Source organism: Oryza brachyantha, chromosome 5 (genome assembly GCF_000231095.2).
Source record: "Oryza brachyantha chromosome 5, ObraRS2, whole genome shotgun sequence".
In the NCBI taxonomy this organism is placed as follows: domain Eukaryota; kingdom Viridiplantae; phylum Streptophyta; class Magnoliopsida; order Poales; family Poaceae; genus Oryza; species Oryza brachyantha.
The window spans coordinates 5,309,011-5,381,099 of record NC_023167.2 but is presented as its reverse complement, the minus strand read 5'-3'; the positions used below and the strand labels follow the sequence as shown (position 1 = coordinate 5,381,099).

The 72,089-nt window shown below is 41.6% G+C and overlaps 5 protein-coding genes across 5 annotated transcripts; 2 read left to right on the top strand and 3 right to left on the bottom strand.

Moving 5' to 3' along the window:
• The first annotated feature begins 3,782 nt into the window (after positions 1-3,782).
• LOC102706105 (vegetative cell wall protein gp1-like) lies at positions 3,783-5,676 on the top strand. Its single transcript, XM_040524409.1, has one exon. The coding sequence runs from the start codon at positions 3,885-3,887 to the stop codon at positions 5,361-5,363; it is 1,479 nt and encodes a 492-aa protein (XP_040380343.1). The 5' UTR covers positions 3,783-3,884; the 3' UTR covers positions 5,364-5,676.
• A 15,417-nt stretch (positions 5,677-21,093) lies between these two features.
• Positions 21,094-21,948, bottom strand: LOC102705819 (putative nuclease HARBI1). Its single transcript, XM_006655047.1, has one exon. The coding sequence runs from the start codon at positions 21,946-21,948 to the stop codon at positions 21,094-21,096; it is 855 nt and encodes a 284-aa protein (XP_006655110.1).
• A 10,727-nt stretch (positions 21,949-32,675) lies between these two features.
• On the top strand, positions 32,676-46,213 carry LOC102705535 (DNA (cytosine-5)-methyltransferase CMT2-like). Its single transcript, XM_006655046.3, has 21 exons — positions 32,676-34,341; positions 36,673-36,719; positions 36,802-36,895; positions 37,386-37,493; positions 37,680-37,799; positions 37,895-37,988; positions 38,165-38,361; positions 38,441-38,506; positions 38,587-38,820; positions 39,698-39,756; positions 39,841-39,907; positions 41,698-42,027; positions 42,099-42,167; positions 42,505-42,591; positions 42,662-42,749; positions 43,075-43,196; positions 43,270-43,374; positions 43,476-43,519; positions 43,644-43,713; positions 43,786-43,889; positions 45,561-46,213. Exons 1-21 carry the CDS (start codon positions 32,689-32,691, stop codon positions 45,712-45,714), a joined length of 3,912 nt encoding a protein of 1,303 aa, XP_006655109.2. The 5' UTR covers positions 32,676-32,688; the 3' UTR covers positions 45,715-46,213.
• A 2,544-nt stretch (positions 46,214-48,757) lies between these two features.
• Positions 48,758-51,103, bottom strand: LOC102705256 (glycine-rich RNA-binding protein-like). Its single transcript, XM_006655045.1, has 2 exons — positions 50,963-51,103; positions 48,758-48,973 (listed from the first exon to the last, which is right to left on the bottom strand). The coding sequence occupies exons 1-2, from the start codon at positions 51,101-51,103 to the stop codon at positions 48,758-48,760; spliced, it is 357 nt and encodes a 118-aa protein (XP_006655108.1).
• Positions 51,104-65,821: 14,718 nt separating this feature from the next.
• On the bottom strand, positions 65,822-66,557 carry LOC121054563 (putative cyclin-dependent kinase F-2). Its single transcript, XM_040524676.1, has one exon. It carries the CDS (start codon positions 66,554-66,556, stop codon positions 66,029-66,031), a length of 528 nt encoding a protein of 175 aa, XP_040380610.1. The 5' UTR covers position 66,557; the 3' UTR covers positions 65,822-66,028.
• Positions 66,558-72,089: the final 5,532 nt, after the last annotated feature.

Genomic DNA, 72,089 nt, shown 5'->3' with positions numbered 1-72,089 from the left:
CAGTAATATATTGATCAACTTTATGATAATAATGATAATTGATGTAAACAAACTGGCCAGATATAACTACTTAGTAATTAATTTCAATTTATTAAATATCCAATAAAATTTATTAGGCATAATGCTGATATATCATATCAAACCGAGACAGTATAAGATTATGACTAATAAAGATAAATTAGAACATTCATAGATAAAGACTAATTAATAAAGTCACACTAGAAATTATCGGCTATGGTTTATTATGAATAAATATAGATTTACCTTAATAATGAATCAACTTAATTTAATGTAGTCTTCATAGATCAGACTAAACGAAGATAATATAAGGTTATATAAGGTTGATACAAAGCCCTAGCAAAACTATACTCAGCCATCACTCTAATGAGTCGATCATGAAGATATGCATCATAATGAGTTCATTCATCGGCTGAAACTTCAATGAAACAGAGAGTAAGATAAAATAGTTTGATAAACATTGTTTGGTCCAAATAATCTTATAGATCGGACCGAACCGAGACAATATAAGATTAAAAATAATAAACACCATGTCAGTACAATTCAGGAAACAAATATAACTTAGATCACACTAGCAAGATGGATAGACAATAACATAGGTTTCGGTCAAAATATTGGACTGAACCAAGAAAATCTTAATCTAATCTATAAGATTATACATCAATAAACTAGAGAGATCAAAGATATAAAAATAACTTGAACTGAAGCTGATCCAATAACCAATAGTTGTACAAGATTGATCAAAATATTGGATTGAACCAAGAAAGTCATGATCTCGCCGATACAACTACTATACGTTGAGAACTTATCTGTGTGCTGGAGGTCAAACTTAATCGATGCAGCCCAACCGAGATCTTGATCCAACAAAAACTATGAACTAAGGTGGTGATGCACTGAAATTGTATTGAGATTGATTCTGATTTTAAAAGACCTAGAGACATATTTATACCCTTAGCAAAACGAGTCCAATCCGATCATGGGCAACCAGTGGGAAATCTTTGTCAATAAGGAAAAGGAAACTAATAAATCTAAGAAAATTATAATCGAGTTCGATTTGCAAACCATCAATCTTCTCTATCAAAACCTTCACACATATGTATCGGTTTCCAAACTCTGGAGAAAGAGAGCGTCGAAACCTATAGGATATACATCTTCAAGGTGTTCAAGCAAGTATACCCTGACATTGATATCTCCTTCGAGGCATTGTCCATTATGAACACAATGGTTAAATCTCCAAGGAGGCTTGGTAACTAGTAAGCACTAGCTCCTTGGGGTTGCCGTAGGGAGAGGGATCTCGAGGCCTGGTCAGGTCGTGTTATTCGGGTCCCAGCTTCCTCCCATTCCTTAGGCCTCTCCGGTGAAGGAGATTGTCGAGACATATAAGATCTACATCTTTAATGTGTTGAAGCGGGTACATCCTAACACCTACATCCCCTCTGCCTAAAAGTGATTGATGAGATAACTACTACCAAAAATTAATATAGGTGCTTGCATTTAGGGCTATTTATCGGTGCAGTGTTAAGCGACATACCCATTGATTGCGACACTGGTGACGAGTTCATCGATCTACAAATATGAACAGTCCAGACCCTAGAGGTCCTCGTAGGGATAGAGCATGTGCCGTGTGTGCGCCTATTCATAGGGATTAGCGTGCACGTGTTATGGGGATCTATGTTTGCACCGCGTTTCGCAAAAAAAATACCGATATAAATGTCTATACTGTGGAACTAGATTCGAATTCTAGATATATTTACATTTTGGAAAGAAAGTCCTCCATTCATTCCATATTATAACACTTTCTGTGTTTGATTAGCTTCATCTCTATATCAATGTATATATTTTGTAGATATGTCTAAATCTATGAATACACATATGAATTTAGGTAAGACTAGAAAGTCCTGTAATGTGGAACGGAGGGAATAGTAGTTATATTTGAATAATTTATGTCATATATATATAATTAAAAAAGGTAATAATCAGAATTGTAATATTAATATATTACGTAGACACCGCGTCGTTGCTGGTATGCATATTCTCCACGGTTTCGTATTTCACGAGTTGGCAGCAAAATTATCAACACTGCAGTTTACGTCTTTGATTTCTCAACAGAGCACGACCAGTAACTTAAGTTAATTCTAGAAACCAGCTGAAACATATATACCTGCTTGATGCAGCCTTAATGAAATCAATTTAATTTTCGCCGCAGATACCCAAGGACGTCAAAGAAATTGAGAGATCGTCAGCAGAAAAAAAAAACGCTTTACTCGACCTCGATCGCAGGTCGATCGAACGATAGCGATAATATCGTCTATCTATCCACATGTATTATTACCAGATATCTGCCACAAACTTAGCTTTCAGTTAAGCTCCAAACCCTGCCTGCTTCGTCAGCAGCTTCGTTGAAGCATCACGGCAGCATTACACACACGACACCACCCTCCTGAAACATACAGCAGCTGGTAACTACTATCTATCTATCTACCCCCGTACACCAGTATATATGGAGAGATCGGCCAGAGAGCGACAGATCTTTACAGGCCAAGGGCAATCTTAATTTCTAAGCCACCCGATTTCAGTTCCGTGCGATCCATTGATTTGGGTTTTTCTGTTTTGGGTCGTCCTTTTTAAACTTCCAAACACGATAATTAAGTTTTTGTGCAAAAAAAATCTATATAAATTTGAGTAAATTTTATAAAAATTACGTATAGTTTGATCACTACCACAAAACTCTGTATTTAAGAGTATGTATCACAAAACAACATATTTAATATTAATTTTTTTTCACAAAATTACTACGGATTAAGGTATTGTATAAAAAACTACAGATCTAACATCAATCAATTTTGTAGATAATAGTCAAACTGCAAAATATATAGTTCTACAAATAAATATGTAGCTTTGTAATACAATACCTTAAGTTACTACTAAATCTGTAGTTTTATATATCATCTTAATTATATTGTTTTACGATAATTTTATCAAAGTAACGATAGTTCTATGATAAGTTACGATTAAATCTATAGTTTTGTAATATATCACCTTAATTGTTTCATGATAATTTGATTAGTTTTGAAAAATTTACTCTAAACCTTTTTATTTTACATTTCCAAAACAAAATTTGTTAATTTAGTTGTCTATACAGTCAGCCAGCCAGCTAGCCATGAAAAATTGAATAATCTAAAACGTCAAGCACCACTTAATTTCGAAGGGGAACGTACAGCGGCGAGACCATGACCGGCCGGCCGACCTAGGTTAATTGTTTCTGGATGCCGTCCCCTTCCGGCTGACCAGTCACCATTACCCCCTTGTCTCTACGGCCATTTCATCCCTCCATATCTCCTACTAGCTGCATGATGCCGGCCTAACTGTTACGCAATTACTGATCACTTGGCTCCTCTAAATTTCACATGATCGAATTACATTTTATTTGTTTTGTCAGTAAAATGTTCGAAAGAAGGCTTTAATTACCTACTACTACTTGCTCCGAAGTAGTCGTGTTGGAGTTGGAGTAACAAGTAATCAATTGATTAATGAGAACGGGTGGTGATTAATTACCAAAAAGTAGGTTCTGCAGTTAGTAAAAGCAAGAAAGATCAGTAAAGGAAGATTTGGAAAAGAAGCTAAGCAGGCAGCAAGAAACCACAAAGCTGGGGCCCATGGAGAGAGCTACGTGGCCACACACACCTTGCTTGGCTTTCGCCTTTCGCCGGCTCGGCTATAAAGCCCAGCCGTCCATTGCCACAAAGCTCACAGAAGCACGCACAGTTCAGTTCAGTTCTGTGCTTGTGTTACGCACAGCAAGAAAAGAGACAAGGAAAAAGATAAGCGAGTGAGCAGCTAGCTAGCTGGTGATCAGCAAGCCAGCCATGGCGAGGCGGCCGTCTCCTTGCCTCGCCGTCGCCGTGCTCCTGCTTGGGGCGGTGGCGTTGGCGAGTGCCTCCGTCGATGAGACGGCGGCGGCGGCGGCTGGCCGGGGGCTTGGCCATGGCGCCCGCTTCGTGAGGAAGCTGGGCCGTGCGGCATACGAGAAGCCGCCGGTGCCGGAGCCCAAGCATGTCCCGCAGCCGAAACCGACGCCGAAGCCTTACCCCAAGCTTGAACCTAAGCCGGAGCCAAAGCCGGAACCCATTCCTAAACCAGAACCGCAGCCAGAACCGAAACCGGAGCCAGAGCCTAAACCAGAACCAAAACCAGAGCTGGTGCCACAACCAGAACCTAAACCAGAGCTAAAACCAGAGCCAAAGCCTGAGCCTGTTCCAGAACCTAGACCAGAGCCAAAACCAAAGCCCGTGCCACACCCAGAACCAAAGCCAGAGCCTGAACCAAAACCATACCCAGAGCCAAAGCCTGAACCAAAACCGGAACCTTTTCCAGAACCTAAACCGGAGCCAAAACCAGAGCCCGTGCCACACCCGGAACCAAAGCCTGAGCCTGAGCCAAAACCATACCCAGAACCAAAGCCTGAACCAAAACCGGAACCTGTTCCAGAACCTAAACCGGAGCCAAAACCAGAGCCCGTGCCACACCCAGAACCAAAGCCAGAGCTTGAGCCAAAACCATACCCAGAGCCAAAGCTTGAACCAAAACCGGAACCTATTCCAGAACCTAAACCGGAGCCAAAACCAGAGCCCGTGCCACACCCAGAACTAAAGCCAGAGCCTGAGCCAAAACCATACCCAGAGCCAAAACCATACCCAGAGCCAAAGCCTGAACCAAAACCGAAACTTGTTCCAGAACCTAAACCGGAGCCAAAACCAGAGCTCGTGCCACACCCAGAACCAAAGCTAGAGCCTGAGCCAAAGCCTGAACCAAAACCAGAGCCTGAGCCTGAGCCTGTGCCACACCCAGAACCAAAACCAGAGCCGAAGTCAGAGCCTAAGCCATACCCAGAACCAAAACCTGAGCCTAAGTCGGAGCCCATTCCACACCCAGAACCAAAACCTGAGCCTAAGCCAGAGCCGGTACCACACCCAGAACCAAAGCCTGAGCCTAAGCCCGAGCCCCTGCCTCACCCAGAACCAAAACCGAAGCCAGGGCCTGAGCCTAAACCAAAACCCATACCTCACCACAAACCAAAACCAAAACCAAAGCCAAAGCCTAAGCCTGAGCCCAAACCCAAGCCCGAACCTAAGCCAGAGCCAAAGCCTGAACCAAAACCTGAACCAAAGCCATATCCAGAGCCTAAGCCTAAGACTAAGCCCGAACCCATACCTCACCCCGAACCTAAACCAAAGCCTAATCCTAAGCCTCAGCCCAAACCCGAACCTAAGCCTGATCCTGTGCCTGAACCAAAACCCGAGCCAAAGCCATATCCAGAGTCAAAATCAGAACCACAAGGAGCATAAGCCGCCGCACATACCGCCGGCGACCAATCAGTGACAGCAATCCACCGAGACCGAGCATCTTCCTGGCTGCCGGAGCAGCCACTGACGACATTACTTCGCCGGAGGCCGGAGAGAGCTAGCGAATTTCCATACTGTACCGTTTCATGAATAAAGTGACGATCAGCTAGATTTCTGAATTTTTTTTCTCTCTCTTTTTTTATGTGCCACTTAGCTAGTGTAATTAAATTATTTCTTATGTACCTACGAGGCTACGACATTTTAGTACCGTGTATTTCTGTGTGACATTCTGTTGTCCATCGGCACTCTTTTTCTACTACCTGTATACATGTGTTTATCTTCTTTAATTTGTTGTCGTTGAGTACTCTTACCGCTCGTAGTGAGACCGAGTTCTCCCCCCTCTTACCTACCCAGATCCTCGTACTTTTTACGCGCACGTTTTCTAAACTTACTTTTCGCACGCATGTTTTTTGCAAAAATTTTCTATTTGAAAGTTGCTTTAAAATATAATAATATTCTTTTTTAATTTTATAAATAATAATTAATTAATTATGTATTAAGCTATTACTACGGTTTTCACGCCGGATAATATACCCCAAACTGAGCACCGCCTGTGTGTGTATATATATATGCTAACATTTTTATCGAGAAAAAAATGTATTTCACTAACCTAAACTTCCATCCTCAATATGTAAAATTAACTTAAAGGTACAAAACTGTACACTTATCACATATTGAATTAGCCTTCAAAGTAAGGTTGTAATGGCGCCGGTTTACTTAGATGTCAAAGATGCACCAGTGATCTTATTTTTCCTGAGGATACAACAAAGGTACAGAATTTTCAGTGCAATTACAATAATATAAACTATGGAAAAATTTATTATCCTTGAGAAAGTATCTTAGGTATCAAATTTTTAATGTAAAATTTTAATACCTCTCGATAATGAACCGAAGTTTTTCATACTTTATTGCTGGATTAAGGTACAATTATATATAGTTCGTACGTCACTGCAAAGTTTTGTCAGATGGTGAGAATAAATATGTTTCAGTTAGAGTGAGTTTAATTGTACAGGGAACGACGAAACAAGTTTGTACCAAAGCTAACATATATGATACATTAGCTATAAGATTGATTTGTAAGTTGTCTTGTAATTATTTCTCTCTTATATGTATTCAATGCATTTAACTAGAGGATATATATATAATTAACTCTTGCGTAAGAGTTAACCGTCCTCATTTTTATTCTCTTTTCTTCACGTATATATGTAGTTGGCTTATAGCTAACTATTATACTCGCTCTTATTATAACTAAATTTGGTTTTCCTGATCTAATAGCGGTTATACATGTTACCTAAATAAATATTGAACAATGAACATATAGTGTGTGTGCTCTCAGCTCGTGTCGAATATGAACGCAGATTTTTTTACTAAATTTCTACATAATTTAATTAGTTGAGCAAAATTCCTTAATAAAATCGTAAGTTCGAAGAGAAAGCCTAATTAACACTCTCTTGTTCCTTGTGAATCAACGTTGCCAGCCATGAGCGCAGAATGCAGAGGAGATAATCAACACGGCACGAGGGTAGAAGAGAGGACGGCTCAGAATTGTGCATTATTTACCGCGCTAGAGGACCGAGCGGTGCTCGGTTGCTCAGCCGCACGGCGCGTGTTCGATTCCTGGGGATCGCAACTCGCGTCTTTTATCCGAGGATTTTTTTCTTACGCGCGTGCGTACCCTAAAATCCTAAACGTGTGGTAGAGACGCGTACGCGTGTGTGCATGTGTTCCTGCGTCCCGTGTTATACCCTTAAAAATAAAAGTTTACCACGCTAAACCATGTGTGAACTGACGATGAACAGTCTCAGCGCTCGAGCGGCCTTATTACCTGATGAACAAGCTATTGTTGATGCTATCCCTTCTACCTCTTTCTCAAAATATAAGTAAAAACAGAGTTTCTTTTATGAATAATAAGAAGATATGAAATTAAATGAAAATATGATTGTACGTGATTGTTGAGTTGAGAAATTAGGTATATAAATAAAGGGTTCTTATCCGTTTATAGATGAGGCAGCAGTTTAGGAAGTTATAATATTCCGGAACAGATTTTCAAGGATAAAAGTTACTTATATTTTATGACATAATTAAATTAGCAGTACCTTTCTGCAGTAATCGACTCTGTTACCTGTCAACTTTAACCCTGTTCCGTACACTGGTACAGCATCTTGTGCACTACAAGCCCGGCAGGAAAATCAGAGAGCATGTTTTGCAACTGTACGTGGATGGCCACATGTACTCCCAAATCCAAAGCAAGATATCTTCAGCAGGCAGCGTTGAGAGCGATGGATGCATCCGATCTGGTACTTTGCAGTTAAGCATCCGTGATTAATTAGGCAACCAATCCCAATGGCGCAACAGCCAACAGAGTCATTAATGGCGGTGTTTACTGTCTAGTCCTACTCCTACATATCATCTATGTACTGTACCTGCTAAGAGCAAGTTCAATAGCATAGCTAACTACTGGCTCAAATTTATCTATAGTCAATCTAATAGTCAATTTATATAATAGTTACCTACAAAAATTAGTATAGTCCCACATATCATACACACAGTGTGTCTTGGAGTCCGTGTGTAGCTGGCTACAAATTAATAGCTCACCTCTCTTCTCTCTCCCTTCTTATCTCTTTAAAATATATTTATAGCAGGCTCACAGCCTACTATTATTGTACCTGCTCTAAACAGTCTTTAATTTAGCTCTAGACATACTTCACTTGTCGATGAGAGAACTAGCTCGTCTGTGGACACCTACTGTAAATCTACGCTGCATAGTAGTCCTACCTCTGTCTTTTTATTCCGAGCTCTAAGCGTGGATCCTCTGTAGTATTGTCCCTACCTGTCAGTGCACATATAGTACTGTAGAGGATCTGTGTTGAAAGTGTTTTCGATGGACAAATCTACTACGATACTGAAAATTTGTGTTCTTAGCTATAGTGTATCGCAAGATCGTGTTTTGGTCTGTGGACATCGTAAAAACGTGCATAGTAATTATTCACCGTTGACATTATTTTATAGTTTTCACTTGTTTGAAAATAGAAAATATGGTGCAACGTAAAAAGAGAAGTTTGGATAAAAAATATCATAAAATTGCAAAGGTACCGTGTAGGTACCCTGTCAATGATTTGCGTTATTTTCGTTAGATTATTTTTTTTTCCATGTATGATATGATTTGCGTGTTGTTGTATTGATCTACACAGTGTCGTCAACCAATGGTTTAGATGTTAGGCTGATGTTGAATATTCCAAAATTTTATAAAAATTGTAATTTGCATTTTCTGTAGCACAGTGTAAAGATCATGCGCCATGAAATTAGGTAAACACTAGAAATGTCGCGCGCATTTGTCGCGCGGAATTATAGATTAACCACTTTAATTTTTCAGTGACCATAATAATAAATGTATAATTTTAATTGTTGTGTAGAATAATAAATAATATGAAATTATATTTTTTTTAATTTCAGTGGGGGTGAGAAAGTAAACCATGAAAATGCATTTTATTTATTTAACTATTTATTAAAACGTGGAAAATGAGACACTAAAATTGAAATAATACTCTCCAAGGATTATTTCATGATTGGGTAGAAATATACAAGCTGTTTTGCAAAATAATCGCAATCTGGGGTCGAGCTTCTTCGTCATTTTGGCCCATTCAAAGCGACGAGGCTTTGCGGACCGACTTATTTATTTATCACATATACAATCTAATCTGACATATATTGTTATATATTATAAGACTTCTAAATTTATCTCGATTCATCATTATATCAATATATATGTGTTTTGTATATATATATAGATTTATTAGCACACCTATAAATATAGACAAGATCATAAACTCTTATAATATATAACTTAAGGAATACTATCTAAGAGCAAAGCTAATAATATAGCAAGTAAATTGGTTGTAAGACTTTTTACAATCTTCTTTCAGCACATCTATATAGTAGTTAGTTTTTTATCATTAACACATGGCTCACTTGTCTTTCACACATAGTTTATTGGTTTATGTGTCCGAGCCAGATGTAAGCTTACATCCCACTTGATATCTCTCATCCCATCTCTCCTCACCTCAACATTTAGCGGACTTACAGCCTGCTATTATACTTGCTTTAATTAGAGGTTATGATCGATCGTGAATAAGACCGTGCCTAATTCTAGATATACCGCTTTAGTTATTTAGTGATTGGAACAATGAACGTGTACTTAATATTCATATTAATATATGTAATTTCATGTTGGATTTTTTTACGTGTGCATGTTTTTACATGGTTTGTTTATGTTAAAATTGTTTTAAAATGTATATATGTAAAGAAGACATATTTAGATGGACAAAATTAGAACTTTTATTTTAAGTAATTCAATAAAAATATTTTCAATATAGGAGTATTACTATAAAATAAATGAATATGGGCTCTCACTCTCGCTCTCACTGAAGCTAGCTTTTCTTTCTTTCTGAAGCTTGTTTTTTTTTCTCGCTTTCCCGTTGCTGCTGCTTTGGTTGGCTTACCGGTCGGCCAGTGAAGTGAAGCGAAGTTTAGCTCTTGGCGTCTTTAATGTAATTGTAGGCATCTTTAATGTACATGCTAAGAGGGTGCCAAGAAGAGAGAGAAAGAAACATAAGAGGTGTTATATATTGGACTAAAAGTACTAGGTTAAAATTTGAAAGCACCTGTTACTGCTGTACTATAAGTCTATCTATTAAATATTTTTATAATCTATGGGACCTATCTTAGTATGGACTATAAGATTCTATACATTAGAGCAATATTGAGTTATGGTGATAGTAGCTGAGAGGTCCTCCCTAATAAATTCTAGAAAACTAAACACTAAAGTTGCCCTTACTCCCTCACTCACACACACCCAGCTGCTGCAGAGCTCAATAAAGCAGGGAAGATGCAGAGTTCAATAAGGGCTAATTTTTCCGGTCTTTTTTTTACCATACCTAGATACATATAAATTATTCTTATTTTTTCCTTAACATGTTGGATCAGTAATGCTAATGAAACTGGAGCAAAGCTAAAGTATTTTATCGGGGTTAGATGACCGTGATGGCCTCCAACGAAATACATATTTAAATGATTTAAGCAATAAAGATTACACTACAATTAAACAAGATTAGTGTATTTCGACACCGATGATACCCGTGAGATATTTTCTAGCTTGGCCCCTAAATGAAGCTCTCTCCTTTTCTGTAGATGTGGATATTACTTAGATGGTTTGATGAGTTTTTAGTTTTATATTGTATAAAGAGATGACATTGTTTAAATATTAATTTGCTATGAGTTTCAATGTATGGATCAGGGCACTATGGGGGGTGTTTAGATGGGGCTAAATATTTTAGTCTATGTCACATCGGATGTTTGGACACTTATTATAAATATTAAACATATATTAGTTATAAAACTAATTACATAAATGAAAGCTAATTTACATGACAAATTTTTTAAGCCTAATTATTAATTCATAATTAGCACATGTGTAATGTAGCATTACATACACTAATCATGGATTAATTAGGCTGAATAGATTCATCTCGTGAATTAGTTTAAGATTATAGATGAGTTTTATTAATAATCGACGTTTAATATTTGTAATAAGTGTCTAAACATCCGATGTGACAGGTTGCATCCAAACACCACCTATGCCAGCACCGACACATTTGCTATACATATATATCCAGCACACCAGGAGGCATTGACGGCCAGTAGTGCAGCACATTTACGAGGGGCAAAAACCGCTTGGTCATCAGCCCCGGCAGTGAGGCGTGGACGGCATCGGCAGAGGGCTAGCCAGGTCCCGTTCCCGAGCGACGGGCTGTGCCACTTGGCACATCCTTGGCCTATGAATCTGGCCAACTATAGAAATTTCTAAGATGCCATGAATTTAAACATACAGTGATTGACATTTGAGATGTTTTTATTTATTTACTTGTTAGTATTCAAATTTATATATTTTTTCCAAGTATAAATTGCAAGAATGAAATATTTTTCATAGAAGATCAATAGGTTGAAACCATAACCATGGAACATCCCGAATGTTTGAATCTATATGAGCATGACACCCCTGATGGTTAAACCTAGCTAAACATGCAAAGACAATTCAGAACTACATATACAAGTCAGGCAGTCAACTCCAGGATGTAGGCGAGCAGCTATGACATTGTCCGCGTTCGTTTGCCCCCGGTAAGTTAACTTATCTTCTTGTTTTTCGCACGCACGCTTTTCGAACTGCTAAACGGTGTATTTTTTGCAAAAATTTTCTATAAAAATATTGTTTTAAAAATTATATTAATCTATTTTATATTTTTTAATAATTAATCATGTACTAATATATTACAATATTTTTCATGTCAGAGATAAGTTAACTTATCCCTGTCAAGCCGAACGCGGCCATTGTATCAGTGACCATGGAGATGCACATAGATCACATCCATTTCCCTTTGGGTCCTATAACCATAACGAGTTACGGTCCTTACCTTCTTTATCCTATTGTCTTTGATCATGTTTTTATTCTCGAAACCCCTGCCTACTTTAAACAATAACCCTTCGTGTGACCTTTTGCAGCATTTCTGTTTTCAGCATATTTCTTATGCTAAACCATTTATCCCATACGTATTTATTGTACAAGTGAAACCTTTCTTCCTCGGTGTTGAATGTCTTGCAGACAATTTGTTCTACTCCGAAGGGCTCTGAAAGATATCCCAGTATTAGCCATCTATACTTATACTGCAATTATATTATACACATTTTAGAACCGACTGACTTTTCCTCATTTACTTTAAAATAAATATGTTGGTCCACAACATAGTAATTTCCTTTGTGCCTGTTACCCTATCTCAACCACACAAACCAAAAGAAATTTGTGCAAATAAAAACATTTTTTGTTGGGTCAACGATCAGACTAGTTTTAGGCCAATCAAATTGATACAATTTGGTGTGAAATGAGCACTGCAAAAAGAAAGATTGACTTAACCAACCATGTTAATAAGCTATGGAAATATCTTTGCTGTCAGATAAGGTGGGACGACAAAATTTGTTGTGAAATGAGTTGGGCAAAATTTGCTGTAAAACAAGTTCATGGATCTAAACGTACATTTTCTTAGTTTATGGATCTAAGTGGTATCGCGCCACAAGTTTAAAGACCGGCCACGTACTTTACTCTAGAAAAAAATTCAAGTATCATCACGTGGGTCAGAGTGAGACGGACGACGAAAGAGTTGTGTATTTTTATAACAGTAGAGAAAAGATGAAGACTAGGGTAAAAACTGCTCATCTAAACATTGGTTTTATTATAACATACTGTCTAAAAACGAACCATCACATTTTTCTCCCAATATATATCAGCACCATTCAAAAGACAAGCTAGGGGGAAACCTTTAATTTGTTTTCGTATGTCAGCCACATATTGCCTTGTCCGCTAATGAATGCAATAAACCATATATTATAGGTAAATGAATTTCATCAACTTCTTCATTCGAAAAAAAAAATGCTGAAGTAAGTGTATGATAACTAAGTGGTGATGGCAATTTTCCAAGATTCATCTCTTCGCTGAGATGGCACGATCAGCCATACACCTTTTCAAAACTAAAATGTCTGGTGAAATCCACTCGGAACAAGCTACCTATGTAATACTAGGGGCAATGTTACGGTGCCTCGTGCTATATAATTTAAATTTAACTATGTATTTTTAATAAGTATATTAAAAAAATTATTTGAGACCTTGGTAATATATATTTACCAAATTATCTATTATAAGACATACAAATTTATCGTAGTGTTATATATTTTAGTTTTTATTTAGCCTTATAAAGTTTCTATTACACTATAATCAGAGTAATTGGATTTAAAACAACGAATTGCTCACAATTATTATTTAAGGGTATGTTAAAAAATAATCACAACACTAGAGGAAAGAAGAAAAGTTGTATCATGAAACGCGTGTTTGGAATTAATTGAGACGGTACACGGTACTAGCGTCTAACCCCGTCCGCTTAACTCTAGTTCAATCGCTATCAGACACAGACGAGACACGAGAGAAAAATATATGCAGCTGCTGCTGCTGCTGATCAGTCCAAGTCGATCATGTACTCGGGCATCCTCGATCTGCACGGCATCTACATTTTTTTCTTAATTAATTCCTTCCCATTTTTTTGCACCTAACACATACACGAACGCCCTTTTCTCTTCTGGAGTCGGATGTGATATATGACATATCCCGAAGTACGTCCGTTTGGAAATAAGATTACTTTTTTCTATATTTTTTTTTGTAAAATAAATTTATTTTTAAGCTATCATTGTGTCGAAGTTTTTGAAAGTAAGTAATAAATGTATTAGAAGTTGATAAAGCGAAAGATAATCGAATTAGGATTTGATAAAGTGAAAGGTATTTTAGTTTTTCTCTTCATATATATGGAAATGATAAAAAAAATAAAGTTATTTTGAGAACAGGTGAGTAACTTTCTTGCAAATAACATGGAGTACACTATTTTGCCTGTGTATCAGCATCTGCATTTGTACTCTATTCTGCCAAACAAAATTAGGTTGCGCCATCTTTCTCAGCTTTCTTGTCGAACTTTTTCGTGTATATTTCTTGAAGAGCTAAACCGTTCAATTTTCAAAAAAAATATATTATATAAAGAAGTTCATCGTATCAACTTTCTAAATTAGATTTTTAATTTTTAAGTAGTTAATTCTATCGTTTATATGCACTCTATCTTTCTGCTTTTAAAATCAGCCAAAATTTGAATTTTTAACCATAAATTAGAGTTAATTTGGGGGGTTAACTTAAGTTTATTTTTCAGATTTGGCTTTTAGATCGCTAAGAATACGTATATAAAATTTTTATTTATAAATTATTTTTTGTTTACAAATATATCATTTGGCTTTTTTATAAAAAACCAAACAATCCCCATGATTAAATAGCTATAAAAATAAAAAAATCCTCTGTCTTCCATCTGACGGCTATCTTTAACACAGCGCTGGAATTTTAAACACAGCATAAGGTTTCAAATGGTGAAGAACAGAGTAGAGGCCCGTCAATAGTCTATGAGCCCAGCACGCAGACGCAGGTGGGCCGAGAGTGATATGGGTAGCCTAATATCTTCGAATTTTTTGAATTTTGAATTTTATTTATTAAATTATTCACCATTTTAATTTTTCAATTCAAAAAATCACAAGACTAGCCTCCTCCCGTCCTCCTAGAGGACGGAATGCTGACGTGACACACGGCGCTGCGCCCAGACAGGATGGCCATTAGTGAGGCGGTCGGGAAATTTGCACTAAGCCCCCTTCCGTCCTTACGGAGGGCGGGAAGGGGTAACTACAAAATTACCGGGGGAAGGGGCCTGGCCATTTTGCAGGCGGCCCCTTCCGCCCTCCGTAAGGCGGTTTATTCGGTAGCCTATATAAGGCAGCCAGCCCCCTTCCCCCTCCTCATTTTCTCCCTCCTCACTTCACTCACTCAGAGTTGAGGGGAGGGCTCTGTAGCGGCGAAACCCTACTGAAATTTTTCGGTGGACTACAGTAAGTTTTTAAAATATTTGTTATGTTCAATAAATGTTGTTTATTTAGCGATTGTATTACTTTGTTAGAACAAAATTCATTTATAGTTTATAATTAAGATATTTATGTAGTAGATAATTACTGTTGTGAATGTATAATTTAGTAGGTAAAAAATTTGTAGACCGTACAATTTAGAAACTTATTTAGTGGACCATTGATTTAGCGATAGTATAATTTAGTCCATACGTAATGTATTGATACGATATAATAAAGAATTTATTTACTAGGTAATTAATTTAGTCATTGTGTAATTTAGTTAGTAAAAGCGTATTTGTAGTGTACAATTTAGAAAATTATTTAGTGGATAATTGAATTAGCGATGGTAAAAGTTACTAATGGTATAACTTAGTGACTACAAAAATTATTTATAGTGTAAAAAGACATAGTAAAACATAATTACGTTAAATAGAAAATGAAAGTAGTTTATGTTGTAGTTAAGGACACTGTTAAGCATATCTAAGTTAATTTAAAGCTATAGTTTTTTTTATCGTTGTTAGCATCTTCTTATTATTGTCGCTTACATAATTAAAATATATTGATTGCTTGTTGGTACCGTACTATTAACATTGAAAATTTAATATGATTTATCGCTTATAGGTAAAATATAATCAAACCTACAATGAAATATTGCGTGGAGTTATTATTGTTAAAAATTAATGATATAGTTCAGAATAGTGTTTACTGCCAAGTTAATGTAAGTTAAATTTGAATTTACAAAATTAAAAACGATGTAGTTAAAAATGTAGTTACAGGTAGGATGTAATATAGTACAAAATAATTCGTATGGACAATATGTATTCATAAGCACACTAAAATGAGTGTCGTAAAATATGTGTTGAAAAAGCAGTGCATTCCAATTGTAGGTATGGCAAATAAAGTGCAGTTTCGACTGTACTATGGGAAAGAAAATGTCATGTATGGTCCCTATGGAGTAGATCTTACTCAATTCAAATGCACCATTAAGGCCATTGATAGACCTCTTGAAAGGACATTTGGTGCTATTTATAGTTGGTTAATGATGGAATTTCGATACGACCTAGAAACACAAGATATAACCTTGTCAGTGGTAATAAGCCGGGCAGAAGAAGGTAATATTTGGGAATTGATGTCGGTGCCCTCGACATGGAGATCGTATGTGCAAAATGCAATGCAACGAGGATGGCCACTCGTCATCCACATTGTAGTGTTTAACAAGGTGGGAACTCAGACAATGAGTACCCAAGAGCAGGAGGGGCTAAGTCGTAGAGGAGATGAAGCTGAATCAGGTAGTGAAGGTGAAGGGAGGAAGGAGAAGATAGGGTTTCGACTGGAGCAGCGGATGAAGGGAAGGTACATCCTGAAATAGTTATGGGAGGAGATATTTCCTTTGTCCAAACATAACCGATAACCACGCCGTAAGTAAACATCATCCCAATATGACATTATGTCTTCCACATCCGTATCTTTGTTGACCTCCTTTGGGAGCATCTCTAGTATTTTTAGAGAAACCAAAGAGCGTGTTGTTTCACTGCGTGGATCGATGAAGTCATGCCTGAGTACTACGGCCATGAAATAACTGAAGCCGAAACATGTCATGAGTACAAGCGAGAGAAGGAGTACCACGAATGATCAACGGTACAACGACGATCAAGGGGACAACTCCCAAGATGAACGCTATGTCTTTTCAACGATTGTATCCCGATTTAACCTTTGTTGTAAGACATTGTTTCCCGAATTGAGCGGTGGAATCTTACTAGATTTGCGCTTCTTGCTCCATTATGTTCTTCTTTGTTTTTGTCCTTCTCATGTGCTACAATTTTTACTTTGCTATTAACTTGTATTAACATTCGGAATATATTTTCTTTAGTTCAACATATATTTTAATGATATTATTATATACAAAGCCAATTTTATAAAAAAGTTAGCTTAATTTAGACTAAATTAAACATTACACAATACTTCCTAAATCGAACCTACGTAATTTTTAACTTTGCTTTTAACTTGTATTAACATTCGAAATATATTTTCTATATTTCCTTTTAATTTGAATATATACAAAGCCAATTTAATAAAATATTACCTTAATTCAGTACTAAATATAACATTAAACAATATTACATAAATCTAACCCTTTACCTAACGGTAATTAGCCAAACTAACCTAAACCGCCCTTACGGAGGAAGGTAGGGGGCCGCCTACAAAATGGCCAGGCCCCCTCCCCCCGCGGGCGCGTCGGCCGGCCGTGCGAATTTTACACTTACCCCCTTCCCGCCCTCCGTAAGGGCGGAAGGGGGCTTAGTGCAAAATTGTCGGCCGCCCCGCTAACGGTCGTCCCACCCGGGCGCCGCGTCGTGTGCCACGTCAGCATTCCGCCCTATGGGAGGGCGGGAGGAGTCTAATCCTGTGATTTTTTGAATCACAAAATTAAAATGGTGAATAATTTAATAAATAAAATTCAAAATTCAAAAAAATCTTTTATTTTCACGCTGGGCTTGAACACGCTGCCCCTAAACATTGTTACTACATTAACAACCAATACTTGTCTTAGAGCAACTCCAAAAGCCTATGTAAACTGAGTTGCTTGTGTAAAAATAGAAAAACTTCAGAGAAATCTCAATCCAATAGCCTCTTCATTTGGGTCCGGTCGCTATCTGGCTATCAATACGGTCGTAGTTAGTAGGTATGTATGCCTAGCCGGCCGCGCTCACCATACCCTTCATCCCGCGCATCCGAGAGATCGTCCGCGCGTCTACTTCCCTCTCGCGCGTGGCTCCCGCCCTGCTGCTGTCGCACCTGCACCCTCCCACCATCGTGCCCTCACCGGCAGCCGTGCGCTCACTCGCCTGCCCTCGTCCTGCCATGGCCCCGCCCTCCCGCCGTCGTGCCCTCTCCCGCAGCCGCGCCCTTGCTTGCAGCTGCGCCCTCATCCGACCTCGCCCTGCCGCCCCTCCCCCGCCGTCTTCCGATGCCATCGTCCTTCTCGTCGCGCCCTCCCGTCCGGCGCCCTCGCCCTTTTGCTGTCATACCGCTCACGCCCTCCTGACGTCGTCTCGCTATGTGGAGGCCGTTGCGTCCCCGTTCAATGGCACATGGGGAAAGCAGCTCCTGTAATGAATCCGTCGGGACTGGTATTTTTTTTCTTAGGTTGGAGCAGCAAGGGTGGATCTGGAGGATCATAGCTCGGAGAGAGGGTTTGATTTAACCGGTGTTGGCTCGATGCACCCTCATGTGATTCCTGAAGTCCCAGAGAGCCTAGAGGGGGGGTGAATAGGTGTCCTGAAAAATATTTCAAATCGCAGCGGTCAGTACAGGGGCCGGACCGTCCGATCGGCACTCTCGGGTTGGGCCGAGAGCTCTGGCCGGACCGTCCTGGTTAGAACACCAGACCGTCCGGTCAGTGAAAAATGCAGACTTGACAGTCTACCTTTTCGGTGATGTTCTTGGGAACATGATGTGATTATGTGTGTAATAAAACAGCAGAAAGATCGCAGGAACAAACAGAACACGAAATTATAAGAACAAAGACATGAGAGATTTATCTCGAAGTTCGGATCTTTCGATCCTACTCTCCGTTGAGGCGCTCCTGCGAGCGGGATCTCTCTCGATCCTTTCCCTCTCTTGGCTTCCTCCCAAAAGACCAACACGGGTCTCCGAATTCACAACTAGGGACTAGCAACCCCTTCGATCGACCACCAAGATCAAGATCAAGACGGCTTGCCCAGCCCTAGATTGCAATTGCTCTACCCTGCAGCCTTCTATGAGAAAGCATAAGAATCCACTATCAATCTTACCTATTCCCTTGTGGAGGTTAGGCACCAACCTTCATAACTTGCTCCCGGGCGATCCACACGAATCGGAGGCTCGCGGGCGACGCCTATCCGTCTAGGAGATCAATCTCCAAGAGTAATAGGCCACCTTGACTCCACATGCATCTATCAACGCCCGAGAATGAACACTTTATCACTCACTAACCTTAACACTCTCTCTAAGACATGATCCAACGATTAATCTCTCTAGGAGGTGTATTGGGTTAGTAGGGAGGCTTGAGAGGTGCTAAACTTGCCCTAGCTACCAGAAAACTCGAACAGAAAGCCTCTCCAACGGCTAGATCTCAAGAGCCCCTTTTATAGGCTGGCAGACGTCACTTAGCCGTTGGAAAAGAAACCTAACCGGACTGTCCAGCTAGGGGGCCGGACCGTCCGGCCGACACTCAGAGCAGGGGCCGGACCAAGGTCCGGACCGTCCTACCACCGGACTGTCCGGCTTGAGGCCGGACCGTCCACACACTCGACTTGAGCAAGGGCCGGACCAAGGACCGGACCGTCCTGTCACCGGACCAAGGACCGGACCGTCCTGTCCCTGCTTCAGGAAAAACAGCATAGGCTACAACTGGACCTAAACTTACTCCACTCGGCTTAGGCTTACTCCAGGATGCATGCAGAGATTCCAGTGACCCCTCTTAGTAGTACGGAGTTCCTACGACTCAAAAAGAAAAAATAAAATACGCCTTCGAGCGCCTTCATCTTCGTAGAGCCATCGCTTCGGGTCACACATGCTCTAAGTTTGATCAAGTGATCCTTCAATCAAAATGATCTCTCATCTTCTGGCTAGCATTGTCATTAATCATCCAAAACTTTGTTTAGGGGCTAGATGCACTTTCAATTCCTCCCATAGGTTTCAATGGCCAGATGTCGGAGGATGTGCAGAATGATACGCAAGGCGACGACCATGAGGTCTGTAATGGTGAGATGATGTTTCAATTGTTGTGGGTGAGATGATGTTTCAATTGTTGTATTTTCAATTGATGTAGTCTAATGGATAAATTTATTGTTGCTAAAATTGGAGGTCTACAGGCTTCGATCGCTGTTGTCAATATGTATATAGCACAATTTCAGTTTGAGTCCAGGTTCTATTTTGTTCTTGTCATGAAACTATTGGAGTCAAGTGTCATGAAACTATTATGTTCTCATTTATTCAGTTGTCAACTTTTCATGTTGTTTAAAACTTAACTAGAATGAAAAAGAACAGTGAGAAAGCACTTGAGGCAGTTTCCCGTTGGTACTAGTTTGCAACTTGATCTCTTTTGCTACACTTGTTTTTTATCAGGTTTCTGTAATCTAATCATGATGCAAGAAACCAGAGAAGTTTTTTTCAGAAATGATTGAACATGGTATTGCTCCTGATATTTTTTGGCTGCCACTTAATCTTCAGAATATTCCACTGTGCTGAATTTTTTTGTGTGCAGATTATGCAAGCTATCAACCTTACAGGGATAAGTTAACTTACCCCCGCAAACCAAACACGGCCTATGTCAATGATCAATTAGAAAGCTTTGTTTGCTTTACAGGCACTTTGTGAGCACGTAGTGCTTTTGCCATCAGTGATTCCAGAAATAGATTCCACCTGAGAAAATAGATACCTACAGGAAGTGAAATTCGTGGGCATACAAGTTGAAAGACAATCAGTGTCACTGTGCTGAATTTTTCCTGCTGCAACATATTCCACTGGTTCAGTATAATTATCCCGATATTTTTAGGGCTAGCTCAAGTTGCTGAACGAATTGAATTAGGTGCCAAATTTAAGAAGACACATGAAAATATCTTGTTAACCTTGGAATGGACCCCAGCAAACACAAGAGTGTCATGCTTCTCTACTAATTAAGGATACAAAGGGCAACTAAAGTTAAGAAATGCTTCTGTACTATCTGCCTGTGAAACTATGGGATCAGCCATAACAATTTGCAGTGATAAAACTGGCAGTGGTAAACCTCATCGTTTGCTTTTATATACGTGTTCTTAGCGATCTAAAAGCAAAGGGTAAAAAATAAACTACGACCTAAAAGCGAAACAATTAATTTTCATTCTTTCAGCTAACCATCTCAAAATAATTAAATATTCATAAAATAACAATATCATCCTCTGGAATAATTATTAAATGGAGTACACAAAACAACTGAACATTAATCCAGGTGGTATAAGTCTCCATGGTTATGCCACAAGTACTCGATCAGGTCTGCCTGAAGCTAAGTGTGGGTTTCCTTGTTCTTAATGTTTTTGTAATTCTGAATGAAAGCATCCAGTTCAAGTGCAGCATTATGGGAAACCGTCACCCTTTCTCCCATGTCGTCGTAGTTGCACACATATTATCCCATATCGTTGAAGTTGTAATCATCCTCATCTCGCTCGTCTTCAACAATCATGTTATGCATTATGATACAAGCCGTCGTAATATTATGGATTGTGTCTTCATCCCACAAACGAGCCAGCCCTCGAACAATAGCAAAGCGAGATTGTAAAACCCCAAATGACCTTTCAACATCCTTTCGACACGCTTCTTGTGCCTTTGCAAAATATTTTTTCTTATTACCTTGTGGCTCTAGAATGGTCTTAACAAAAGTTGCCCACGACGGATATCTACCGTCTGCTAGATAATAACCCATTGAATAATCATGGCCATTGATCTTGTAATTAACTTGTGGACCTTTCCCCTCGGCAAGCCGTGCAAATATAGAAGATCTATGAAACACATTTATGTCATTGTGTGAACCAGGCATGCCAAAGAATGCATGCCATATCCATAGATCTTTAGATGCAACTGCGTCCAGTATAATTGTTGGCTCCTTTTTATATCCCTTGTACATCCCATGCCATGCAGTAGGATAATTTTTCAAGGTCCAATGCATACAATCTATGGACCCAAGCATACCAGGAAATCCTCTGCTCGCTCCAGTTGCAAGTAACCTAGTGGTATCTTGTTCATTAGGCATCCTCGTGTACTCCGAGCCAAAAATCTCAACAACACCAGCTACAAACTTTCTCAAAGCTTCTAGGGCGGTACTCTCACCAATACGAATGTACTCGTCCAAAGCATCAGTCGGTACTCCATAAGCAAAAATACAAAAAGCCGCAACAACCTTCTTCAGACAAGATTGTCCTAGCACATTGGCTGCATTCCTCTTTTGCTTAAAATAGTCGTCATGTTCCTCAATACCTTTCATTATGCGAAGAAATACATGTTGCCTCATTCAAAATCTATGTCACGATACAGTAAAATATTAGCAATATTATAATAGATATCACATAGATATTATATAAAAATTATACAAAATATGCGAACCTGCGTCTAAAAGTCTTTGCTACAAACGATGGATTCTCTGAGAAATAGTCTTTGTATAGAAGACCATGCCACAAAAGTCTATCACATCTACTACCACATGTCCCTCAACAGAACCAATTCGACCCAGATTATTCACCGAATCCTCAATGATCATGTTTGCGGCACCAAAAAATAGATCATTCTCATCATCCGAAGATGAAGATCAATCACTTCATTCATTACAAATTGATTGAATTCATCATCAGAATCCATACCCAACCGTGGTAGCGTCCAATGGCGAGGGGTTGCGACAGGCGTCGTAACAACGACTACTCATGTTGGCAGGCGTTGACAGGCAGGGATTGTGGCAGTCACGGCAACATATGGTAGCACTAAGAGGCCTCCGCGGCAGGACACCGTCGAGGCACAAGGTCGGCACGGCAAGAGATATGTGTGAGCTTCACACATAAAAAAGACACCAGGCAGTATTGATCTAATCTGATCTGGCAGTTTTTAGATATGGCTAGTCAAGGGATTTTTAGATAGCCTGTTGGTTCCCTCTCTGTTTTTGAAGCCTTCTATTTTTCTAAAGGGCTTATAAAACTCTAAATTTAGCTAGGATTATACCTAGGCTGTTGGAGTTGCTCTTAATGCGGCACAAATGCCAATACTAGGGATGACAATTGGACCCACGGGTCCGGGGCCCCAACGGGTTTTGTACCCAATGGGTGCGGGTATGGGTCAAGATTTGTATCCATGGGTTTGTGGGTATGGGTACCCGTGAAGCCTACTGGGGTCCCAAAAATCTAGCAACACCTTTAAATATTCAGCATGAAGCTACTTATTGTCCAGTATTATAAGCCTAGAGCATCATAATATTGTTGAGACATGATTGTCCGTTTATGTCGATATGATTGGATGACTGAATGTTAGAATTCGTCAAGCTTAATTTTACTTGCTTACTATTGTACCTTTTTTATTTTCTTGTTGCTATATTAATCAATTGGCTATGTTTAGTTTCTTATCCCTACAATTAAATATTGAGAAACCTTAATATACTCGTGGAGATGTCTCGATTAAGATGTTTCTTGTTTGACATGGTTTCACCGGTGGGTACCCATTGGGTTTCGGATATCCAACGGGTATGGGTACAGGTTTAGTTTTGCACCCATGAAGGTTTACGGGAATGGGTTACCTTACAGTCACGGGTTTTGTGACGGGTGGGTTTTTACAGAACCCGCCCCAAACCCGACCCATTTCCATTCCTAGCCAATACGATGAAGGGACATCTACACTATCCGTAGGGTGAATGGTAGGTTACGACAGCCATAAATAAATTTTGTTGTATTAATTGGAATCTGGTAAGTTAAGTACAAAGATCATACGCCGTTACTCGTTAGTACTTGACGTGCAAAGCAGCGTAATTACAGTCAGGATAACCGAACCTGACAAAGCGTCTGTCGATACAGAGAAAGTAGTCGAACTAATTTTCTCCTCTACATGTGGGTCTCCTCCTTGCATGACTTACTTTCTCTCATGTTCTCACGTCGATCAACGCCGCAATGCAGTAGCGCCTCTGCCAGTATCCACGCGTGTAGTGGTCGTACACCGTTTGCGGTCCTGGTAGCTTCCGCTAGTGGCTAGGGTTTTGCTCATGGCGAGAAGTGCGGCTACAACTTGGTGTTTCGGATGTTGTATCTCCCTTAACCCCTTGCCCCCATATATATATTGAGTTCCTGGTTTTGCTCAAAGGCCTATTAGGGATCTTACTCGAATTACTATCCGAACTGAGCACATGTTGGCTCTCCATCCAACTCTTCATTCCTGTAATATCCCGCGGTTGAAATAACGGTATTTTTGGTAAAAATTAAAAGAAGGTATGAAACATAACTTTTAAACTATTCTTCAAATAGACGATCGTAGACGGTTGACGTGCAGGGATCATCGAATAGTGCAAAATAGAGTATAAATTTGTGCTAATCCGGATAAATTCACTATTGTCGAATTAATTTGGACCTTCTGATTTTCATTACAACTCTATTTAACCAACCGAAATACAAAAAAAGGGAAAAATATGAGATGATCAGATTGATCCAGCCTAGCTTGCTGCCGTAGCCTAGCCCTAGCTATTGTGCCATCGCCGTGCTGCTACGCCATCGCTATGCTACCGCTAGCTGCGCGTGCCGTGCTGCGCCACCGTCACCTTTGTTGCCATTTCGTCTTGCTGTGGCTGTTCTTGCCATAGGAGAGGAGGAAGAATAGAAGGAATTAAAGATTTTGAGGGAATTCCTAAAATTCTTGCAAGGGTAATTTTCTTTTAATTTATATCCATTTTAACTTTTTAGATAGAAAACAATCGGTTTATCACTTGGGTGAGATTGAAATTTTGATATTGGGTTGAAGCAATTTTTAAAATGTATGATATGTTGATTGAGACTCAAGTTAGCTGACCTAAACAAAGTTCGTAGCCATCGTTGTCATCTTTCTAATGCTGTTGATTTCGTTCCATTCTGATATACAGTTTTGGAGAAACACTTGAAACAGTGCTGCTGCTTGGGTCAGAAACTAGTGCAACATTTTGTTTCTTTAAGATGAGACTCGTAGAGGCCTCATATGGTTTTATTACTAATTTAAAAGTTGTAAAAAATTTTCCATAGATGTCCAAAGTGCTATAATTTGTCAATTTTTATAAGAAGGTTTTTGAGTCATGTACTCTCTCCATATTTTTTATAAGACACTGTTGACTTTTGAATATACGTTTGACCATTCGTCTTATTCAAAATTTATATTTAATTATACCAAATTATAAGGTATACTTAAAGTCCGTATAATAACAAATCATATTGTAACAAAATAATTAATAATTATATATTTTTTTAAATAAGACGAATGGTCAAATGTGGGCCTAAAAGTCAATTGTGTCATATAAAACAATATGGAGGGAGTATAAAACAATGAAGGTATCAGTATGTGTTCTTAAATATAGGTCGATGTAATAATAATAACCTTTGTATTTTTTCATTAAATATGTTAAATATTCTAAGTAATCTCAGTTAGTCACGTATAGAGGTTTTATATGATGTTTTTCCACACATGTGTGGATGGTTCAAGAGTGTGAGGTGGTGAGCAAAGTTTTCACCGTAGTTGAGACAAATACATGATAAACTTGCGTGATTGATACTTGGTGAGACTGGAATACTATGCTATCATTGTTCTCTAATATATCCTTATTTACATGGTCCTACATGTTACTAAACATGATTTCATGTTACTATTTTTATTAAGTTTATTCAAATTTTGAGTTAACTATTGAATTCCCCATGTTGTTTTCAAGTTTCATGACTTGTTTACTATTCTAAGTATGTGGATACATGGTATGCTATAGTTGGTATTAGAGTGAACGGTAGGTCCATGGAAAGTGAATAGATATTTATGAGTAAGGAATGTGAGTGCTATTTATAAGAATTTCTTGGCAAAATAGTTGTTCACTTAGGTTATTAAATATTTAAAACTTAACTTAGTTCTAGATAACTTAAATTTTGACACACTGGTGCACAATAGGATAGTTTTTTGGGTCATTCATTGCATTACTCCTCCAACTATTTTATTAATCATTCATTAATATTCCCTTGTCTTGTTAGGTAGATCGATTTGTAGTGTACTTCCTAATTTTGGAATAAATTTCATTAATAAAGTTCCTAATATTCATTAATAAAGTTAAGTCGAGCATGGTTCGATACGTTTGGTGGTTGGCTTGAGTACAGCAAGGCCAAAGACAAAGCATATTGTTGTTGTTATGTCTTGTTTAGGCACCAAAATAAAAAGGAGGAAGGCTAGAAAGCATATGTAAGTGATGTTGGAATGCTTATCATACAAAGGGGAAGCTAAGAGAGAATGTGGGTGGAGTTGATAGCTTATAAAACCAAGCAATGAAGAATTGTGATGCTTTCTTGAATAGAAGTCAATACATCGATGTGAATATACAAAAGAAAATGATGCTGCTAAGAGGGCTTGCTTGATCCATCTTAATATGGATCAATTGATGTTGCTAGAACATTACTGAATCTAGGTTTGCCTTTCCATGTAGAACCAAAGGAACTTCTTGGAGCTCCATGATTTCTTAGCAGAGCATGATCCTGTTTTTGGAAAAGTGGCACGAAAAGGTGCATCCACTAATAGTCTCATGGTGTCTCATGATATCCAAAGGGATATCATTCAATGTTTTGCAAATTATGTCCTACATCAAATTCTATAAGAAATGAGGCATGATATTTTTTGCTTACTATGTGATGAGTCTCGAGACATATCTTGCAACGAACAAATGGATCTAGTCCTTAAATATGTTGACAACACCTAAATTGTAAAAGAGAGGTTTGTTGGTTTGGTACATCTTAAGGAAACAAGTTCCTCCAACCCAAGACTTCAATTGGTTCTTTATTTACTAAATTCAAGTTAAACTTGAGCCAAATAAGAGGACAAGGATACGGTAGTGCTAGCAACATGTGAGGTGAGTTTAATGGGTTGCAAGCATTGATCCAAATGGAAGGTAGTTCAATGTATTTGTTGTATTGATTAAGAGACTATGGATGACTACCTTTTGTAGGTGTTTTTATAAGATGAGTTCTTATTGTTGATATGAATCATAGAAGAGTTGATCTTAAGCTCTGGATACAATGATAAACAGATATAGCACCTTCTAAGTAGCATATAGAGATATAGAGCACATACGAAGGTGTTTATTACCTTACTCTACTATCGATACGTAAGCAAATTTGATGACATATAGGAAATGTATGGAAGAAAAGAGAAAATTATCATTATGCATGTCAACGGTTTAATGTTAATTCTTAGCATTTATTAAAGGAAATTTATTGCATGGGTGGATACAAATGAAAGAAAGGTCATAAAAAATTATTTTGTTGTATTGGTTAAGGTGAGTTTATTTTATCGAAAGGTTAAGATGAGTTTTTGTTGTTGATATAGATTAGATAAGAGTCGGTCTTAGGCTCTATTCTTAAACATTCCCTAAGGTCTCGTTTGGCAAGAAGGGATCCTCGTGGGATCCCGGCCCATTTCCTGGGAAGCCAGCCCACAGGGAAAAATGTCATGTGGTAACTTGTTTTACCGTTTGGAAGCCCATAGGACGAGGAATTCTCAGCCCGATCCGCGTGAAACTCCCGTGGAAAGATCCCTTAACTCAGGAGATCAGGATTTTTCTCCCGTCTCGTCCGTCCCCGCAAGCGAGCGATGTCGTCGGTGCTAGGTCTTCACATGGGCATGACTTCATCAAGTTTTTGTTATAATGCAGAGGATGCCAAGTTTTTGTATGGGGACTTCATCAAGTTTTTGTTTGTGGAAAATGCTTTGGCAGATCCACTGGTGGTTGCTGATGCTTTGATTGTTTATTATTCTTGATCAAGACTTTGTAATCGTGCAATATTGATGATAAATCTTAATGTGTGGATGTAATGGTTGTTATGTATTCTTGAAAATTTGATGTTAGTTTAATCGGATCAAAACATGTGAATTTCTCTCATGTTCTAGTGCAAACATATGTGATTCATCATTTCTTATGTGATCCATTTTAAATTTATCTTTGGTACTTTGATATTCGTGGTTGCAGTGTTACCCATTTTAAATTTACAGCTGTGTATGATATCTATAGTTGCAGTTTATTGTCATGTACGGTAAAATGTAGTATATAGTTGCAGTTATTTACAAATTCCCCCGTTTTCTGAATTTTTTTGTTGCCAAGGATTTTCATCCATGTTTCCAAACGGTAGTAGGGAATAATTTCTAACCAGGAATTTTCCCTAAGGGAAACGGTTGGGTGGTCCACGTCACCCCAAAAATCCCCTCAAGGACAATATTCCTTGGGTTTTCCCCCTAGCTCCCAAACGAGGCCTTTAGGATTTGGATGATTGAGACTTTCATACCATGGTTGCGTTCGTTTCAGCTTGTTGAGATGAACTAATTATCGTTTTCCGTTAACACGTTTTTATATAGAAATTATTTTAGAAGATTAAATAAATCCATTTTTTAAATTTTTAATAAGTAATACTTAATTAATTATATACTACGTTCTTCCTTAAATATTTGACGTCGTTGACTTTTTTATAAACGTTTCACTATTCGTCTTACTTAAAAACATTTATCAAATATATAAAGCTATATATATGCATAAAAATATATTTAACAACACACGAAGTGATATAAAAATAATTAATAATTAGGGATGGAGGGAGTACTAGTTATGTTTATCGTTTACCGTGTTGCTAACGGCCGGCAATAATTAATAATTAGGGATGGAGGGAGTACTAATTATGTTTCTATATATATGCATAAAAATATATAAAGCTATATATATGCATAAAATAATTTTTTGAATAAAACGAACAGTCAAACATGTATAAAAAACATGTATAAAAAAGTCAACGGCGTCAAATATTTAGGGATGGAGGGAGTACTAATTATGTTTATCGTTTACCGTGTTGCTAACGGCCGGCAATTTTCCTCCAAAGCTTTTCTGGTCGACCTGCTGTTGTTGCTCTCATGGCGGTTAGTATGTAATTAGGCCATCCTCAATGTAAGTTTCATGGACATGATTATCTAGAGTGACATGCCATCTAAAAATTTTGAAACTAGGATAAAACACCTCTCTCTCAATGCATAGTTTCATCTATTATTGTTTTCTAGATTACATGCAAGACACAAGCTGTCTAGGTAACAGTGCATAGAAGGTTTCATCTCCATGAAACTCATTTTATCTCTCTCTTCATTAATACTTTGTCACATCACCAAAAATGTCTACATGACACCCTATTTATTACCTATGAAACTTTCATTGAGATTGATCTTATGTACATATGTTGTAACCCTATGCAAGATCCATCTATGCTTTGGCAATACTATCGACTAATTCACTTGGGTACTAACAAGTATTTATCCTCCTTTATCTAAACTACACATGTTTAATTTGGTGAAAATGAATTAAATTAGGCCATGTGACTATCCATTTAATATTATTCCTTTGTCGGGTCCACGAAGTTGCATGTCTATGAATAACACATGATACTTCCACTCTAAAATACAAGCATTTTGGAGTTTTTCTACGATAATTAACAAGAGAGGGGGAATTAAATTGGAGATGATAGTCATAATCCCAGTGGTGGAACTTAGTTAACAACTGAGTCCCTACAAATATACTATTTTAATTTACATGGACCAAGTTAAGGATATGTTGGAGTATATCACAAAATACAATGTTTAGTGTATCACAAAATATGCTAGTTAACGCTCCGAGGAAAATTTTGGGGGTGTGGGGGGATTGAATCGAAGAGCATGTAGATTGCCTACTTAGTAAACTTAGATTCTTCCTTTGGAAATTGTGTTTTGGAACCAAAAAAGAATTCTTTAAAAAACATCAGTCATATATGGTCTATCAAAGTGAAACTAGTTACAAACATAGTCATGCATGTATTTGTTTCTGAACTATACTGACTACATCCATGGTAATAAATACATAGTCCTAGACTCCTAGTAAGCATTTAAGTGAAGGAAAAACACAAATAACCAAAGTGATTATAGCAAGAACACCGGAAGTCCCTCTCACTTAAATTAGCTTTGTCGACAAATTAGAACACTAGAAAATTTCTTGCAGAAGTCTCCTCTGTTAACAGATTGGCACACAAGAATTATTTTTGCCGGCATCTTACAGTAAAGGATCATCCAACAAATAGTGGCTCTGTGCGCTGCAAATCAACAAATTGATTTGATACATGTAAACAATTATCAGAAATTAAGATCCACATGCATCCTTCTTATTGTCCTCATGTCAACATGTATGTTTTTAGTATATGTTACAGTATATTAACATGTATGCCCATGGCTAGTAATTTTTTTTAATAATTTTAAATTATCTATTACCTTCACAAAGTAATAGAAAAAAGTCATCGTGTTTGCTCCTAAGATGTAGAGATTCAAACATTAATTAAAAAAGAGTCCAAGTAAACGTACAAATTAAAATATATGAAATTCAGAATAAAAATGTTAAAAGAAAAGAGTCTGCACAAAAATACAATTTAGAAAAATATAAAATTCAGAATAAAATATAAAAAATAATATTGACATAATAGTCCATGCAGACATAGAATTTAGACAAAAAATAAATTTCAGAATAAAAATGAAAAAAATAATTAATATTGAAAGAGGAGTCCACATATAAATAAAATACGACAGCATCAAATATCTGGATTAAACACAAATAATATTAAGAGAAGGAGTCTACGTAGAAATTTAATCTAGAATATCCAAATAAATATTATGAATAAAAGAGTTCAGAAAGGTGTACACTTTAGGAATAATATAAATTTGGATTAAAATAAATAGTATTAAGATAAAGAGTTTATCTAAAGATACAATTAGTAAATACCTTGAATCTGGTTAAAAATAAATATTGCCGAGCAAAATTAATGTAGAAGTACATTTTAGAAACATTCAAAATTCTAATTATAAATAAATAATATTGACAGAAGAGTCCATATGATGACTTATATTAATTGTAGCTCCTAAAGAAATTCTCACACTAGTTGAAATTCTTTGAATTCATGCATTAGTCAAAGAAAAAGAAACTAGCTTTGATTATCCAATCTATATTATAAAAGTACAACTAATAAATGACATTGTCCTCAAAACTATACCAATGTGACAAATTGGTTCCTAGAGTCCAAACCATTAGCAACAACTACAAACTAAATACAAGAAACCTGATAATAAAATAATAAAGAAGTATCGGTAATAATGTGCATTCCTAATTGAAACATGATATAAACTATCATGAATATACTACACATATGACATCTTTAGTACTTCATCCATCCCGTAATAAGTGCATTTTTGCACATGAATATACTATACATATGTTCGACGTTTGAGCGTCCGTCTTATTTAAAAAAGTCTTATGATTAGTATTTTTATTATTAGATGATAAAACATGAATAATATTTTATGTATGACATTTTTAAATTTTTTTATAAATTTTTGAAATAAGAGGAACAGTTAAACGTTGGACACGGAAATCCACAAATACAGTTATATTAGGACGGAGGTAGTAGCTGGCATGATGTCGTTAGACATAATGAGAAAATGCCAGTACGGGTGTAAAGATAAATATGGAGGAAGAAAAGAAAAACATATATATATATATATATAAATATATATATTATAAATGCGTGTATGTTTATATATATATCCAAGAGAATACTAAAAGTCTATCAAGTTTACTTTATACATATTAATTATTACTATATTAATTCAAATATTAGATATATAAGTTTGGTCAAAGGTAGACTGGAGTTTAAGCCATTTTAATATTTTTACAATAAAATGTCAAAAGTATATACATGTTACTATGTGATTTTTTTATAATAATGTTAGCTAAGCATACCATTTGGTCAGTTAGGTGGACAGTCACTTCGTTAACCCATAAACCAAACATGCTCTCTCTTTATACTATTAAGGCCATTTATGCTGCGGGGATGTGGCGAGTGGTCTCAACTTGCCACATTCCCTGTCAGCTGCCGTGAAGGAGGGAGAAGGTTGCGAGCACATCTTTTGCATGACGCGCGGAGCTTTGACAGAAATGACACTGGGACATGGTGCATGTCTGCATTAGAGAGCCGTCTCTCTGTCACCGTCGCCTGGATCTAGAGGCCGTCGTGCTCATCCCCACGTCGTTGCCGAGTTCATCCTCCCGACGCCGTCGCCGAGCCATGGAGCCATTGGACTCATCCTCGCGCCGTCGTTGGCTCCTTCCAGGCTGCCACTCTCATCCCCACGCCGCCGCCAAGCTCATCCTCCTGCCGCCGTCGCCAAGCCGCTAAGGCCGCCGAGCTCATTCTGCTATCGCCGTTGGATCTAGAGTTTGGGAAGGAGATGAAATAGTGGAGAGAGAAGAGTGCGGTCTGGATGGGGAGGGGAGAGGGAGGCGTTTGTGGATGAAAAGTGGTGGAGCAGCTAGCTCACAAAGGCTACAGCCTAGGCCCACCTAAGGTACATGCAGCGTGAAGGGAATGGTCTCAAGGATAGTTAATCCACCGTGGACTACGAGACCAGTTGATGAGGCTTTTTCCATTAGAAATGTCCTAACGTGCTATGGGTTTTCACTAAAAGAATAATACATGATTTGTACCATACATTGATAATTAAAAACAATTCATATAATGTGTGTTCGCAACTAGTGATTTTGTCGGAAACAAAATCTTTAGTTTCTCAAACACGTAGCACAATTTAGTGAGATCTTTAGCTCCTCTACCAGCCCTGCTTAGATCAAACAACTATAAAATTATAAAATTTCAGCTCATTCTATTTTAGACCTAACATTTAAATTTTATGGGAAAATTTTCGAGTCCATTAGCTAATCCGGAAAAAAAGATGCGCAGCTCATGAGCTGAATTCCTCGAAAAGGTAACAAAAAAAGCATACCACGCTTCTGGTCTGGGTAAACTCCGAGTCTCCGACCCGTGGCGACAGGTGTGAAACGCGAAGTCAGCAGGTGGCTGCAGCCGGACACGTCGACCATTGACTTGTCTCCACCGCCACCTTCACCTACCCTGCTGGTGGTCGCCTCGCTTGCTCGCTCCCCATGGAGACCCCGCCCCCCTACCCCGTCTCGCCGCCGCCCGCCGCCGAGGCCCCGCCCTCGCCGGGCGGCGGCGGCGGCGACGACGGTGGGGCGGATGACGCGGGGGGTTTCAGCGCCGGGCTGGAGCCGCTCTGGACGGCCCTCTTCGGCTCCCCGGAGGAGCTGGAGCCCATGTGGTCTCCCCCCCGCGGGTTCGGCGTCGGCGCCGACTTCGCCGACGCGGAGGTGGAGCCCGACATGGACGTCGCCGGCGGGCCCTGGGACGGCGCCCCCTGGCGGTCCACGGGGGTCGTCGACGGGGAGGCCGCCGCCGCGGCGCTATTCCCCCCCACGGCTGCGGCCGGGTTCGCGGAGTTCGGGCCTGGGCCGATCGATTCGTCGGCGGGGCCGGATCCCGAGGTGAGCGCGATCGACTCCGGCGCTTGTTGCTCCCCTGAGCCGCCGCCCCTGCCGTCGTCTCCACCTCCGGTGCTGGCTTTTGAGCCCGTCGACGACTCCGCACCGGGGCTGGAACTGGAGTCTCCACTGCCACCGCCTGTGGGTTCCTCGGACTTCAATTTAGATGGGGGGATGTTGGAATGCACACTCAACTCCGTGCCATCGCCGCCTCTTCCTGCCCCAGATGATTTCGGTTTGGAGGCTGCGGGTCCTATCAAGGATTTGGAGGTTGCCTGGGGAACCATGGTTGTTGCTGATTTGGGTGAGAATGCCGCTGGTAACTGTGTGAACGATGCTATCGGTACAGATGGGACAGCTCTACGGAGATCAGGGAGGATAGCAAAAATCAAGTCGTCGCCGAGTTCCACACCATTGTCTCAGAATGGAGGCTCATCTAGAGCTTCCAAGCGCCGCTTTGCGGATTCAAGGAAGAGTAGGAGCAGTGCTGGGAGAAAACACCCTGTGTTCACAGGGCCAGTTCCAGTAAATGCAGTCGATTTGATTAACGGGGTGGAGCTTCAAGAACCACGGGAAATTGTTAATGTGCAAATTGAAAGTTCCTTCTATGGGAATAATCACAAAGAAGGTGGTCTCCATAATCAGGTTGTGCTGGCGTTACCAGCAGTGAATGATAGTTTGTCCAAAGGCAAAGGAGCCTCTGTTGTTCCTCCCAGGAAGACTAGGTTAGCCTCAAAGGTTTTGGTGAATTCAGACAGGGTATCAGCTATACCACCAATTGTAAATGGTGGACCTCCTGTGCCGCAGAAATCAGATGCTTATGTGCCTCCCAGAAAGCATAAGCTTGCTGTTGAGGATTGCTCGCCAAATCTAGATGAAGTGGATGGTGGTATTGCATCATGCAACTCAAGATTGATAAGTGCAGAACCACGAGTGGTCAGCGAGATGCCTCCAGGGAGAGGAAGAAGATTATCTCAACCTCCAAAAAAGAAGGCCAGGATTTTGTCCGTTAAATACTTGGAAAAGTTAAAGAGGGCAGAGAAAAATAATGGCTCAATGTTCAAATCACCAAGAGTTACAGTGATGCCAGAACTGAGTACCAAGCACGAACTTATTTTGGACAAGCGCTTGGCTGATTCAGGGACCATGGAAATGGATGATGGTTCCTGTTTCTTTGTGGGGGAGGCAGTTCCTGATTATGAGGCAAGGCAGAAATGGCCCCACCGTTATGAAATAAATGATCAAATTATGAAAAAGGTATGTACGTGTTTTGACTGGTTTTCTGCTCTCTTCATGGTTTCATCCACATATTTCTTAGCAATATAACAGTAAGATCTGGACTATTGCAGGTTCGTTAAGGATAAATATACATGTAGATCAGGAATTCTCTTTAAATATCCACTCACTTCTTGTTCACAGAAGTACAGGCATTTGTGAGAATTTCTGATTAGTGCAGATGCAATTCAGTGGTAGTTTATATTTTAAATATTCAAGCATGGAGGGAACATGGAAGTATCAGAAAGCATAGATGTGAAATGGGTACACATGTAATTGTTTGAACATTCATTTTACTATAGGACATGTTAGAACTTAGAACTTAAAAAGTATGTGGTGGCTGACAAATATTAGTATATACTACATTAATAAACATATTTCCATCGATCAATATCAACCTATGTATATTGCAGTGTACCTTATGATTTCATTCTGAGATGATATTGAAGCCCTGAGATCCCATGTTTGTTATGGGAATTGGAAGCTATGTATCAGTTGGAAACAGAAAGAATAACAAAAATTAAATGAACATTTGTGCATTGGTTTTAGGTTCTGCATTTCCTGTGCAAACAGGAATTTATGAATTACTGATAGTTTGAACAATGGTTCAAACAAACAAACATTAATTTTAGGCAACACCTGCCCATGGAAGCTAATATAGTCATCATTAATCTTTACCATAGGACACTGCTATTGTATGATTATTACCTATAGGACCTTGGTGAGAGTAAAACATCATTCCATCTGAGGAGGGAAAATGTCCATAAATGATCTTTGTTCCATCAAAAATCAAATTTAACACTGAAGATGCTAACAACGATTTAAAAAAAAAGATGAAATTTCAAAGGAAATCTGAAAATTAAAGTGCAAAACTTGAATTTTAGCCACTATAAATTTCTAAACAATCAAAATTCGAAGAAATCTAAATTTATAATTTCAGCAATATGATTCCATAAATTGTATTTCATTAATTTTTAATATAAATTTTATCATAATTTTATATAGTAAATGTGATCCAAAATTTATAGAATAAAAATTCTTAAATTCGAATTATTATTGAAGCTTGGAAAACATGAATGCAGATAAGTTAAGTTAATATCCTGCAAAACTGTTTCTTTAGTTGAAATTTAAAAATTTGGATTTTCAGTATTTGAAATTAAGAGTAAAATGTAGTGTCCGTATTAGTCATCTTGCCAAATGCTCACTGCGCAAATGAAGTAAGTGTCCAAGCAGGCTGCAATAGTGCATCCAATTAGTCCATTTTCTAGTTTTTGTCCCTCAGGTGACCAACCTTGTGTCCAAATTTACACAATCACTCCGGGTGGCATGCGTTGGACTCAATTTGCACCCCCTAATCAATTTTGTGCAACTTGTTGAGCATCTTGCAAGATGAGTTCCTAATCTCACCCACCTAGCTAGTTCTAGCATCTTAATTTACTCCTGAATTAAGATTCAACCAATTATGTTCGAAGGGCACATTTGTCATGTCACGATCATTATCTGTCCTCATGACAAGTGATATTATATCAGCTGCAATGTCCTTTGTCAATGGTCATATGAAATATTAGTGTTCTACAATGATGAACTTTCCCCCGCAAAAAAAAAAAATGATGAACTTTCAGTGTGAACTGTGAAACAAATATGATTGATTGGCCTTGATTAGTTGCCTGGAGCAAGTTTGTCCTTGATTAAACTATGAATGTATAAATAGGAGAAGAGAAGGAAGATCTAGAATCTGGATAGGATATTCAACTTGACTGGATAAAAAGCTTAACTTGAAGATTGAATGGTGGTCAACTGTTGTGTAAAAGGAAAGGTTAATGCATAATTACAGAGGTTGTTTGAAAAAGCTGCTGTTACCTTTTCTTTTATCTATTACACTGTTGTCTTGCTAGTAGGTTTCCAAAACAGATGTGGCTAAGTGAATCCCAAAAATCTTTTGCATGTGGACCGATGGACTCATGGTTGTACACTTGTACTTGAATAAAAACATACTCATGCATTTTTGTCAGCTTATAGGGATTCATCTGAAGTTTGTTATTTTGGATATTTGTGTATTATGAATTTATGGACATTGGACAACACTATTGTACACCTAGACACTATTTTCCATCCAGGTGTAGAATAGCTATTCTCATGAAGTAACGGCATGAAAGGTGTGCCATTACAAACCTAGTGCCCTAATTAATGAGTTTTGATTGGGGCACGACTGCGAGGTGATGAATTGCCATTCTACACCTGGGTGTAGATTTAAATTGCTAGTATGCTGCCTACAATAACTGAATTTAAGCGAGTAATACTTTTTGCCTGTAGTTTTCTGATTTGAAGGATAAGAGGACCAGCAGCCAAACATTTGTCAAGTAAGCCCAAATGTGTTTATTTTCAGTATTTATATCTGATAAATAATTGAAGCTAATCATGGTACCCTACCTTATATTACAGTGCTGGCAAAGCTGTCTTGGATGTTAAGTGTCATTATTTGCAAGCCAAAGTTTCCACATGCACGTTTTGCATTGGAGATTGTGCATTTATAAAGGTAAGTTAAGATTTATATGTTTATTTTTTGTTTTTGTTTTTGTACCTTTATGGACCCGCATCCTCATTGTATGATAGTCTTTGAGCTAATCAATGTGACAGGCAGGTATCCACAAAAAAAGAATAAATACACCCTATGCCACTGAGTTTCATCCCTGTCCACAGTATCACACTCATCATGAGACCTGAATTTAGGTCCTTGACCCAGATGTTACACATCACTGCACATTGCAGTTAAATTCAGTTGTATAAAATGGACCTCCCTGAGGAAAGACAACTCAACGATTCTCATGTTCATTTAGTCCTTCGATACATTGTAAAGCAAATTAGTTACTAAATCTTTTTTTGTAGTCTTTCTATATGTTTATCTACAGATGCTTGATTTCTGACTATGCTTTATGTGATTTGCTGCCTTCTTATATGGAAATAATGTTTATCTTGTTACCAAAAAAAATTTTGTTGCACAAGTTTAATAGTGCTAACTTTTGCAGGGTCCAGAGGGAAAACCAAATTATATTGGAAGGTTGCTAGAGTTCTTTGAAACAAAAGCTGGTGAATATTACGTCAGAGTGCAATGGTTTTTTAGAGCCGAAGACACGGTTAGTTCAGTTTGATTTAAACCTTCTGCTTGTTTTGACAAATTTTATTATTACATATGAATTGAACCTGGATCTTGTGACCATAACTTCATTTTCAGCTTGTAAAAATAGAAGCTGACACCTGACAGACAAGTTTATGTTAGATTTCTTAATGCTTTAAGGTTTAATCCTCTTAACTGATCTCAGGTCATGAAAGAGCAAGCACAATCTCATGCCCCAAGGAGGCTCTTTTACTCAGACCTGACAGATGACAATTTACTGGACTGTGTTGTTTCGAAAGTGACAATTGTGCAAGTTCCTCCTACTGTAAGACTTGATGTTGCATTTTGAGATTTTCTTGTGATGACTATGCTTTATTGAGACATGTTCCATTGAGATGTATGATTCTGATTTATGAACAGATAAATGGAAAATCCAAGTCAGTTCCTTCATTCCACTATTACTATGACATGAAATACTCTATCGACTATAGTACATTTTCCACCATACAAATGGGTTAGTATTCTTGACAATGATTACAGTTCTAATCGATCGTCTTGACATTTTGCAATTGTTTGAATTTTTGGTACCGATCATAGTTATTTGTGCAATGTATTATCTTGTAATTTACATTTTGCACAGTTTTATTCTTTCATATCCCTATTGTTCTAATTAAATTTCATGAAAAGCAGGAGACACAAATGATGTGGCGCAGTCAGGTTACACTAGTAGAACCACTGACAAAATGAAGATAGATGTCATTAAGAAGCACAAGTTTCCTGAGCTGGAGAAGATGGAGCTCTCTTTGCTAGACCTGTATTGTGGTTGTGGAGGAATGTCAACTGGGCTTTGCCTTGGTGCTCGTGGTGGTGGTGTGAATCTTTCGGCGGTAATTGTCTTACACATACAATCATAGATGTGCTATAACTTAGTGGGCTCCATTTTAATGTTTTAAACAATACTTATAGAGATGGGCCATCGATGATGATGAAATTGCATGTGAAAGCTTCAGGCATAATCATCCAGAAACACGGGTACTATTTTTTTCTTCCCCAATATTATCATTATTGCTATTTATCGCCCATTTGCAGATATTGGCATGTTGCTTTGCTAGGTCCGGAATGAAACCGTGGATGATTTCCTTGAACTGTTGAAAGAATGGGAGAAATTATGCAAAACATATGTGAAGCATAGTAATGCTAAGGCACGTGTTGACAGTACAATAGAAACCAATGATGAAACTCCAGATTGTTCTACCGTGCCTCCTGACGAGTTTGAAGTATGGAAGATAGTTGACATTTGCTTCGGTGATCCAAATAAAGTCAGAAAACATGGTTTATATTTTAAGGTTTGTAAAGATACGTTCCAGTTTTATAGCTACCAGATCAGCAACTTGATTCCTTGTCAGAATTGTCAGCAACCTAAATTTGTGCATGTACCCTTTAATTTAATAATAATGTGAACTCAGTGAATAGTCAGTGTGCATATGAAACACGTTTTTTACAAGGAGCTGAACACGAGTGATATAATATTTTAGTGAAGTATGATTGTATGAGTATGTCCTGGAATGGTAAGCTGTTTAGAATTCTGAAATACAAAACAGACATGTGAATAAATTTTTTGGCAGACCAGGAACATATCCGGGAATGGTAAGCTGTTTAGAATTCTGAAATAAAAAACAGACATGTGAATAAAATTTTTGGCAGACCAGAAACATATGTTATCCATTGAAAACCATGGAATGTAATGAAATACTTCAGCCTGTGGTAGAGTCCATAGCAACCAAAGAACTAATATAACTTCATAGTTCAGAATGTTGTCTATAGAATTGCAAATTTAATAAAAATTACTACACGTCATTTTCAGTTGATACTACAGTTCATAGTAATAAAAGGTCTCGTTAATTTCATTAATTGTGCAGAAGTGATTATAATGTCTCAGCCCTCTGATTAAAGGGTGAATAGCCTATCATTCATGTAATTATAGACTAAATCTTATGCTCATGCTTTTCATATCAAGTATGGAGAACTTTGCAGTATGTATTCATGTTATTAAATAAGTTTGTTCTATTGCCTTAACCTTGGTACAAGCTTTTTTGGTGCTATATAATTTGCATATCATGTATTTATGTATTTATTCCCATAGATCATGCATTGTGCTTTCTTTGTTCATGTTTGTAATTTTCATGTTTGTTTGCTAAGTTAATGGTTTGATCATGCATCTAGGTCCGTTGGAAGGGTTATGGCCCTCATGATGACACATGGGAGCCAGTTGAAGGATTAAGGTACGCAAAATATTATTTTGAAGACTGCATTCCCAAATAACTTGCCTTCACCAAAGTTTTAACAACTTGACTTTTAAAGTGCAGGAACTGTAAAGAGGCAATTAGGGATTTTGTTATTGAAGGCAACAAGCAAAAGATACTACCACTCCGTGTAAGTGTTTTTTATTTTATTACTGTCTTCATGGTTGAGGTAGATTAGACCATTGTGTGATCAGAATTTGAGAAGTGGACTAGTATTTGAATGGACCTATATGTATTTCTTTTTCCAAATTTAGTTACCATAAACATTGAGAAGTTTAATTTATGTGCTTGATTATTAATTTGCTTTAACCATGGAATATAGCTATGTTCTTGTTTCCACCATCGAAGTTTTGCACTTCCTTCTGGCTGAGCTTTGGGTTCAATGGTGGTGGTCTGACTGTCTGGTTGGATACTTGGCCCGTGATTCAGCCAAAGACTATATATTCTATATTGCACTTCTGGTTGGATACTTGGCCCGTGATTCAGCCAAAGACTATATATTCTATATTCCACTTCCAACACAGAAACCATCTTCCAATACGAAAACCATATTTATCAGGTGGTCAATGGTTGCAATTGCAGCTTCCCAGCCTGGGATCAAACCTCCGCCAAAGAATATGAGACATTTTTGGTTCAAAATGATGTTGCAAGCCTTTGAGGCGATAGCTTGACTTTTTCTACACCATCTGGCCCAACTACCCTTGGTTTAATTCTGGCTGACAACAAAACCACCTGGTTTGAATGGTTGAAAGCAGTCCAGTTGCATGAACAGTCTCTGCATTCAACTGGCCAAGCACCAGTTTTGGTTTGTTCATGTTAACATTTGTTAACCTTCCACCATTTGCTATGCATGTTTTTCAATACTGACCAAAACTGTCTTGCACTTTGTTTTAGTTTTTGATACACTTGTGCTAGCTCATGGCTGGGAAGAATTAGGAAACAATTTGAGTAGAAGGGTAAATCACTAAATTGGTCTCTTGATAAACTAAACAGAAAAAAAGGGACAAAAGGTATCGGTAGTGAGGTAAAGTAAGAAATGCAGACACCAAGTGGTTTTTTGAGTGCATCATGGCAATTTTTACGTTGGTTTTATTAATTTCCTTTGGATTGAGTTTAGCGATTTGTAAATTAATAGTAGTCAACATGTGCATTGCTGCAGGGCTGATTGTTCCATCAAATAATATGCATTAAATGTAGGGAAATTTCCAAACGTGCCACTATAATTTTGCAAATAAATTAAATAATTAAATTTAAATTAATGATTAAATATTATATTAATCAACAACATGAACTACTCTAAAAGTAAAATTTTAATGGGAAAGTAGTATGATAGGTTGTCTTTTTATTTGTGAAATATGGAGTTATGGACAAGGTCTTCAAACCTCCTGTATGAAAAGAAATTTCCTGGATGAATAAACTCAAAACATTTTTTAGGTACCATATTAATTATTGGTTAAATTATGTTTATGGTAGTTTGATGTGGAAAACATTGGTTTTGACCAGATAGAGTGCATATCAGGTAATTCAGTCAAATACTCAAACACAGTGAAGCTGAATTCGACTCCAATGCTAGACTAACCCATATACCCAAGATACAAACATCTCCTTAGTTTTGGTAGTGAAGCACAATTTTTCTGTTACCTGTATCTGTTAATTTCTTGATCATCATATATTAGGCTAACACATGTAATGTTATCCAACCATACAAAGTAAATATTTTAAATGGGGAAAAAAGGAAACAAAATGCCTTGATAGACAGTTTTTTTTGTTCAAACAACCCTCGATAGACAATGGCATTCATGAAAACAAATTAAGAGTTCTTTTTAGGAAATAAGAGCAATTATTTTACTTTTACATTTTCTTGCTACAGTTGAATTCATTAATATCCATCTCCATGCCATGTTTATCAAATGTCTTCAGGGTGACGTAGATGTTGTATGCGGGGGTCCACCATGCCAAGGAATTAGTGGTTACAACCGCAAAAGAGAATTCGAGGCACCATTTAAATGTGAGAAAAACAAGCAGATTATTATTTTCATGGATGTTGTGCAATTTTTGAAGCCCAAATATGTTTACATGGAAAACGTCCTTGATATATTGAAATTTGCTGATGCAACACTTGCAAGATATGCTTTAAGTCGACTAGTTGCAATGAGTTACCAAGCAAGGCTAGGGATCATGGCTGCTGCATGTTATGGCCTTCCACAATTTCGGATGCGTGTATTTTTATTAGGCTGTCATCCAAAGGAGGTTAGTAATCAATATCCTGTATAGGTACATTTGTGTTCTTGGTCCCTTATTATACTATTTTCACACTACAGAAATTACCCCCATTTCCACTGCCTACACATGAGGCAATTGTGAAGAATGGCTGCCCGTTGGCTTTTGAGGTAAATACTATTTGTGTATTCATCTTTGCTTAGCCCTTTAGCTTTGAGCCTTTGCGCCCCCTCATAGTTGCTGTCAGCACCTAACAATCACAGCTAAACCCTCAAGTAAACAACACAATCCTATCCCCAAGGATAGATCTAAGGTAAAATGATAGGTTTATCTCCTAACAACTTAACTGGCTAGCTAGTTGCCTCATCAGCATGTGTTGTATATAAATCTTGCAGAATTTCCATTTTTGTTTCTGATGCCAGCTATGATGTCTTCTCTTTTTTGTTATAATGAGAATTCGTTGGCATTGTAGTGTAATAATGACACTTTCCTCTTTTTGGTCTGTAGCAAAATTTGGTTGGTTGGCCTGGCAACACACCAATGCAACTAGAGAAACCAATTGTTCTCGAAGACATTTTATCTGATCTCCCAGAAGTAACTAACACTATATATCTTTCAACCATCTAACTTGAATGGCATTTTGATACAAAAGTTGAATTATTAGGTGGCAAATGAGGAAAGTCGTGATGAAATGCTGTATATAAAGGGTCCTCAAACTGAATTCCAAAGATACATTCGGTCATTTAATGTTGGTGAGTTGATCGCATACACTTCTATATATTAAACCTGAATCATAGGGGGCAGATAATAAGAACTAGCTCAGTTTATTCTAACGGAAAAAAAAACAAGCTGTAGGCTTCTGTTTTTTTCCCATGATCATTTATTAGTCTGTTTAATAGAAATTATTGGAGAATATGGAACAAGAAAATATTGACTCACTGGAGTAAATATTGGAAACAGCATAAGATGGGTGTAATAAGTTAAAAGTGTTTCTTATCTATATGATGTTCCATACTTTACTATTATACCTTTTGTTGATGAATTATACCAGAAGCTCAGGAATGAAATTTTATGCAGAAGTGCCTGGTCCCAAAGCTCATGTTACAAAAGATTTTTTGTCCTCAAAATTGTATGACCATCGACCACTGGTACTGGATAATGATAACTACCAAAGGGTATTGCAAATTCCCAAGAAAAAGGTTGGCTGAGATGCTTTCACATTAGGGTTTAAGTTTGGTAGGTCAAACCTCAGTCTCATTTGTCCTATTTCAGGGAGCTAATTTTAGAGACCTTCCAGGGGTCGTAGTTGGTCCTGATAATGTGGCTAGATTAGATCCAACAAAAGAGAGAATATTTTTGCCATCTGGTCGTCCTCTAGTAAGACATTCAAGACAACTCCCCTGTGTGGAACTATACCTCCCTGCATTTACAAATTTTGATTAGCTTACCATGCTATGGTTTCTTATTTTTCATGTCAGGTGCTTGATTGTATACTAGGTTATGAGAATGGTAAATCTTTAAGGTTGGTTCCGAACTTTACTTTATCTATTTCCCTAAAAAAACCTTCATTTTATCTAGTTCTGTTGTTCATAGATGTATTTGTTCTCGTTTCTGCTTTATATGTTTGTTCTATAATTTGCTTATAGACCATTTGGTCGAGTATGGTGGGATGAGGTGGTGGGAACCGTGCTGACAGTTCCAAATGCTCGTATGCAGGTTATCTTTAATTCTCTCTTTTTTATTCACTTTGGTTGACTTCATAATAATTATTAAGAGGGTATGTTGCAGGCCTTGATACATCCTGCACAAGACAGACTTCTTACTATCCGTGAAAGTGCTCGGTTGCAAGGGTTTCCTGACAAGTACAGGTTTTGTGGAACAGTCAAAGACAGGTACTTGTTTGTCTTTGCCCTTTTCCTTTATTTTGAGTGATGGACTCATTATTTTCCGTATGGCTCTATAAATTGGCATATCTAGACTGTTGAATTTTTCAATCTATCACCAGCACACACATTAGGTTTTCTTAAATAATATCACTTCATTACTCTGAGCCCTCGACTAAAGACCCTGGACTACAAAACAGGGTGTTTGATCATTGATAACTTTTAAAATGTAATTTACCCACTCACTGTCATTTGATTGATCAGTTTAGTTGTAGTTGATTTATCAGTGGCCACAACAACCCTTGTTTACTTTCCTTTCTCTTCCTTCCCTTTTCCTGAAGAACCTTCCTGACCAAGGCCCTCGGCTGCAGCTGTCAGTCATCCCCAAAGCTACCAACGTCCACTATCGCCAGAAACATTTGGTGTGTGATATCACTAGTGAGCTCCACCAATGCTGTCATAATTTAGGTTCTGTTATTGTTGGTCAGAAAGGTCAACGGGGATGACCTGGCTGATTGATTGCGTTCAGAGGAGCTGTGTTTGGTTGAGGATAATAAAAGTAAAATGTATGGACTGATGGATGAAGGCTATAACTTTGCTAATTCTTCCAGTTGGGGTGCTATGTCAGCCAAAATCTAATTCACTTAAGCCAAAACCAGTGCAGCACCTATGTCATTTCAGCTAAAATGCATGGTTGAGTAAAATGATTAGTTGCACACTATTAGTAGGCTTTATAGTTCGGTGTCGATTTTTTTTTAATTTTTAAACTTTTTTACTAAATAATTTTATTATTAAATCTCATGGATAAATATTTTGACCATCTAAACCTTTTGGCCATGTCACCTCGCGCAATACAATACTGCCATGCTAACCAGTTGGCATGGCAGCTATCTTGGCGTGACAACTCTTTTTGCCATACCAGGAGGGGTGGGAATAGTGGTGTGTTCAAAAAGGTTTATGGTGAAAATATTTAGAGTAAAGTGCACTAGCGGTCTCTAAACTTGTATACATGTGTCATCTAGGTTCCTAAACTCTCAAAATGCATTTTTAGGTCCCCGAACTTGTCCGGGGGTGTCATATAGGTCCAAACGGGCTCCAACCGGCTCTATCCGCTGACGTGGCATGCCACGGTGGCGCCTACGAGAAGAGAGAAAAATAAGGAGGAGAGAGAGAAACTGACATGTGGGACCGACATGGCACTACCAACACGTAGGCGCCACCGTGGCATGCCACGTCAGCGGATGGAGCCGGTTGGAGCCTGTTTGAACCTATATGACACCCCCAGACAGTTCGGGGACCCAAAAATGCATTTTGAGAGTTTAGGGACCTAGATAACACATATATACAAGTTTAGGGACCGTTGGTGCATTTCACTCAAATATTTATCTAAAAGGTTTAGTAATAAAATTATTTATTAAAAAGGTTAAAGAAATAAGAAAATCTTCAGTGTCAAGGTCCATTCCTGCGGGGTAAGGTTGGATGCCCCTTTTCTTTTCGAGCAGTTGATACATTTGGAACCGTACACCCTATAACTAGAACTTTGGTAAGTTGGCTGAGGTTAAACTTTATGTCCACGTGCAGATCACTGTCCTCTTGCCCAAAGAAGAGCTTATTATATATATAGCTGTTTATAGTCTTTGAGCTTTAACATAAGTTAACATGTGATGAGCCTTGCTGCAGATATCGTCAAATTGGAAACGCTGTGGCCATACCTGTTGGACGTGCACTTGGATACACCCTGGCCATGGCCTACCTGAAGAAGACTGGAGATGATCCCCTTATGGTGCTGCCGCCCAACTTTGCCTTCTCCCATGACATTACAGGGTTTCCTTAGTCACCTCACTGTTAAGGCAAAAATTCGAGCGCCTGTCCTCGTTAGTTTGATTGAAATTCGTCATCTCCATTCATTCTCTGCTAGAAAATATGATCCTTTTATTGTTGCTACCCATTCTCGTGAATAGTGAATAGCCTTAGGACATGCCCTTTGATCTGTTGGGATCAGATCAAGGAATCCGAATCTGGTAATCAGCTGTTTGTTGTAGCACAATCATTTCTTGATTCACATTAGTTGTAACATCCAGGCATCAACCACACTAGTTAATTAGAAGGCTTCCATAGTACAAGTGTAGTGACTCATAATGGGAGCCGATGTTGTAGTGTAAAAGAATGTATGTAAGATGATTAGTGGAATAGAAATGTATGGACATCATCTTACCTGTTGTATTAACCAGCGAGGAATACAGATGTAACGACTTCAATAAATCTACATAGAGTTTGTCGAGATCCAGTGTAACTAATTTGTCATATATAAATCTATTGCGAGTGATAGGTTATTCCTTGCTCTGATTAATCTCGTTAATTGACTATTACAAGGATTTCGTTAAATATTACAAATTGGACCATTTAATGATTATTCCTTCATGTTATTGATTTCTCCTTCTGGTTTGTGAACAATGTCTCTGATTGTTTTTTACTGTGCTCGGATAGAGAAAAAAGAGCATTTCCGTGGTGTGTGTTTCACAAGGAACATTTCTGGTTTGCCATTTTATTAAAAGGTTAATTAGATACGTGCCACTGTAAATATGTCACTTTATAAAAATGTCATTATAATTTCACTGCCTATAAATATACCATTACGATTCTTTTTACTTCGTAAACATGCCATTTTCTATATTTTAGAGGCTGTTGGACCTATGTATAGACCCATGTATTTTCGTATCACCCACAGTACCTTACGAGAGGAGCAAGGAGCGATTCCCGGCGTCGATGCACCCCGCCCGTCCTCTTCGCCGTGCCGGGCGCCCACCGCTGTCCACTCGACCGTCTACTCCGGCCTCGACTCGACCGACGTATCTACTGGGCCACCGCCGTCGACTCCGGTGTCCTTTGCCGGCCCATTTGGTGGCCTCGGCAGCGGCGGTGCTGCTCGCCGAGACCGCCGCCACACCAGTCGAATCCCCCGAGCCGCCACCCAGCGACGACGACAGCGTCGATGCGGAATAGGGTGGGCTCGGGCTGCGCGTGGAGTCCAGCACCGACCTCGGCTCCATCACCGGTCCCTCCGCCGCCGGCATCGTGGTCCACTGCCCCGCTCGTCTCGGCACCGAACAACGACGCCCTCGTCTACCTAATCCCACAAAATCGCGCGGCGAGATCTGGAGCAGCCCCTGGCGTGCACGGGGATTTCCTGGTGAGTTCGATGGAGAAGCACTTTGCTTGTTGCCTTGTGCAGAGCAGCAGCAGAGGAGAACGGCGAGGAGGTCCGGTGGGCAAGCAGCAGCAGAGCAGTGTGTTGCCTTGTGCAGTTGGCTCACGATCCCCCTTCTGCTCTGCTCTCTCTTCTCGTTTCCTCGCTGCTCTGCTTTCTATGCACTCTTCTCGCTTCTGCGCCAGCCGCCCACCGCCGTCCACTTGACCGGCGACTCCGGCCGTCCTCTGCCGTCAATGGGAGTCGATGAGGGCATTTTGGGTGATACAGATCAAGATCAATATGTGGATCCAACAGCATCTAAAACGTAGAAGATGGCATGTTTACAAAGAGAAAAGAATTATAACGGCATACTTACAATTAGTAAAATTATAATTAGTAGAATTGTAATGGTATTTCTCTGAAGTGACATATTTGTAATGGCACGTATCTAATTAACTCTTTATTAGAAAAAGGTAAAGTATCTTGACTTTATTAAAATGCCACATAGTTGTACTGTTTCACATTTCCCATAAAATTTGTACAACCGGATGTTTTCTCCTGGTTTAGTCATATATGATCATATTATATCAAATATATATACAGCATGCCACAAGCCTCATCTTCCTCCTGGAGTGTTGCTTCCTTTTCCAGGTGCTGCATCACCGACCGCATGCGAGGCCTCAAGAATCTCCCCACTGCTTTGGTGGGGTCACCCATGCCATCGCGCTCACATGCACGCCACCGCCGCCACGTTCACTCGCACTGGGCCTTCTGGCAAAAGAAGCCACTGGGTCTTCAGTCTTCTGCCAAAAGAATGGCGCGCGAGCTGGGTATTTTGGCGCATCTGCATTGTACTTGAATTTTAGAATGTTTTTTTCCTGCACTTTTGCACAGGTGCTTTTCGGGTGTATTTTTCTAAAAGTTCATTATCTCTATTCTATCTTTTTTCTTTTCTTTATATAAACAAAATTTTAAATTTTAAATATTAAATTTAAAGTTGATTTTAAAGTTTTTTAATCATAGTTTATTTTTTTAATTTTAGCTTACATAAAAGTTTTATTTATAAATTATTTTTTTTCAAATATATTGTTTAGCTTTTCCTTAGTAAGAGAAAAGGTAACTCTCATATTCTGAAAATAAATTTTCAACTATATGACAATTGATATTCCAAAAGTCAAAATTTTTTTATCTTCGTCCAAGAAAATAGCCATGTCCTTCCATCCATATCACAACCTGACACAAACATCCCAACCTGACACAGACAGTATAGAGCGGTCACATCCATATACCTGCTGGTCAGCAGGAGGAATCCGTGAGCTCCTTTTGAACGGCACACGTAAAAGCATTTTGACCACGGAATAAAAAACCACCAACCAAACATCACCCGAACATACGTGCAAGCAGACAGAGATAATAACGATAATTAACGCTAATTATTAAACACACACATAGATACAGGGGAGTGTGATGCTGCAGATCTGCCTGCATGCACGCGCGCAGTCGACGACGACGGCAACCACAAGCATAAACGACACACCGAACAGGGCTAAAAACACACGTCCTAAGCTAGCATTCATAATCATACACCCAAGCCAGGAGATTACCAACAGAGAGAGCCTCCTGAGCTATCCATCCATCCAACCAACCACTTGAACCCTAATTAATTAACCATACGACGTACTAGGAGCTAGTAGAGTACTAGGTAGTAGTCTTGTAGTCTTCTCCGCGCGCTCCCGCCGCTGGAGGGCCTGAGCCCCGGCCGGCCGGCCAGCAGCACGGCGATGGTGCGGCCGCCGATGACCTGGCCGGCCATCACCTCGATGGCGTCGTCCAGCGAGTCCCCGTCCTCGAAGTAGACGAACCCGAACCCGCGGGACCTCCCCGTCTCGTGGGTCCAGGCGATCTGCAACCCAAAACTCAACCCTGCGTTAGTCATTCGCCGAGATTTCACAGATATTCGCGGATTTCACAATTAGGGGTTGTTTAGTTCCCAAAATTTTTTTCTAAAAACAACACATCAAATCTTTAGATATCTAAACAAAGTATTAAATATAATAAACATTAAAACTAACTACACAGTTATGGAGGAAATAGTGAGACAAATTTTTAAGCCTAATTAGGATGTGAAACATGTGCTAATGACGGATTAATTAGACACAAAAGATTCGTCTCGTGGTTTCCAGGCGGAATCTAAAATTTATTTTGTAATTAGACTAAGTTTAATATTTCAAATATATATTTAAAGTTTTGATGTGATGTTTTTGTAAAATATTTTTGTAAACTAAACAACCCCTAAGTTGCAGAATTGCAAGAACGGGTGAACTGACAAAAGATGCATAGGCATCAACCACAACCAAGAACTGGGGAGAAATTGGTGCGCGCATTGGAGAACACATATCTATGGCAAATAAACCGGAGCAGTTTATGCTTGCATATTATATAAATAATCATAAAAAAACATGAAAAAATTTAACAAATATGATTTATATCTGTTATAGAAAAAACAAACAAAAATAAAACCAAAACCAAGTATACGCATATTCATAATTATTCATAATTATTTTTGTTATTTTTTTATAACATGTAGAAGTTGAATTTAAACTTGCATGTCTATAGAGTGATATAACTCATATTTATCTACCTTACCAGTAACGCGTGCTAAAAAACTGCTTCTCAAATAAACCACTCAAGATGAAAATAAAAAATCAAAGAATTGAATATCCCAGTCAAGAATCCAAGATGCATCACAAAACGCGTCATGCTTACTAGCTTAGCCTGAAGAACAAACGGGACGACCCAACCGGCCGAACGGGTCGGCGACGAGACATCACAAACCAGAACGGGAGAGGTGCTGCAGGGAGCAGCGGGGGAAAAAAGAAAAGAGAAAATCTAGCGGACAGAATTCCGTCCGACGGCATGATTAAATATGATCCCGTCTCTGCCACATCTCCTCGCACAAACTGGAGTTGGAGTTGGGGAGGTTTGCGCGTTGGATTGGTGCACCACAACGGGAGGTTTGCGTGTTGGATTGGATGGTTTTTTTTTTTACGTTGTAGCTGATGGACGGGTGGCCGGCGGCGACGGACTTGCATGTGTCCTGCAACACGAAGGACTTGCACACAGACTATGCGAGCAGGAGGAGCAACACCGGGACGACCAGACGCCTCATGGTCGCTGGGATTGGACCGACGGAGAGCTCGCTTAGGCTGGGGATTGATAGCTGCTGATATCTTTTAGTATCTTTTGGTATCATTTGATAAATATTAATACTAATTGATATCATCTAGATTTTTATATGAGAATCAAGTGATACCTGTCTATCGATACTTACTAATAGCTTTTAATATATGCTGACATCATATGATACTGCCTGGTACCACCTGGTATCATGTGGTAGTCTGCATCTCTCGAGCTGCTCTTGTCGCACAGCGGTATGATACTAGATGTCTATGTCTATGTCTAGTACCACATGATACCAGTTGATATCATACCAGTGGTATCATCTGATACCAATTACGTGTGGCGTGGCAGCACATCGCGCGGACACGGGTGACGCATGGAGGCAGGCGGCCCGTGAACGCGTGGTGGCACGACGGCGTGGAGGCGAGACGGCTTGCTGGCGTGGCCCAGGAGCAGCGGGGGGCGCGAGGATGGCCCACAGAGGCATGGCCCATCGGGTGCGTGGGCGTACGTGGCTTGGCTGCAGCAGCCCACTAGCACGGGGGCCCGTGGCAGACCGCGCGAGTGCGCGATCCAGTCAGATAGAGGGCGGCCTAGCGGCGTGGAGGACACGCATTCATTAAAATTGCTGTCCAACGGAACTCCGTGCGCTAGCCGTTCTCAAAAGAAAAAGCACGGAGACACGGAGATCCAGCTAGGTAGCGAGCCACACCTCGGAGCTGACGGGGCCGAAGTCGGCGAAGGCGTCCATGAGGGTGCGGTCGTCGGCGGACCACGGCAGGTTGCCGACGTAGCAGCGGTACTCCCGCCCGGAGCGGTCCTTCCGGTCGGAGTCACACCACGGCGCCACCATCCTTCCCTTGGATTCTCGCGCGCTCACCAACCAAACCCTAAACCTTCTTGTTTGGAGGAGAGCGATCTTGGAGCAAGAGTGGGCAAGACGGACGACCCCCTTATATATTGTGACTAAGGGTGGATAGAAAGCTCGTGGCTCGTTAGCTCGCTCGACTCGTGACAAACTCGACTTGGCTCGACTCGGCTCGTTTTATTTTTCTAACGGGCCAGCTCGAGCTGTCTCGTGAGCTACACGCGAGCCTAACGAGCTAGACCAAAGACACAAGATTCACCCGTGTTTATTGATTTCACCATGGAATACATGTGTTCGGTACTTCATAGGTTCACCATGTGATTTGTTGGTTCAAACTTTAATATTTAAATATAATTTCATATGATTTGCATATTTGAAATAAAAATTTGCTTGTACTATTGAAAAATTATTTAGGTTAACTTTTTATGCATGGCTCACGAGCCTAACGAGCCAGCTCGAACTTTATAATGAGCTGAGCCGAGCTAGGTTTTTAGCTCGTTACGATAACGAGCCGAGCCGAGCTAGCTCGTTATCCAACCCTAATTGTGACTTCCCTAAGGCGACGCCTAACATGTGGGCCCGGACTAAGGAAACAGTAATAACATATAATCTCAACCCATTGTACTGTAAAGAGTTCTACCGTACGGATACTAGCAACATATATCATCAGTCACATTTACTAACTTATCGTGATACGAACAAAGTGCTTAGTTATAGCGTAATGTCTATGGCTGGTCGTCAAAGTTATATTGAGGTGTTATATAGGTCTATAATCTTTCAAAATGCACTTTGAAGATCAAGTCTTGTTTTAATGTATCATCACGGTACAAAACTCGTTTGACTCGGTCGGGACATCGACGTGGTGTGACACGCGGGCATGATTCTTGTATTTATGTGAGAAAAAGTGGATGAATGTCACGCCCTGAGTTTTACCCTAGCTAAAACTCAATAAAATAATGCATTAAAATAATTTGTTAATTAAAGTTCAGGAGAAAACCCAGTGTAATAAATTAATTTAATTTAATTGGAAGCTTTTCGGATATTCTAAAATATCCCGAAAGCATTTGAAATTATTAACATGATTTATATTTGAATTGCAGTCAGTAAAATTTGCTTAAATAAACTTAATAAAAATCGGCAAAATTGGAGGCAATTTCTTTTTTTCCTCCTTTCTTTTTCTTTTCTTTTTCTCTTCTCCCTTTTTCTCTTTTTCCCTTTTCTTTTTCTCTTTTCCTTTTTTCCTCCCTGGCCGATCTCCTCCTCATCTCTCCCTGTATGATCTCCTCCTCCTCTCCACACCGTGCACGCCTCCACCTCCTCTCTCACGGTAAAACTAATTCCTATCAATTAGAATTCTATTTCTTATCTCTTTGAAACCTTATCTATTACTTGTTAATAGGAGATGGGTAACAAGATCTATCTCTAGCTTCCCCCTATAAATAACCCCCACACCCTTGCCTCTTTTCCCCGTCTCCCTCTCTCGTGCCCCTCCTGCCACCTCCTGTCCAGCAGCGAGCAGCAGTGCAGCCGTCCGCTAGTTTTCCTTCCCCCGAATCTCAGGTTCGCATCTATTTTATTCTTGCAAATCAATCTAAATTCATCTACCGTTTAATTGTTTAGGTTTCCTAGTCAAACAACGAGGAACAGCAGCAATCCACCATCGATCTCTCCACCAAATCTCAGGTTCACATACGTTTTACTCATGCGAATCAATCTATTTTTGATCTACCGTGTAATTGCTTAGGTTTTCCAATCTATTAGCTAACGTGAGATTGATCTACAGTGCGGACTGTAATTCCGTACACGTAGAATGGTTTTACGTTAAAGCCATTTAGTTTCTAGTTTAGCAAGTCGTTAAATCTCAATTTAACGGGTCGTTAATTCCCGTCGTTGTTTCGCTAACAGTGCACGGTTTTGCGTTTCGGATCTAATTCGTCGTGCGAATCTATATTCGTGCACGTTTTAGTTCCGTTTTGTGAGTACACATGCTGTTCGTGATTTCCCGAGTCGCGGCCCAACTAGCGCTCGAAGTCCCCATCACCTCCCTCGGCCCATCTCCCTCCTCTCCTCCCTTCCCTCCCGCTGGGCCGGCCCAGAGGCCGTAGCCCACTGGCGCCTCGGAGTCTGGTTCACCGCCCCCCTCCTCTGTTCGTCTGCTCGCGCCCACGCTAGCCACGCCGCGCGTCGATCTCGCCGCCGCCATGGCCGTGTACCGCTCGGCCGCCGCCCTTCGCGTCCTCCCCGCATCCGTCTCGCTGTGCCGCCTCACCATGGCTATCGCCACCGCGTCGCGCTCCGCTAGCCGCGCCGTGCCCTCGCTCCCACGCCCCGTCGCCTTCCTTCGGCCGCACTCCGCCCCACCGTGCCTCGCGCCACTGCGCTGGTCAAGCCTGTCGCCCGATCGACTAGCCGCGTCGCCGTCCTACTCCCCGTGTTGCGCCGCGCCAGCGCTCACGCCATCGGCCTTGCCACCACCACCTTCATCTCGCCACCACCGACGAGGTGTTGCCGTCGCCATTGCACGGCCGTGCCAGCCACGCCGTCGTCGTCGTTTCCCCGAGCTGGCCACCGACCGCCTCTCCATCGGCCGCCGCGCATCGCCCCTCAGCTGGTCGCGCCGCCTCCGCCGTCCATGGACGACCACCGACCACCGCTCCACCGTCGTACCGGTCATTGGCCGTCGCCACCGCGCCGCCACCCCGACCACCTAGCCACGCCCCCGCCACGCCACCTCCTCCCGCGCGCAACCGTCGCTCCGCTTTGCCCGATCGCGCCGTCGGTCGCGCCCTCCGCTCTGTCCGCTCTGCCCGCTCGCCCACACAATGCCCGCCACCTCCTGCCACCCCGCCGCTCGCGCCGGTGTAACGACCGACGCCGTTTTTCCCGCACCGGCCACCGTCGAATCCGTCGCCCGGCGTAACCACCTCCCTGCTTCTCCTGGCGCCGTCCCCTTTCCCACGCCGAAGCCGCCGCTAACTCCAACTCCGTCGCGTCCGCGTGCGCGACGCGGTCTCTAACCGCCGGCCGTGATCCACGCGCCGCCGCGCTAACCATCCCCGCCCTAGCCAGTGCTGCACAACTATAAACCCGCTCTCCTTGCGTGCCGCCGTCGCCTCTTTCCACAAGCGCCGCCGCGCCACCGTCGCCTCGCCACCGATCGATCTCGCCGTCGGTTGCCGTGTGCTGCCACCCACCCGCGTCACCCCTCTGCCTCGTCGGCGCTGACTTGTTGCCATCCTCCGCGACGCCGCCCCGAGCCGCCGCCGGCCGCGCCTGGTCGCGTCTGCGTTGATGGTCGTCCTCGCCACCGCGCCACGCCGCTCCCCTCCCTCTCGGTCACGTCGCGACGCCCCTTCCCCACATCGTCGGTCACCATCGTCGCCGTGGCACCGTCGCCGCCTCTTCTTTGCTCTGCTGCCGCCGCTCGCGCACGAGCATGCCAGCGCTCGCCGTGTGCCGTCGCCGCCGCCATCGGGCAATGCCCTCTTGTCGGCTCTCCCCTTCCTCGCCTCGTGTGGCCACAGGCCGGTGCTTGACACAGCCACCTGATCTCGCCGCTCGTCACCGCGCAACTCCATCGCCGCCTTCGCCTCCTCCACGACGACTTGCCGCCGCCGTCCCCGCCGCCGGTAAGACGTCGCCGTCCTCCCTCTCCCTCTCTTTTCCTCTCCGCCCGTGGACGCCGAGCCGGTGCTGCCGCCGTGCCCTCGCGCGCTCTGGCCGTCGCCACCGTCCGTCCCAACGCCGTCTCCCTCGCCTCACCATCGTCGACGCGACCCCGCCGTTGCTAGGGTGTGCCCGTGTTCGCCGAGTCGTCGCCGTATCCGCCCCGCGCCGTCGGCCGATGTCCACCCCTCTGCACCGCCCGTCGGTCGTCGCCCTCTGTGCACCGCACACCATCCCCGCGCTCTCCGGGTGTCGTCGCCGCCATCCCTTTCTCTTCCCCGTCCTCTCCTCTCCCTCGCGCCGCCGACGCCGCTCCGCATCGCCGTTGCTCTTCTCCGTGGTCACCCCGCCGTCGACCGCTGCCTCCCTCCTCGTTCCCCCTCTCTTCTCCCCGGCTCGCTCCCCGCGCGCCACCTCACCCCGGCCGCTGCTCTCGCACCGCCGCGCTCGCATGTGCGCTTAGCCCCGATCTCCGGTGCCGCCGCTCGTCGCCGGCCATCGCCGGGCGTTCGCCATCGCCGTCCGCCACCACCCGTCGCTCGGCCGCCCCTTGTTTGGCCGAAGCAGAGCTCCCTCTTTCCCCCTCTCTGTTTTCCCCTCACCGCCAAGTGGGCCCCTTTGGTCAGCCACCCCCTGCCTTCTCTCTCTCCTCTCCTCCCCAGGCCCACGTGTCCTACTCCCTTTCCCTCCGTGACTCACTGACCAGTGGGCCCATTGCGTCAGCGCCAGCTTCCTCCCTCAGCTAACGTCATCCCTCCAATTAATTGCGCAATTAAATTCATTAAGGTTTTCTGTTTAGTTTAAAAACATAGTTAATCTTCTAAAATTCATAAGTAATTCATCTAGTCTCTGTTTAGGTCCATTCAAGTTTCATTAAATCCAGAAAAATACCAAGAATCCAGTAAAAATAGTTTCTTTCTCTGTTTCAGTAGTTTTATAGTCTGTTTTTCCTTGTTTTGCCTTGTTTGTCGTAGGTTTTGACCTCGTCAAAGCGCCGTTTGTTCTCGAAGTCGTCGCCGAAGTTCCTCGTGGGTCTAAGCAAGGCAAGTGGCACCCTTCTTTGATCATATTGATCCCAAGATTATAAAATTCCCCGCTTTACATTCAAACGTGCATTGGTTTATGCAAATCTATTTATTTTACTTATCTATTGGGCAATTACCTTTATACACGTTGTTTCCCACTTATTATTATTGTCATGCCAGGGTTAATTTGACTAAAAATAGGCTTAGGCAATGCTTAGCCATGCTTAGTTCAACTAGCTAACCAATTCTTATTTAATTTCTGCTAGACTTGACAGACCTTTAATGGTTTTGATCATGATGAATTTCCCGATGTGGATTAAATACAATTAAAATAATGCTTATGGTGGGCTATGGGTGCATGGTTTTGAGAGTCGTGCCCATAGGAATTAAGGACCGGTTCTCAGGAAACCCTGAAAGTCTTACACGTACTAACCACAAGCCAGAATGGGCAACGGTGAGACTCGTAATCTAGCTTGTCCCTATTCGAGGCACCAAGGCAAGGGTGAGCGTGATGGAGTATGGACGGGCAATCGTGGTGTAACGAAAGCCTCTGCTGTTTCCGGATTCACCATGGCACAAGAGGGGACTGCCCGACTTGGTGTAAATGAGGGGGTGAAACCTGAAGTACGGTGCGATTGTCTAGGGAGGGTTAAGTGAAAGGTCTTATCGTGGTTTCCGTACTGAGGTATCGTGGTGATACGTTGGGACATGGTAACATGCTTGGGAGCCATGTCTTGTGGGTAAAGTTGTACACCTCCGCAGAGTAAAACTATTCGAATAGCTGTGCCCGCGGTTATTGGGCGAACTGACAGATTCACTGGGATTAGTTGAACCTTCTATAATTTGATTAATCTTGGAACTGGTTTGGCCCTGCGCAACGTGGTGTAACGTTGGCAGTGGTTTGGGTCTGTCGCAACGTGGTTTAATGTTGGACAGAGGGTTGACCCTTTTGTAGTGTGGTGTAACGCTGGACAGTTGTTTGGGCCTGTTGCAATGTGGTGTAACGTTGGACAGTGGATGATTATTTTAAATGTTTACTTTACTTTCATTTCAGTCTATTTTATCTACTGTTTTGCTAAATAAATGCAGCTTTTGTGCAATTTAACCTTAGCCTATCCCTTGATACCCTATTGCATTCATTATTCTCCTCTCTTGGGTGTTACTTGTTGAGTACAGTGATTTGTAGTCAACCTTGCTTAATTTTTTCCCCCACCAGAGCAAGTGCCAGAACTTGAGTCAGAAGTCGGAAGAAGGTTGTTCCCAAGGTTGAAGTGAGGTTCAGTCCGCTGTTGAGAATGCCTGTGGTGTGGAGCTGTCTTCGCCAGCTGAAGCTGAAGATTAGATGGTCTAGTCTTGTTTTTCTTTTTCCGCTGCATTTCGATAGATAATTGTTTTTGTTTGTTTTTAAGTCGTGTAACTGTGTATTAATTTGTCATAGTGTGTACTCGGGCTGATTCCTGGACCGAGATTTAATACATGCTATTGTTCAGAAATTTGGTGTAAATTTCTAGGCGTGACAAGTTGCTATCAGAGCCAATCTTGACCGTAGGATGAGCCAAAGGGAAACCCTAGGAGCCTTTTGTCATATGCATTAGGTTTTGTAAAATTTGAGTCTTTTGAAAAAAAAAGGTGTCGAGTCTTTTGGTTTTGAAAATTTCGTGAGCATACTTGCTTCTCAAGCCTTGATCTCTCTATAGATGTTTGTTATCCCATCAACAAACCAGTGCCTTTGTCGCAGAAGTCGCTAGCAACTCCTTCCGATCAAGTGTCAAGATCAAAAGGTCAGGATCTGCCACTAGTGAAGAGTCAGGTCTGCGCTACTCCAAGCATCGCTCTCAAGATGAAGACAAGTCATTCAGTCGTCGCAGCCGTTTCGAGCCGTAGACGTTACCCTAGCATCGTCTTTTAGTCATTGCTTGGTAGTTTTTGTGTGTGTAGGTTTGTTTTGTTTTGGGGTTAGCGGTTCACCATAACAAGTGGAGGCGTTATGGTTATACCACCAGGAGTCGTGTGTTTTTTTAGTGTTTTAATCAAGATCAGAAAATCATAGTCGAATAATTCAGAAAAGCCATTTGCTTAGTTTTCTCCTCTCCCTTGTTCTCTCCTTCTGCTCTGAAGATGGTGAACACAAGGAACGGCAACGACACCAGTGCAACTGGAAGTGAAGAAAACCGAGTCGTTTCTGCCAACTCTAGGCTGCTTATCTGCACCTCTTTAACGGCTCCTCCGAATCTCGGGGACGAGATTCTGTTTAAGGGGGGTAGATTTGTCACGCCCTGAGTTTTACCCTAGCTAAAACTCAATAAAATAATGCATTAAAAATAATTTGTTAATTAAAGTTCAGGAGAAAACCCAGTGTAATAAATTAATTTAATTTAATTGGAAGTTTTTCGGATATTCTAAAATATCCCGAAAGCATTTTAAATTATTAACATGATTTATATTTGAATTGCAGTCAGTAAAATTTGCGTAAATAAACTTAATAAAAATCGGCAAAATTGGAGGCAATTTCTTTTTTTTCCTCCTTCCTTTTTCTTTCCTTTTTCCTTCTCCCTTTTTCCCTTTTTCCCTTTTCTTTTTCTCTCTTCTTTTTTCCTCCCTGGCCGATCTCCTCCTCCTCTCTCTCCCTGTACGATCTCCTCCTCCCCACACCGTGCAGGCCTCCACCTCCTCTCTCACGGTAAAACTAATTCCTATCAATTAAAATTCTATTTCTTATCCCTTTGAAACCTTATCTATTCCTTGTTAATAGGAGATGGGTAACAAGATCTATCTCTAGCTTCCCCCTATAAATACCCTCCACACCCTTGCCTCTTTTCCCCGTCTCCCTCTCTCGTGCCCCTCCTGCCACCTCCTGTCCAGCAGCGAGCAGCAGCGCAGCCGTCCACTGGTTTTCCTTCCCCCGAATCTCAGGTTCGCATCTATTTTATTCTTAAGAATCAATCTAAATTCATCTACCGTTTAATTGTTTAGGTTTTCTAGTCGAACAACGAGGAACAGCAGCAATCGACTGTGGATCTCTCCACCAAATCTCAGATTCGCATACGTTTTACCCATGCGAATCAATCTATTTTTGATCTACCGTGTAATTGCTTAGATTTTCCAATCTATTAGCTAACGTGAGATTGATCTACAGTGCGGACTGTAATTTCGTACACGTAGAATGGTTTTACATTAAAGCCGTTTAGTTTCTAGCTTAGCGAGTCATTAAATCTCAATTTAACGGGTCGTTAATTCCCGTCGTTGTTTCGCTAACAGTGCACGGTTTTGCGTTTCGGATCTAATTCGTCGTGCGAATCTATATTCGTGCACGTTTTAGTTCTGTTTTGTGAGTACACGTGCTGTTCGTAATTTCCCGAGTTGCGGCCCAACTAGCGCACGAAGTCCCCATCACCTCCCTCGGCCCATCTCCCTCCTCTCCTCCCTTCCCTCCCGCTGGGCCGGCCCAGAGGCCATAGCCCACTATACCGAAGGAAAGCCCGGCCAGAACCACACGTGCAAGTTTCCCTACATGTGGCTTGTCCGGGATAACTTCTTCGAATTTGCGTGAACTAGCGGACCGATCACTAAGTGGTTAGTACCTCCAGCATGAGCGAACCTTTTCAGAACTGGTTAGGAATGGGCGCCACTATCCCAGTCGGGTTCTATTGATCATGTCCCCTTCCCAACAGTTGTACCTTGTCTTGGGGCGTCTTTCTTTGGCTTTACTATCAAGCCCGCCCTAAGTCTTTCTCTTCCCGTCCCGGGTCATAGTGAGGCGAAGGTGCGTCCACAGAAGAGGAAATCGCAATGCATCTTGCTCAGCAGGCGTAGCTTGGAGTGGGAGTGTGGCGCCCCGGAGTCCGGATCACCGCCCCCCCTCCCGGCCGCCAACAAGTGGGGCCCACATGTCAGAGGCGTCTACCTCCTCTGTCCGTCTGCTCGCGCGCGCTAGCCGCGCCGTGCGTTGATCTCGCCGCCGCCACGGCCGTGTGCCGCTCGGCCGCCGCCCTTCGCGTCCTCCCCGCATCTATCTTGCTGTGCCGCCTCGCCGTGGCTGTCACCACCGCGTCGCGCTTCGCTAGCCGCGCCGTGCCCTCGCTCCCACGCCTCGTCGCCTTCCTCCGGCCGCACTCCGCCCAACAGTGCCTCGTGCCACTGCCCTGGTCGAGCCTGTCGCCCGGCCGACTAGCCGCGTCGCCGTCCTGCTCCCCTTGTCGCGCCGCGCCAGCGCCCGCGCCATCGGCCTTACTACCACCACCTTCGCCTCGCCGCCACCGACGAGGTGTTGCCGCCGCCGTTGCACGCCCGTGCCAGCCACGCTGTTGTCGTCGTTTCCCCGAGCTGGCCACTGACCGCCTCTGCATCGGCCGCTGCGCGTCGCCCGTTAGCCGGTCGCGCTGCCTCCGCCGTCCATCGACGACCGCCGACCACCGCTCCGCCGTCGTACCGATCGCCGGCCGTCGCCACCGCGCCGCCACCCCGACCACCTAGCCGCGCCCCCGCCACGCCACCTCCTCCCACGTGCAACCGTCGCTCCGCTTTGCCCGGTCGCGCCGTCAGTCGCGCCCTCTACTCTGTCCACTCTGCCCGCTCGCCCGCACAATGCGCGCCACCTCCTGCGACCCCACCGCTCGCGCCGGTGTAACGACCGACGCCGTTTTTCCGGCACCGGCCACCGCCGAGTACGTCGCCCGCGTAACCACCTCCCCGCTTCTCCTCGCACCGTCCCCTTTCCAGCGCCAAAGCCGCCGCTGACTTCAACTCCACCGCGCCCACGTACGCGACGCGGTCTCTAACCACCGGCCGCGATCCACGCGCCGCCGCGCTAACCATCCCCGCCCTAGCCAGTGCCGCGTAACTATAAACCCTCTCTCCTTGCGCGCCGCCGCCGCCTCTTTCCGCAAGCGTTGCCGCGCCACCGTCGCCTCGCCACCGATCGATCTCGCCGTCGGTTGCCGTGTGTCGCTGCCCACCCGCGTCACCCCTTTGCCTCGTCGGCGCCGACTTGTTGCCACCCACCGCGACGCCGCCCCGAGCCACCGCCGGTCTTGCCTGGGCGCGTCTACGTTGATGGTCATCCTTGCCTCCGCGCCACGCCGCTCCCCTCCCTCTCGGTCGCGTCGCGACGCCCCTTCCCCACGTCGTCGGTCGCCGTCGTCGCCGTGGCACCGTCGCCGCCTCTTCTTTGCCCTGCTGCCGCCGCTCGTGCACGAGCATGCCAGCGCTCGCTGTGTGCCGTCGCCGCCGCCATCGGGCAATGCCCTCTCGTTGGCTCTCCCCTTCCTCGCTGGCCACAGGCCAGTGCTTGACATCGCCACCCGATCTCGCCGTTTGTCGCAGCGCAACCCCGTCGCCGCCTCCGCCTCCTCCACGCCGACTTGTCGCCGCCGTCCCCGCCGCCGGTAAGACGTCGTCGTCCTCCCTCTCCCTCTCTTTTCCTCTCGGCCCGTGGAGGCCGAGCCGGTGCTGCCGCCATGCCCTCGCGCGCTCTGGCTGTCGCCACCGTCCATCCCGGCGCCGTCTCCCTCGCCTCACCATCGCCGACGTGATCCCGCCGTTGCTAGGGTGCGCCCGTGTTCGTCGAGTCGTCGCCATATCCGCCCCGCGCCATCGGCCGATGTCCTCCCCTCTGCACCGCCCGTCGGTCGCCGCCCTCCGTGCGCCGCACACCGTCCCCGCGCTTCCCGGGTGTCGTCGCCGCCATCCCTTTCTCTTCCCCGTACTCTCCTCTCCCTCGCGCCGTCGACGCCGCTCCGCATCGCCGCCGCTCTTCTCCGTGATCACCCCGCCGTCGACCGTTGCCTCCATCCTTGCTCCCCCTCTCTTCTCCCCGGCTCGCTCCCCGCGCGCCACCTCGCCCTGGCCGCTGCTCTCGCGCCGCCGCGCTCGCATGTGCACTTAGCCCCGATCTCCGGTGCCGCCGCTCGTCGCAGGCCATCGCCGGGCGTTCGCCATCGCCGTCCGCCACCACCCGTCGCTCGGTCGCCCCCTGTTTGGCCGAAGCAAAGCTCCCTCTTTCCCCTCAATGTTTTCCCCTCACCGCCAAGTGGGCCCCTTTGGTCAGCCACCCCCTGCCTTCTCTCTGTCCTCTCCTCCCCGGGCCCACGTGTCATACTCCGTTTCCCTCCGTGACTCACTGACCAGTGGGCCATTGCGTCAGCGCCAGCTTCCTCCCTCCGTTGACATCATCCCTCTAATTAATTGCGCAATTAAATTCATTAAGGTTTTCTGTTTAGTTTAAAAACACAGTTAATCTTCTAAAATTCATAAGTAATTCGTCTAGTGTCCGCTTAGGTCCATTCAAGTTTCATTAAATCCAGAAAAATACCAAGAATCCATTAAAAATAGTTTCTTTCTCTGTTTCAGTAGTTTTATAGTCTGTTTTTGTTTGTTTTGCCTTGTTTGTTGTAGGTTTTGACCCCGTCGAAGCGCCGTTCGTTCTCGAAGTCGTCGCCGAAGTTCCTCGTGGGTCTAAGCAAGGCAAGTGGTACCCTTCTTTGATCATATTGATCCCAAGATTATAAAATTCCCCGCTTTACATTCAAACGTGCATTGGTTTATGCAAATCTATTTATTTTACTTATCTATTGGGCAATTACCTTTATACCCGTTGTTTCCCACTTATTATTATTGTCATCCCAGGGTTAATTTGACTAGAAATAGGCTTACGCAATGCTTAGCCATGCTTAGTTCAACTAGCTCACCAATTCTTATTTAATTTCTGCTAGATTTGACAGACCTTTAATGGTTTTGATCATGATGAATTTCCCGGTGTGGATTAATTTGTCATAGTGTGTACTCGGGCTGATTCCTAGACCGAGATTTAATACATGCTATTGTTCAGAAATTTGGTGTAAATTTCTGAGCGTGACAATGGATGCGTTGCACGCATGGACGTAGTTTGTCTGACTTTACGTTAGAGGGACATGGTTGCTGACATGTGAGCCTCACCATCCATCGGCCTATATGTCAGCCACTGAGTTCCTCTACTTTTAGGTCAGAAAATCATGTTCATGGACGCACACGGTGGGAGGACGATGGCTACACTTGAGCTGAGAGAGGGTTGAACCAGCGTTTTATATTTACTTTATAAAATCGTAGAAATTTGTTCCTCCCATTGTTGAGAAGGCTCTTTTCATAAACCACGGGGTGAAGTTTGGATTTTTCATGGAAAAAAACCAAATTACATATATACGTGTTCTTAGTGATATAAAAGCTAAGGCTAGAAAACAAATTACGACAAAAAACCACAAAATCAACTCTAACTTTATGGTTGAAATTTAAATTTTGGCTTATAGCTTACTCAAAAGCGAAAAGAGAATGGTGCACACTTTGACTGCAACTAAAGTGACGAGGCCTCCCTAACCTACAGACCTCCGACGTGGATCACTGGTATATGAGCTCACTAGGTGTTAAACAATATTAACAGGATTTGTTTTCTCTTAGAGGATATCGCTGAGTAAATTAGAAAAATCTGATAGAAAGTTATGAGAAATGAAGTACGCAGTACAAATGTTATATTACAGTGATATTTCTTCTTTACTTGAAATTTTGGGAAACTTGGGGACAATTCTCTACAAATGTACTGAAAAGGAAGGAGATGCTCTTTCTTAATTGTTTCATCTCCCAACAACCCAAGACAAGGTAATAAAAGTGACAGTAAGGCACACGAATCCAATGGTTTCTTCGATGTGGTTACCACGATTATCACGGCGAGCAACGACCCAAAGCCACAGAAAAACCACGATAATCGTATTTCACCGGACAACAGTTTTTAAGTTCTTTGTGGTAAGATAAACCCTGATGACAATCCCGATAGACAAGGATATATCTAACATGGAGTAGAGGGTTTCGAGCTCCCTCTACGGGCTCTAGGTCCATTAAACTTCCGAGCCTTCACTAAATCTTTTTGCTATATGTGTATAGAAAGAGGTGTTGAACTACGTTTTTCTTGGAGGTTGAATAAGATAGCTTCTATTATTGTTTTTCACTGGATCTGCTCTTGGCACATGTATAGAATAAGGTTACAATTTGCTATGCTAATTTGTTGGTAGTCATAAATGTTTGGAGTGTATGTCAGTATGTGTATTGTGTGCTTGCTCTTGCAGGCAAACTAACATCGCAGCTACTCAATCCACAAGTCCTATGTTTACTTTGCTTGGGACGAGTAAAAATCTAAGCGCGGGGTGAGTTGGCGATCAATAAATACCGTTTTGACCACCATATATATGTCTGCAAATAAATGGATATTTGTGGAGTCCAATGCATCATTTTATTTTAAGTTAATAAGTTACCACTAGCTTTGGTGTTTTTTCCTTTGCTTTGCAGGTACACAATAAAATGGAGGAAAAATAAAGTCAAATGGAAGGGATTGTATACCTATTCTAAATATAAAAAGTCAGAAATTCTGGGCATAGGCGCATAGCTTACCCTATTACAAGATGATTACTTTATTTCAGGATGATCAGTGAGTGCACCAAAGAATGAAATAAGAATTGTGCAGACCGTTTTGCAGTGCCATCACATAAAATAAATCTGCAAAAAATAAAATAGATAAACCTTTCACCGACAATGTTGTGCATGTCTACGGTTCGAAGTTAAAAAATCAAGCATGAAGAAACTCGTCTGGAGCGCTGAAGCAGGCGAGAACACTAGCGGATATTGAACATCCTCTTCATGCATCGATTCTGTTTCTCAAGAAGGGATATCAACTGCTAACTCGTCTGGAATATAGGCAAACATGCCATGAAGGCTCTCTCTTCAAATACAGATGACATCTAAAAATAGATGATAGAATAGTTGTTCTGTTGGAGCTCAATTTATAGTCTTCATCCTCTATTTTCAGGATAGAGGATGGGATAGATAAGCTGTTGGGGATGCTCTCAGGCAAACATAATCAAATGGAACCTGGAAAATTGAGAATATAATGCTCTTCTGGGCAGGTATACTGCATAAACAATAACCGGCAATGCTAACTTGCCACTGTCTAATGTAGGATCGAAACAGAGTATAACACACCTACAGAGGGGGTGAATGGTAGGTAGAACTAAAACCCAAAAAATCTTTTAGCGAAAATAAAATATTACCTCTGGTTACGCCACTCTTGATATTACCTCCGATTATGTCGCTCCTATGCCGTCAATCTGGTTACGCTGCTCCTGAGATTAACTTGGTTACGCCGCTCCTGTGTCGTCGATCGGATTGTCGGAATCCAGAAAAACACCAGTAGATAAAAACGGAAGACGTAGATTGGATGCTCTCAACTTTATTGCTTCAACAGATATTTACAAAACGCACCAACAGCGCTCCTCTCAAATTATCGATCTAAAATCAACAACTAAATCTCCCAAAAAACACACCGAACATATACAACTCGGTACCTGTTTATAACAAAATAATCTATCTTAAACTCGTATCGGAATCCTCCACGCACATGGCCGCACGGACCAAACCAAGTCCATGCGCACGTATGGCCACCAGTCCAACACCCGCACGTATCTGCCTCTGCTACAGTAATCCGATTACAACAGTAATCCGCACGATGCAATACCCACGAGTACTGTAGCAACACGTGCTGTAGCAAAACTATCTTTCCTTTCTTTTTCTCATCCAATTTTAATCCGATTTACTTCGTTATTTTTCGGTGCTTTCACACACAACATGTGAAGCCGATTACGATTCCATCCCACACGGTGTTCCTTAACCATGTACCACCTCATATTCAACATCGTCACCCGGCATCCTCGATCTTTCGGACCTCAGCTCCTCCCTGAGCCTAGTCACGATCACACCGCCGTTGACCGATATTGACATCCGAGAATCACAACTCTAGTCCAACCATGTCACATGGCATCCGACCTCGGTTCCTCTCTGAACCTAGTCATGGTCCATCCCGACTATCCAGATCTCGGTTCCTCCATGAACCTAGTCATGGTCCTTATCAGCCATTAACCACAGTTAACTTCAAGTCACCTGCACACATAGGGACAAACCAACCGTTTCCGAACATAGATATCGCAACATGACCCACATTAGTTACACACACTCACACCAACACCATAACCGTTTTCACACTAAATTCTATTAATTTACAAGCCAATTATTCATCACATAATATTGATCATGACTATGATCTTACATCCGAAAGTATTATGGATGCTCCCATTTCGAGGAGAAAAACTTCTGCATATTTTGTCTAATAACAAGACCAGATATGACAAATGAAGTTTATCAAATCTTATCTCCCTCTACTACCGAAGAAGCCGACGAGGATGTTCTCCGGCTTGATGTCGTGGTGGATGACGCGCGAGCTGTGCATCTTGTGGGCCGCGCCGATGAGCTTCCGCATCATCTCGCGGACCAGGTCCTCCGGACGCGACCTCATAATCTGGTCCCGAAGGCTGCTCCCGACGAACTCCATGACGAGGAAGATCTCCCCCGTCTTGGCGTCGGCGACGACGTTCTTGATCTCCACGATGGAGGGGTGGCCGCGGCAGGCGTGCTGGCAGGCGGCCTCGACCCTGACGGCGTCGAAGCCGAGGGCGCTGTGGAGCCTCTTGAGCGCGACCATGCTTCCGGTGCGGCGGTCCCGTGCCTTGATGACGACGCCGAAGGAGCCCTCGCCGACGACCTCGAGCTGCTCGTAGTCATCGGCACTCCCGAGCGCGTATCTCCGCCTCTTGGCGGGAGAGGATCTGCACGCAGTAGGCTCTTGATCCGCGGCCGCGCGCTTGCGAGAGCCCGACGCTGCCGATGCCGCTGCCATGGTCGATCGGAATGGAAGTGGAGTAGGTATAGAAGCAGAGGAGATCGAGGAAGCGATGGATGGGAGAGGGCGGAGCCGTTCTATTTATAGCGCATCGCCCATCGCCCATCGGAGATCGGACTCGGACTCCGACTCCGACTGGAACTTGTTTGCGCGAGCACGACGCTTACGTCATCGCCCGTTGGTATTGGGCCGGTCTGTCCAGCGATTTGGTATTGGGCCGAATGGGGTTTATGGGCCGGACGTTGCTGCCTGTCGTGCGGTAGCGCATTAGCGCTAGTCAGCTCCCTTTTCTAAAAATAGAAAGCACGTTCTGCATCTTTGCAAAAAAAAAAAAGTATTTGCCCGCCGCATATACCTGCAACAGCGCACTGGTATGTTAATTTTTCTTTGTTTTTTTTCGTGCAAGGGAATGTAAATAAGTTTGATTGGAAGTAGACAAATACAATGATCTGTCAAAATTATATCTCTATTACACATTTTATAATGTTTTCTTGTATGCAAGTTACTTTCTTAGTTTTATTAAACTATTTCATGGAACTTCTAATCTTTCCTTGCCGTAAATTTCAAGAATGACGTGACTACACTAATCTCTGTTGACTCTTCCTTGCTTTCTTACTGACCTGTACTGAGCATGAATCTCTCTCCTTTCCTTTTTTTTTATGTGCATAATCTCGTGGCGTGTTGATTTTCTTAACTTCTACATTATTAATTGTTGCTGAAAAGAATTTGCATATATGCTTTATGGTGACGTTAATTGGCACTAAGGTACTTCGATATGAAACAAAACGACTTCTGTATAAAATCTGCAGATAGAAACCAAAGTTACTTTTGTCATAAATCAAACTAACAATTATATAAAACCAAAGTTACTTTTATCTAAAAGCAAATTTATCTTTATGCTAAAGGAAAGTTATTTCTATTTAAAACAAAAGTTACTTCAATCTTAAGTCAAAGTTACTAATTACAAATGTTATATTACTTCTATCAAAGTTACTTCTATCCTAGAGGAGTTAAGAGAAATGAAGTTTGCAATAATTACAAATGCTATATTACAGAGGTATTTCTTCTTTCTTAGAAATTTTGGGAAACTTGGGGACAACTATTTACAAATGTACTGAAAACGAAGAAGGAGATGCTCCGCCTTAATTGATTATTGCAATAACCACGATTATCACAACAAGAAATTGCTCAAAACTACATAATAACCACGATAATCACACTCTGTCAGACAATGGTTTTGGAACTCTTCGTGATAAGGTAAACCGTGATGAAAATCCTCACATGTAGAGATCGATCTTACATGGGGCAGAGAGGCTCGAGCCCCCTATACCGGCTCCAGTTCCATTAAACTTGCGGACCTTCTCTAGATCATTTTGCTATAGGTATATACGTGGAGGGTTTGTACTGCATTTTGTTTGGAGGTTGAATAAGATAGTTTTTTAGCTCCTACTGTTATTTTTTATTAGATTTGCCCTGGCACATGTATAGAATAAGTTTGAAATTTTGTTATGCTAATTTGTTGTTAGTCATAAATGTTTGGAGTGTATGTGTATTTCATACATGCACCTGCAGGCAGACTTATCCACCAATCCTATGTTTACCACTTGCAAAAAAATGGGTATTTATGAAGTCCGATGCATCATTGTATTTTAAGTTAATAAATTACCACTAGCTTTGGTGTTTTTCCTTTCATTTTGCAGGTACACAATAAAATGAAGGAAAATAAAGTCAAATGGAAGCCATTGTACTAACCGAAAATAGTGGAAATTAAGCATCCTGCGAAATAGATCTGAACCTTCACTGGAGCAAGATAATAATTAATTAGGATTGTTGTCATTCAGAGCATCTCCAACAGAAGGCTAAAAATTAGCTCCTAAAAATCCTGGATTGGGGGCTAGCAAATAAATTTTTCGATCAAAAAACATTCCCTTCTCCAAGAGGTACATAAAAATAGAGTTTCAAAAACTTTAAATATGCCAACTCATCATTGTGGCCTTTTGCAACAACCATTCCAGCATATGCACGAGTCAAACATAACAATGTTGACAACTCATTCCGAATTCAAAAATATATATTACATCCAAGGATAATTTAAAAACATTAATTGGTAAATGTTCAACAATAAAATTTTAACTTGAGTTACATGACGTGGGATACCATAAGAAGGGAATGTTAGGTACTTTTAGATAGTAAATAATTTAATGTATGAATGGACAAAAGTGATTGGCAAATGCTCTTTTAGGCTAGATACTACAAAAGTGATTGGCAAATATATATTACAATGGATGAATGTTGCTTTTCAGGCTGACTACTGAACCATCTCAGTCAAAGGAATAATTGCCGCCATTCATCATATTAGTGTAGAATCCTTCTTCCTCCATTTATAGCAATTCTAAAAAAATAAATGAAAGCAACTAAATATTGAGCCTATCATCTAAAAAAAATCAAATATTGTACCTAAATGTTTGGTTAATCTATATGTCAATCATTCGTATCCCAGCCTAAATGTTTGGTTAAACATGTAACATATCAGAATTTGCACATTCCAAAAATAGTCTTAAAAAATGTTTGGTTAATCTGTATGTCAGGACAGACACGCAGTTCCAAAAACAGACAATTTTAGATTACTGAAAGCTAAATGGTACATTTCATAGAATCAGCACATTAAAGCATTTATATTTTTCACCGTACTTGAAAGAGGTTAGACAATACAAAATAGTCTTAAAAAATTTATATTGCACTTGACCACTATTCTCCAGTCTTGCAGTATTACATTAGTGTAAGTCTACTATTCTGATTAAATCTCTCTTTCAATAATGATATGAAATCTCTCTAAAGAAACAAAGTTGATGTAATATAATTTCTGCAGTAATTCATTAGCACTTGTCGGAGATTGATACAATGCAGCCCCGCGTGAGGTGTTAAGTTTCGCCGGAGTTGAAACCTTGGGAAGGAGGGTGGCGATGTGCCGAAGGTAATTGATGTAATTGATTAGTAGATGATTTACAATTACCTCAGGCATACGTATTTACCCTCGGGTGGATAATATTCCATGTCAGACACGACTCCTAATAGATAAAAGGAAATAACAAAATCTCTCTAATACAACACGTTCCTAATAGATAAAAAGAAAACAAACAAGTCCCGATCGGACTCTAACTCCCTTAAAGATAAAGAAAAATTCTAAACTAACTCTAACTACTAGATAAAATTACACCGCCAAGCCTCGGCCTTCACGATTTCTTGTTGGATATGAACTCTTTCGGATAAGATTCTCATCTGCTATTTGCGTCTTTCCTTAACGAATACACTAAGGAAATTTATCAAATTTTGGTGTTAACACAGGTTTGGCAGGAAAAAAGTCGGGCAAGAGCTTCGCGGGGTTGAAAAGTACTAGTACACGTTGGATCCGTCGTCGCAAGGCCATCACTACCGCTGTTGCTACACGTGCTGGATCTATCGCCGCTAGGCTCCATACGCCTGGAGCCCACTGTCGGGATTCATCCGCTGTCTTCGCACGTTGCACATTGGATCTGCCACCCGCACCACATGCGTCGTCATCGTCGCCACCGCCGTCGTTAGATCTGGTGGAAGGGGGGAGATAGGTGATGCCGGAAGTGGGAGAGGGGCGCTGGAGGGTAGATGGACACCGAAGGGGAGAGGGAGCAGATGGGCGCCGAAGGGGAGATGTTCGCCGGAAGGGAGAAGGAGCCAGTGAGGGTATGGGCGTTGGGGGGAAGGTGGCTTGGGAAGGATATAAATGCACTGACTTTTTATGTTATAGGGGCTAATGTGCATAGATCTATATATATAAAGCGAGATGGGCTGAAACGTAAAATTTTAGTCGGTTCCATCACAAGTGGTCTGCATCGTAGAAAGAGTAGTCTTAACGTAGGTGGCACCCAAGACCACTCATGTTGAGTGGCTTGCATAGGGTATCTTTAGTGTATACTTCTTTGGTAAGTTTTAAGGATGGACATGTCATAAGGTGCTAGTTTAGTCAAGTGTGCTCCAATGCTTAGACTCATATTGCTTAGACTAAGGTGGGACCCACTAAGATAAAAAGTTGTCATCATTCTCACCTTTTTCCACCATGCAACATTTTTTAATCTAAGGACTAGTTGCCTAAATAAGCAATGGAGTGCTTAGAAAATTTAGCTTAGCACCCTTCCTCCAAAATATAGCATCCATCCTATACATTTCTCTCTTCTCTATGCACCTTCTTAGAACACATGTTGAAGCTGCGGGCATGCTTATCACAAGGACGTGCTGAGTAGCTCTGAGTTTCCACGTACGCGGCACGGCTCCAGCTCGACTCACCTGACCGCCATGCAGATCTCCCTGTGTCTTGCAGCGGGCACCACATCCTCGACCATTCAGTGTAGTTGAAGCCGCAAAGAGTCGATCCATTCGCAACAATGTGAGCATTGTGGCTCCAGGGCCAAACGAGAGCGTGCGAAGCATACTACATTAGAGTGGTTCTATTGAGCTATCTATGGTTGTGTTCGACCACCTGTTAACACCAGAATTTGGATAATTGCCATTACAGATTAAACTATGATTAAAGACCGAATCGGACAGCAAACATGGCAATCGGATAGAAGACCAGGTGGAATACAACTCGGATTCAGCCAATGGAGTCTGGATCGAATAAGAAATAAAGTCCGATTGGGCCTAGAATATTACAGATAGATTCGGGAATAATCAGAATCCGTGTAATTTAATTTTATCTGTTAATTAGAGTTAGTTTAGATTTTAGTTTAGATTTTTTTCTTTGTCTATAAGAGAGTTAGAGTCCGATCGGGACTTTGGGTTAGAGATAAAATGTATATATGAGTTTGTTATTTCTTTTTATCTATTAGGAGTCATATGTCATGTCCAACACAGACTAGCATCCATCCGAGGGTATAAATATATATGCCCAGGATCATTGTAAACCATCTACCTATCAATTAGATCAATTACTTTCGGTGCATGGCCACCCTCTTCACCGCGGGTTCAACTCCGGCGGAACTTGGCACCTGATGCAGAGCTGCATCGTATTGATCTCCGACGGAGGCGTAAGTTCTACATTTCGCTGGGCCACGGTAATCGCATCTACTAGATTGGAACTGTCTTGGTTCGGTCCGATCTTCTAATCTATTTGTGCGATTGCTAGTTATCGTATCAGTTTCATCTTGAGTTATTTTTGTATCTTGGATTGATCGGGTCGACTACTTTGGGCGATTTATATTAGTTGATATATTCAATCTAGTACTATCTCGGTTAGGTTAGATTTAGCAGATTGCGTTTGTCAGATGGTTTATATCAGATTGATGTATATTGCTCATAGTTTTATCGGAATACCAGCCGATAAGTTATCCATTATTGGCTCATCGGCTTGATAGCGATCTAAATCTATTTAGTATCTGGCTTGATATTGCTAGACGTAATCTTGAACTATCTTGTTAAGTCCGATCTTCTATTATTATTCTTAGTAATCTAGGTTAGAGATTTTATAGATTTTGATCATTTGTTAGTTGTTTATAGC

What these genes read in the sequence shown, in the direction of transcription:
- LOC102706105 (XM_040524409.1), top strand. Translation starts at nt 3,885, where the DNA reads ATGGCGAGGCGGCCGTCTCCTTGCCTCGCCGTCGCCGTGCTCCTGCTT.
- LOC102705819 (XM_006655047.1), bottom strand. Translation starts at nt 21,948, where the DNA reads ATGAAAGGTATTGAGGAACATGACGACTATTTTAAGCAAAAGAGGAAT.
- LOC102705535 (XM_006655046.3), top strand. Translation starts at nt 32,689, where the DNA reads ATGGAGACCCCGCCCCCCTACCCCGTCTCGCCGCCGCCCGCCGCCGAG. An exon ending in ATAATCATCCAGAAACACGG is followed by an intron (nt 38,507 to 38,586) that starts GTACTATTTTTT and finishes TTGCTTTGCTAG; the next exon opens with GTCCGGAATGAAACCGTGGA. An exon ending in GAGAATGGTAAATCTTTAAG is followed by an intron (nt 43,520 to 43,643) that starts GTTGGTTCCGAA and finishes ATTTGCTTATAG; the next exon opens with ACCATTTGGTCGAGTATGGT.
- LOC102705256 (XM_006655045.1), bottom strand. Translation starts at nt 51,103, where the DNA reads ATGGTGGCGCCGTGGTGTGACTCCGACCGGAAGGACCGCTCCGGGCGG. An exon ending in TCGGCCCCGTCAGCTCCGAG is followed by an intron (nt 48,974 to 50,962) that starts GTGTGGCTCGCT and finishes TTTGGGTTGCAG; the next exon opens with ATCGCCTGGACCCACGAGAC.
- LOC121054563 (XM_040524676.1), bottom strand. Translation starts at nt 66,556, where the DNA reads ATGGCAGCGGCATCGGCAGCGTCGGGCTCTCGCAAGCGCGCGGCCGCG.